Source organism: Suncus etruscus, chromosome 14, assembly GCF_024139225.1.
Source record: "Suncus etruscus isolate mSunEtr1 chromosome 14, mSunEtr1.pri.cur, whole genome shotgun sequence".
Classification (NCBI taxonomy): Eukaryota; Metazoa; Chordata; class Mammalia; order Eulipotyphla; family Soricidae; genus Suncus; species Suncus etruscus.
Genome location: NC_064861.1, coordinates 63,177,732 through 63,248,682, shown reverse-complemented (window position 1 = coordinate 63,248,682; position 70,951 = coordinate 63,177,732). Strand labels below are relative to the sequence as shown.

Genomic DNA, 70,951 nt, shown 5'->3' with positions numbered 1-70,951 from the left:
TACAATTCCATCTGATGGGTACCGTGATGATGAAGAAATTCAGAGGAAAGCCAGAGATAACAGCCAACCCAGGTTCAATGGAACCAAATAGGTTCAATTCCTGGCACCCATGCCGGGAATAATCTCGGTGCTGAGAGTTTACACTGCCAGGTGGGCCAAAAAAGGGCAAAAACAAAACAAAACAAAACTCGCTGAGCAGGGCTGCCAAATCTGGAAGACTTCCTGAAAGAAGTGATATCACCACAGGAATCAAGAGCCTTGAAGGCTGAAGGAGAGGCAAAGTGGTTTGAGGGAAGAGAGAGCAGCCATTACCGGGAATGTGGAGATGGGATTCAGAGAAGGGTTTCTGGCTCAAATTTCAAGTCAGGCATATCTTGAGCCCCAGGAACTGAGAGGTTGGACAAGGGCAAATGGCCTCTGAGGAGATGTGCAAAATCTACCAAGGCCACCACAGGAACAGCACTCAGCCTCTCCCCTGGCTTGGAGATGCAGTTTAAAGACTCCTAGAGACTGAGCAGACTGGGGGGCAAGGGGCAGAATGGCAGGCAGCCCCCCAAGTCCAAGTTCCAGCAGCTTTAGCCCAGTAAAGCCAAGAAAAGCCTGGGTTGCAGGAAAGGCCTCAGCGTAAGTCCCAGGGGAGAGGGGGACAGCGGGGAGGGAATTAGGATCAACTAAATTGAAAGGTTAACTGGGGTCAGGGTTCAGAGGTTGCACATAACCCGCCACTGTGACTCCAGCTAACAGAGCATGGGAACAAATGTCTGGCCTGGGGGAGATCGGACCAGGAAAGGTCATGGATGGTGGTGGGTGGGAAAGGGTGAGTTTGGCTGCACAAAACTTAAACCCAGGGTTATCCCTGCCATAACCTCATGAGGCCCCACAGACTACCCGCTCTTAGGTCCAGCTGCAGGAGCACCCAGACCTGAAGGTCAGAGCCCTTGACTCAGGGCCAGCAGGATCCTTAGGAGCCAGGGATAAAAGTGAAATGACTTGATATTATTGTTTTTTCCCTTTATTTATTTTTTTTATAACTGTGTCTTTAATAAAAAGGAAAATAAAGATGATCAATCTGTTTTTTCTCTTTAATGACACTTAAGGCCAACATTCAAAATGTTTCTCATGGAGCTTGAAGATAACCCTGAGGGCTAGTCACAGGCTCTGTGTGGCAGGAGGCCCGGGTTCCACCCCCCCATACTGTATGGTATGGTGCCCCCACCTCGCTGGGAATGACCACTGAGCACCGCCAGCTGTGGTCCCAAAAATCAAAGATGGGGCCGGAGAGATAGCATATTGGTAGGGCGTTTGTCTTGCTTTTTGTTTTTTGTTTTTGTTTTTTTGGTTTTTGGGTCACACCCGGCGTTGCTCAGGGGTTACTCCTGGCTGTCTGCTCAGAAATAGCTCCTGGCAGGCACGTGGGACCATATGGGACACCGGGATTCGAACCAACCACCTTTGGTCCTGGATAGGCTGCTTGCAAGGCAAATGCTGCTGTGCTATATCTCCGGGCCCAGGGCATTTGTCTTGCACGCAGCCCATCCAGGACAGACAGTGGTTCAAATCCTGGCATCCCATATGGTTCCCCAAGCTGCCAGGAGTGATTTCTGAGTGCAGAGCCAGGAGTAACTCCTGAGTGCCATCCGGTATGAACCCCTCCCTCCAAAAAAATGAAAAACAAAATAAAAACAAAACAAAAAAAACCCCAAAAAACAAAAATCAAAGATGAAATATTTTTTGTTTTTGATTTTGAGCCACACCCAGTGGTGCTCAGAAATTACTCCTGCTCTGTACTCAGAGATCACTCCTGGCAGGCTTAGGAGATCATATGGGATGCCGAAGATTGAACCCGATTGAACCAGGTTGGCTACATGCAAGGCAAACACCCTGCCTACTGGGCTATTGCTCCAACTTCAAAGATTAAATATTTTAGGGTCAGAGCAACATTTAGGGTCAGATAGGGTGTTTGCCTTGCATGTAGCAGACTCAAATTTGAGCCCTGGTACCATATATATATGGTAGACCATATATATGGTCTGCCAAGCCCACCAGGAGTGATCCCTGAGCACAGAGCCAGAAGTTACCCCTGAGAATCTCCATCTATGAAGCCAAAACAACAACAACAAAAAATATTGAGGAAGAGGAGAAGAACATACTTCTTACCCCTTCTGCCCAGGTTCTCATTAACTACTAGTGAGTTCTTGCCAGTCGCTTATTCCTGGAGTCTGCCGGAAACCAGATGCTCTTTTTTTTTGTTTTGTTTTTTTGGGTCACACCTGGCAGCGCTCAGGGGTTACTCCTGGCTCCATGCTCAGAAATCGCCCCCCACAGGCACGGGGGACCATATGGGATGCCGGGATTTGAACCACTATCCTTCTGCATGGAAGGCAAACGCCTTACCTCCATGCTATCTCACCGGCTCACCAATGCTCTTTTTTTTTTATTATTATTATTATTTTTGGGTCACACCCAGCAGGGGTTACTCCTGGCTCTACACTCAGAAATCGCTCTTGGCAGGCTCGGAGGACAATATGGGATGCTGGGATTCTAACCACCATCCTTCTGCATGCAAGGCAATTGCCTTACCTCCATGCTATCTATTCTCTCAGGCCTCTATTATTTGTTTTTGAGTCAAACCCAGCAGTGCTCAGGAGCTACTACAGAGTTGATGCTCAAACGTTACTCAGGACAATGTTTGGGGAACCATGTGGTTCAGGGATGAAATCCAGCCATCCTGAATGAGAAAGTCCCAGCTCAAGGCTGTGGCAGGGAGGGCACTTACTTATAGACAGATGATACAGGCTCTATCCCTGATGTCCCATATGGTCCCCCAAGTTCCACCAGAGGAGATTCCTGAACACAATTCCAGAACAGAAGTAAGCATTGAGCACCACCAGGATTGGCCCAAATATCTTCCCCAACAAAACCCCAAACAACCCTTCAAGAAGCCCTTCAAGCCATCTCTCCCTGCCACTGCAGGACCTGGAGTTCTGGAGCTGGTGACCCAGCAGGGTCCCGAGTGATGCCCTCTGCTTCCTGCTCTGGTGACCAACTTCTCCCTGGGAAAACACCGGCCACCTCCAGGAGGTGAAAGCAGGAATCAAGGCTGAGCTCACTTCATGCCAGCTTTGCCACTTCTGCCACCCTCTTCCTTCCTCTCAGGCGGGGAGCACTTCCCTTTCTTAGATCCTGGGAAGAAGGTCTGTGGGAAGTGGGGAGCTGACAAGGCCCCTCTCTTCCAGGGCACCCTACTCTAGGCAGCACAGACTCACTGCCCCAGCTCCCCTCACATGATTCAGAGCCTGAGTGTGATCCCAGGCACAGGTACAGATGACACCAGGCCCCCCAGCACTGCAAGGAAAATGCATGGGTTTGGGAAGACTGATGGCTCAAGGGATTGAATCAGCTCATGCTTTGCATACATGTGGGAGCACTGGGTTCGAATCCAAATCAGATGCTCCCCCAGGATCACTGGGTGTGGCTTCCTCAACCCCCCCCAGATAAATTCATTAGGGGTCTGAGAGATAGCTTGGCTGGCTGGAGCTCACGTTTTGCTTGCAGGAAGTGTGGATTTGATCCCCAGCATTACTGGTCTCCTGAGCATTGCCAGGAGCAACCTCAGAACACCATCAGATGTGCCTCCCAAATGGAAACAACCAACATGAATAAAATAATGCAGTCATTTTCCTTTCGGGGGTGGCTTAGGGCCATATACCCAGAGTGTTCAGCTTTTTAGTGGGGGTCAAGAGAAACTTCACCCAATGATATTTGGGGGAGGGGGTCATTCCTGCTTCTGCTCTCAGAAATCATTCCTAGTCTTGTTGGGGGCCCAAAAAGAATGCAGGGAATGGAGCCCAGATTGGGAGCCACATGTAAGGCATATACCCTCCCTGCTGTGCTACAGCTCAGGTGCCAGTTCTGAGCCTCTCCTGTCTTCCTCAGTCCAGACCTTGCAAACTTCCTGGTTCCTCTGTCCTGCCTCTCTGCCCTTCCTTCATTTCACTTCCAAATGTGTTGTTTGGGCTGGAGAGACAGCACAGTGGTAGGGCGTTTGCCTTGCGCACAGCTGATCCAGAACAGACAGTGCTTCGAATCCCCTGAGTCCCATAAAGTCCCTCATGCCTGCCAAGAGTGATTTCTGAGTGCAGAGCCAGGAGTAACTCCCGAGCGCCACTGGATGTGACCCAAAAACCAAACAACAATAACAATCAAACAAACCACAAAACCCAAATCTGTTTGTTTATTTGTTTGGGGACACACCCAGTGATGCTCAGGGCTTACTCCTGGCTCTGCACTCAGTGTCACTCCTGGAGGTGTGATTCCAGAATGTCAGAAGTCAAATCCAGCCTTCCCCACTGTTTTAGCTCTGTGGTCCTTCAAATCCAAATTTAATGTTGGGAGTAGGGAAGGGTATCAGATCTTTCAGAATATCCAAAATATCCTAAAGGTATAAAGGGGTTGCAGGAGTGCCACAGGCTAAGTGTCGGCTTGGCAGGAGAGCCAGGTGAGAGGCCCAGCTCTGCATGTCCTCCTTCCTGCATTGCCAGTAGTGGCCACAGACGTGGAGCTGTAAAGTCCCCGAGCACCACTGGATGTGATCCCCAAAACTAAGGAATAAAAGAAATGCATTTCCCCCTTTTGAGGAGTGTCGTGTATTTGACCATAGCTTCCTCCTCCGCCCTCAGGTCCTAACTGGATGTGAAGGCATGTCCACCACTCTGAGGTAAAGGCTGTGTCTGTCCCAGGGGTGTGTCCTGGGTTTATCCCATTCTCAAGAAAACCTTATTCCCCCCCCCTCTTTCCCTCCTTCCCCCACTCTCCATCTCTTCTTTTCCCAAAATAAATTTATTTTACTTAACAAAAAAGTAAAATCAGGGCCTGGAGAGATAGCACAGCGGTGTTTGCCTTGCAAGCAGCCGATCCAGGACCTAAGGTGGTTGGTTCGAATCCCGGTGTCCCATATGGTCCCCTGTGCCTGCCAGGAGCTATTTCTGAACAGATAGCCAGGAGTAACCCCTGAGCACTGCCGGGTGTGGCCCAAAAACAAAACAAAACAAAACAAAACAAAACAAAACAAAACAAAAAAAGTAAAATCAAATGTTTGGGACCATTTGACAGCACAGTGGGGAGGACATTTGCCTTGTACACTGCAGACCCAGATTTGATCCCCAGCATTTCATATGGTCCCCTGTGTTCCCTAAAGTCAGAGCCAGGAGTAATCCCTGAGCACCACTGGGTATTGACCTCAAAACCAAAGAAAACTAAATAAATAAATAAATAAATAAATAAATAAAATTTGCCTTTTTTTTTTTTTTTTTTTTTGGTTTTTGGGCCACACCCGGCAGTGCTCAGGGGTTACTCCTGGCTATCTGCTCAGAAATAGCTCCTGGCAGGCACGGGGGACCATATAGGACACCGGGATTCGAACCAACAACCTTTGGTCCTGGATCGGCTGCTTGCAAGGCAAACACCGGTGTGCTATCTCTCCGGGCCCAAAATTTGCTATTTTTAAATTTTGTTTGGGTCACATCAGATAGTACTCAGGGGTTTACTCCTGGCTCTGCATTTGGGAATCACTTCCGGAGGGGCTCTGAGGACCATATGGGATGCCTGGGATTAAACCCAGGTCAGCCACATGCAAGGCAAGTGCTCTTCCCGCTGTACTCATGCACCAGTCTCTTTGGGACACTATATATTTTTGGGAGGGGCCCACAATCAGCAATGCTCAGGGGTTACTTGGCTCTATGCTCAGAAATTACTCCTAGTAGGTTGGGGAGACCATATGGGATGCTGGGAATCAAACTCAGCAAACAACCTACCCCTCTGTGCTATTGCTCTAGCCCGGGAACACATTTTTTTTTTTTTTTGGGCCACACCCGGTAAAGCTCAGGGGTTATTCCTGGCTATGTGCTCAGAAGTTGCTCCTGGCTTGGGGGACCATATGGGACACTGGGGGATCGAACCGCGGTCTGTCCAAGGCTAGCGCAGGCAAGGCAGGCACCTTACCTTTAGCGCCACCGCCCAGCCCCAAAACCAGTTTCTCCTTCTTTGTTTCTTTTTTTTTTTTTTTTTTTTTGTGGTTTTTGGGTCACACCCAGCAGTGCTCAGAGGTTACTCCTGGCTGTCTGCTCAGAAATAGCTCCTGGCAGGCACGGGGGACCATATGGGACACTGGGATTCGAACCAACCACCTTAGGTCCTGGATCGGCTGCTTGCAAGGCAAACGCCGCTGTGCTATCTCTCCAGGCGGGAACACATTTTTAAAAATAATTTTTTTTTTTAGTTTTTGGGTCACACCCAGTGACGTTCATTGGTTATTCCTAGCTCTGTGCTCAGAAATCTGTGCCCTTGTCAGGCTCGAGGACCATATGGGATGCTGGGATTCGAACTACCTTTCATCCTAGATGCACGTTGGCTGCATGCAAGGCAAATGTCCTACCTCTGTCCTATTTCACTGGTCCTAAATTTATATTTTTCTTTATTTAGACATTGTGATTTAAGTGATTCTTGACAATAAGCTTTCAGACATACAATTATTTTATTTATTATTATTATTATTATTTTTTTAGAAACTTTTTGGGGTCACACCTGGCAGTGCTCAGTGGTTACTCCTGGCTCTATGTTCAGAAATCGCTCCTGGCAGGCTCAGGAGACCATATGGAATGCCAGGATTCAAACCACCATCCTTTCTGCATGCAAGACAAACACCCTACCTCCATCCTATTTTTTCGGGCCCTTCAATTATTTTTTTAACTGAAAGCGAGCAAGAACATTTTCTTTTTTTTTTTTTTGTTTTTGGTTTTTGGGCCACACCCAGCGGTGCTCAGGGATTACTCCTGGCTGTCTGCTCAGAAATAGCTCCTGGCAGGCACGGGGGACCATATGGGACACCGAGATTCGAACCAACCACCTTTGGTCCTGGATCCGCTGCTGTGCTATCTCTCCGGGCCCGCAAGAACATTTTCTATTTCTTCAGCTCACTTTTTGCTCCGGGTAAGATTCCTTAGAGGCCTTTCCACATCTGTGAGTTTTGGTAGCAGTTGGGGGCCGGGCGGTGGCGCTGGAGGTAAGGTGCCTGCCTTGCCTGCGCTAGCCTAGGACGGACCGCGGTTCGATCCCCCGGAGTCCCATATGGTCCCCCAAGAAGCCAGGAGCAACTTCTGAGCGCATAGCCAGGAGTAACCCCTGAGCGTCACAGGGTGTGGCCCAAAAAAAAAAAAAAAAAAACGTTCCAGTGGGGCCCGGAGAGATAGCACTACGGTGTTTGCCTTGCAAGCAGCCGATCTAGGACCTAAGGTGGCTGGTTAGAATCCCGGTGTCCCATATGGTCCCCCGTGCCTGCCAGGAGCTATTTCTGAGCAGATAGCCAGGAGTAACCCCTGAGCACTGCCGGGTGTGCCCCCTCCCCCCCCCCAAAAAAGAAAATGTTCCAGTGGCACCCACAGAACAAAGCCTAAGGGCTCCAACCAATTCTTGTCTCTTTTAAGACATCAAGGATGAGTGTCATTGTCTAACTGGAATTTTGCCTATAAAACTAGGATTTATGCCAGAGGGATCATTCTAGGGCAGCAATTTGGTCACACCCTCTCCCTATCAAACAGAAGCTGCTCCTCCAGCTCTTCCTCAGCCCCAGGCAAGTTCCTATACAACCCTCAGGGCTTGGCTCAGTATCACTTCTTTTGGGAAGCCCTTCCTGATTGCACATTGGTTAGGCAGGAATCCCTGTTCTCTCCTTTCTAGAGCTATAAATGAGTTGAACTATCCTGTTTCTCTGGGATGTACCTAGGCCTGGTGTTCAAGACAGACCCCCCCAAACCATCATTAAGGAGCCAGAGTGATAGTGCAGTGGGGAGGGCACTTGACTTGCGTACAGCTGACTCAAGTTCAATCCCCGGCATCCCTCATGGCCTTCAAGGAGTGATTCTTTTTTTTTTTTTTTTTTTTTTTTTTGGTTTTTGGGCACACCCGTTTGATGCTCAGGGGTTACTCCTGGCTAAGTGCTCAGAAATCGCCCCTGGCTTGGGGGGACCATATGGGACACCGGGGGATCGAACCGTGGTCCATCCTACGCTAGCGCTTGCAAGGCAGACACCTTACCTCTAGTGCCACCTGCCCGGCCCTCAAGGAGTGATTCTTGAGTGCAAAGCCAGGAGTAAGCCCTGAACACTACTGGATTTGGCTCCAAACCAACAAAACCAACAACAACAAAAACCATCACTGAATGCAGGCAGGGTCTGCATTCTAGCGGTTTCCTTCAGACCACAGAGGAAGAGAGAGAAGGAGGAGGGGAGAAATCTTCTGCAAGGTGAGCAGGCGCAGAAACATATAGCAAGAATAATACAACATTGGGAGAATTTGGGGACCCCCCCACTATGCCTCACCAGACCACAGACCACAGTGGGTGCGTGGGGAATCAGGCCTGGAGACAGCAGGTTGCTGGATTATATACTTACCTAGACTTGGGGCTCCCCTCTGCCATTCCCCACATGCACTCCAGTCACCAGCCACAGGACCCAACAGGCCCTTGGCCTCCTCAAACCTGCAGACAAGCTGGTTTCACTGGCTCCGACTCCACCTGGTGCTGAGTCAGGTTTTTTTTCCCCAGGGGATATGTGTGTGTGTGTGTGTGTGTGTGTGTGTGTGTGTGTGTGTGTGTATCTGTCTGTCTGTCTGTGTCTGTGTCTGTGTCTGTGTATAGGGGTTTCTCCTTTCCAGCCTGCCTCCTTTCTCCCCAGCAGACACACTTGTCTGGGTCTTTTCTTTTTTCTTTTTTTTTGAGTCACACCCGGTATGTACTCAAGGGTTACTCCTGGCTCTATGCTTAGAAATCGCTCCTGGCTGACACAAGTTTGGGGATGGGGACCATATGGGATGCCGGGATGGGATTTGAATTACTTTTTTTTTTTTTTTTTTTTTGGTTTTTGGGTCACATCCAGCAGTGCTCAGGGGTTACTCCTGGCTCAAGGCTCAGAAATTGCTCCTGGCAGGCACGGGGGACCATATGGGGTGCCGGGATTAGAACCGATGACCTCCTGCATGAAAGGCAAACGCCTTACCTCCATGCTATCTCTCCGGCCCGGGATTTGAATTACTGTCCATCCTGGCTTGGCTGTGTGTAAGGCAAATGCCCTACTGCTGTGCTATCTCTCTGGGCCCTGCCTGGGTCTTTTCATCTCTTCTCCCTCTCTGACCTCAGTGCTGCTCTCCCAAATCTCAACAGAGTACAGCCTCACCTGATAAAGCTGAGCCCCTTCAGCGCTCAGGTCAGTCACTACAAGGGCCTGTGTCCACTCCCTGGCCTGGTTCGAGGGGTCCCCACAGGCCTGTTCCTGAGTCCCGAGAGGATTTCGATGCAAAGGCGAGTTGCAGGGGCCCCAACTGAGTTTTCAGAGCAAGCTGAGATCCAGGACACGCATAGGCACAGTGCGACCAATCAGGGGCTCCCGATTGGATAGTCCAACCTAGGCCAGGCTCAAAGTCCTGTTAGCATCCCAGCTTCCACACCCTGGCCTCTGCCGGGACATGATTCACTGGTCTCACATTCATGTGTACGAGGCCCAGAAGCTCTCTCTGTCTCTGTCTGTCTGTCTGTCTGTCTGTCTGTCTGTATCTCCTTGCTCTCCTTTTCTTCTTCTCTCCCTTCATTCCCTCCTCTGTCCCTCTAAGGTCTAAGGAACTATTGCTGGCTCTGTGCTCAACAATGATCCCAGTGCTCAGGGGACCATCTGATGCTGGGATTTGAACCTGAATCAGCCACTTCAAGGCACACACTCAGCAGCTCTCAGGGGTTATTCCTGGCTCTGTGCTCAGAAATCGTCTTGGCAGGCTTGGGGGACCATATGGGATGCCGGGAATCGAACCAGAGTCCATTCAGGCAAACGCCCTACTGCTGTGCTATGTCTCTGGCCCCACTTAATTTTATTTTATTTTATTTTTTATTTTTATTTTTTGGTTTTTGGGCCACACCCGGTAACGCTCAGGGGTTACTCCTGGCTATGTGCTCAGAAGTTGCTCCTGGCTTGGGGGACCATATGGGACACCGGGGGATCGAACCGAGGTCCGTCCAAGGCTAGCGCAGGCAAGGCAGGCACCTTACCTTTAGCGCCACCGCCCGGCCCCCTTAATTTTATTTTTTATAACTTCACTTTTTTGTTTGCTTGAGGACCACACCCAGTGATGCTCAGGGCTTACTCCTGGCTCTGCACTCAAGTATCGCTCCTGGTGAGCTCAGGGAACCAGCAAAGAAGTCAGGGATACAACTTGGATTGGCTACTGTGCATATCAAAGGCACTGCCCACTGTATATCTCTCTGGTCCCAGTTTCTAAATTCTAATCAGTTATAAGAGGCCACGCTTGGGAGCCCAAACTCAGACACCCAAATTATGTCACTTCCTGTGGCGCCTTTAGTATTTCTGATCTCCATTTCCTTCGAAAAGGGAACCTAAAACCTCTAACTGGGACCAGGGGCCTGTGGCTGCTGTAACTGCCGCCCTTGCTCAGCAAACCAAAGCACCCTCCAGGAAGTGGGAACAGTGGCTGCTCGATCTGCGGCCTCACAGTGGGTGCAGTGCTCCATGCAGTGGCTGGAGGAATGGCGACCTCTGCTGGGCATCAGGGAACATCAATCCCTTGCCAGCAGCTTTCTACAATCTTTTTTTTTTTCTTTTGTTGTTGTCTTTTCTTCTTTTCTCTTTAATTTTCTTTTTTCTTTTTCTTTTTTATTTTTGGGCCACACCCGGCGGTGCTCAGGGGTTATTCCTGGCTGTTTGCTCAGAAATAGCTCCTGGCAGGCATGGGGGACACCGGGATTCGAACCAACCACCTTAGGTCCTGGATCGGCTGCTTGCAAGGCAAACACCGCTGTGCTATCTCTCTGGGCCCTTTTCTCTTTAATTTTCTAATATCCTTCTTAATGTTGGTTGTAGGTCAGGCAAGTTGGAGATGCCAAAGGTTTCAATGACAAGAAATTGACTGACTTAGAGAAAGGAAGAAAGGGAAGGGGGGGAGGGAAGGAGGGAAGGAGAGAAGAAAGGAGGGAAAGGAGGGAGAAAAAAGGAGGAAGTAAAAAGGAAGAAGAAATGAAGAAGTGAGGGATGGAGGAAGGGAAGGAGGGAGGAAGGAGGGAAAGAGAAAGAAGTGATAGTAAAGCGGGTAGGGCGTTTGCCTTGCACGCGGTAACTTGGGTTTGATTCCCATATGGTCTCCTGAGCCTGCCAGGAGCAATTTCTGAGCACAGAGCCAGGAGCCCAAAAAATGAAAGCAAGAAAACAAGCAAGAAAGAAAGATAGCTTGTGGAGTTTGTCAAGCAATAACAAAGCAGGGAAGGTTTTTGTCTTGCACACAGCTGACCTGGGCATTTGATCCCCTAAGCACTGCCAGGAACCTCTGAGTGCAGAGCCAGGTGTAACCCCTGAGCACTACTGGGTGTGGTACACCTCCCCCACCCCCAAAATAAAAGAAAAAGAAATGCAGTTTCTACTCTGGTGAGTGTGGGGATAAAGGAACTACCACCCAGGCATGGAGGCAGTGCTCACTGGAGGAATTGAGGCAGAGCTTGAAATCACTTGTTTCAGGGCACATGCTTGGAGGAGCTGGGCTCGAATGCAGGTTCTGAGCTCAGCCTCCGGCATGGGGGTACGGGCAAAGCCCACGAGTCAGGCCCATGTATAGCATCTTGAGGAGATTGTCCGAGCAGGGGAGGGAATGGTCCTATGGGCAGCCGAGCTGAAGGTGGGGATATGAAGGAACCTCTTCTTCTAAAACTGCTTCTTCATCCATACAATAACAGTGAGCTGGGACACATTCTCAAAAGGATGTGGAGGTTTAAAAGTAATGAGACTAGGGACCCCAGAGATAGTACAGAGGTAGGACACTTACCTTACATTCAGGTGACTTGGGTTAGATCCCCTACATCCCATATGATGTCCCATTGGGAATTATGTCCAGGAGTGATTCCTGAGTGCAGAGCTGGAGTAAGACCTGAGAACCATTGGGTATGGTCTACACACATCCTTAACCCTCCACCCTCTCCCACCCCTGCTGCAAAACAAAACAAAACAAAACAAAACAAACAAACAAACAAAAAAACCAAACCAAAGAATTAGGGCTGGGGCAGGAGGATTAGCACAGAAGATAGTGTCATCCACCATTGGGTATGGCCCAAAAACCAAACAAAAAAACAAGCAAACACAAAATCCACGGTTGAATGGGGCCAGAGAGGCAGACCCTGGCTCCCTCAGTTCCTTTGCCTTCCATCAGTCACACCTCACATTCACTTCCCTTTTGTGGGACTTGAGTTCTCTAGGGGAAGGCAGGGGAGTTTGAATCATTCTGAGCCAGAACTTTGGGCTGCGGCAGTTCTCAGATAACTGAATTGGGACTGGAGAGATAGCACAGCAGTACATTTGCCTTGCACAATGCTGATCCAGGACAGACCATGGTTTGAATCCCAAAATATCATATGGTTCCCCATGCCTGCCAGGAGGAATTTCTGAGCACAGAGCCAAGAGTAACCACAGAGCACTGCCAGGTATGACCCAAAAATCAGATAACTGAACTGAAACCAGCCAAGTGCAAGGCAAGTGCCTGCCTTTTGTATTCTCTGGACCCCAGGACCTGGCTTTTGAGTTTGACTTTTCAGACTGGGATTCCTGCAACAGCAACCCAGCACCCTGGACTGAACATTCCACTAGGACCTGGACAGCTGTTTTTTTTTTTTTTTTTGGGGGGGGGTTGTTGAGCCACACCCAATGACACCCAGGGGTTGCTCCTGGCTATGTGCTCAAAAATTACTCCTGGCTTGGGGGACCATATGGAACGCTGAGGGATAGAACCACAGTCTGTCCTAGGTTAGCATGTGCAAGGTAAATGTACTGCTGTGCTATCTCTCTGGTCCCAATTCAGTTATCTGAGAACTGCCACAGCCCGAAGTTCTGGCCCTACCACTTTTGCCAGCTTTAATTCTACCTAGATCCTGGGTCCCAGCCCGGTCTCCACTGGGGAGCAGAGGGGATCTTAGCAGAGATGTTTAGGGAATTGAATAATTTATTCACAATTTATGGTTTTGGGATCATACCCAGTGTCCTCTGGGGTCACTCTTGACAGGGGCTCAAGAGACCACATATAGTGCTGAGGGTCGAACCCAGGTTGGCCACTAGATACAGTAGATGCCCTCACTGCTAAACTTTTTGATCCCTTCAGAGAGTTTAATACCCTGACAACCAAAACACTGGATTAGGGTCTCAGATGGCCGCACACACACACAGGGAGGATAGAAGAGTACAAACTGTCCTACCTGGAGAGGGCAGCAGGAAGATGTCACCAGCTCCAACTGGAAACCAGGCCATGGAGGAACATTCTGTGGGGCCCTTTGGGGTCACCTTTGGTTAGTGACCACTTAGACAGTCCCTGTGCTGACCCACCAACTACACATATTCTGGCTAACTCTAGGCCCTGGGGGCTGAAAGTTCAAATTTCAAGGGCCCAGAGTTCCAGATGAAAAATTGGCCCAAAGCAAGAACCACAGCCCCCCATGTACCCATCTCAGATTTCGGCTCTTACTTCCCCAGACACATAGAGTTGGTAAATCATGGATCCTGGCCAAGCAGGCAGGCAGGGCCAGCAGAGGCCCATTTCCCTCCCGAAGGGTATCTGTGGAAGGCCCTGAATTGTTGGGCTGCAGGGAACAGCTGAGCTGAAGATGGGGTTTCTGGCTTGATTGAGGCCAGGGAGGGAGCAGAGATAAGGGGCGGCAGGTGCTGGCTGGCTGGACACCTAATCCTCACACCTTATCAGTAGAAGCAGCTGGGTCCCAGGGGCAGAATTTGAGGCTGCTTTGTGTGTGGGAAGAGTCTGTCTGCAGGCGAGGACAATGCATCCCAAGAGGGCATCAGGCATTAAGGCTTGGCTCCTCTAGGTAGCACCATCCGGACAGGACATGCCCAGCTTCCTGCAGCCTTGGTTCCGATTCAGATTGGGATGGCCTATTCAACTACCAGCAGTGTCCTGCACTCAGGTTTGGATGAGGGTCCAGAGATCAAGCTTTGGATATTTGGGCCAAAGCAACAGTGTAGTGGGGAGAGCACTTGCTTTCACCCAGATTCTATTCCAGGCATTCCAGGGTTCCTGGGGCCTGCAAGGGGAGTGCAGGAGTAACCCCTGAGGACTGTCTCAGAAAGAAAGGGAGGGAGGGAGGGAAGGAAGGAAGGAAGGAGAGAAGGAAGGAAGGAGAGAAGAAAAGAAAAGGAAAAGAAAAGAAACAGGGGGACAGGAGAGGTAGCCTGGAGGTAGGACCTTTGCCTTGCATGCAGAAGGGTGGTGATTCGAATCCTGGCATCCCATATGGTCCCCCGAGCCTGCCAGGAGTAATTCCTAAGCATCACCGGGTATGACCCCAAAACAAAACAAAGCAAAACAAAAAAAGAAAAAGAAAAGAAACAGGGCCCGGAGATAGCACAGCGGCATTTGCCTTGCAAGCAGCCGATCTAGGACCAAAGGTGGTTGGTTCGAATCCCGGTGTCCCATATGGTCCCCTGTGCCTGCCAGGAGCTATTTCTGAGCAGACAACCAGGAGTAATCCCTGAGCACCACCGGGTGTGGCCCAAAAACCAAAAAAAGAAAAGAAACAGGGCCAGAGAGATAGCACAGCAGTAGGGCATTTGCCTTGCATGCAGGTGATCCAAGACAGATGGTGGTTCGAATCCCAGTATCCCATATGGTCCCCTGTGCCTGCCAGGAGTGTTTTCTGAGTACAGAGCTAGGAGTAACTCCTGAGTGCAGCTGGGTGTGACCCCAAAACAACAACAACAACAAACAAAAAAAGAAAAAAGTAAAAAGAAGGGCCAGAGTGATTGTATAGTGGTAGCGTGTTTGCTTGGCACACTGCCAACCCGGGTTGGATCCAGGTTAAATCCCCAGCAACTCATATAGTTCCCTGAGCCTGCCAGGAGTGATATTTTTTGTTTATTTGTTTTTGTGCCACACCGGTGATGCTCAGGAGTTACTCCTGGCTATGCGCTCAGAAGTCACTCTTGGCTTGGGGAACCACATGGGACCTGGGGATCAAACCAAGATTCGTCCTGGATCAGCTGCATACCGTTGCACTATCACTCTGGTCCCCTAAGCAACCCCTGAGCACTGCTGGGTATGGCCCAAAAGCTAAAATAATAATAAAAAAAAAAGGCCAAAAAAACCCAAAGAAGCTTTGGATAATTGCTTAGAGTGCTGGAGAGACTTCTGGGCTGGTCGTGCATGCTCAGCAAGTAGGACATCAGAGTTCAGTCCCCAGTGCTGTTTATGGCAGGACATACTCCTCGCCTCCAAAATCAAACATAAATAAAAAGATACCTGCTGCTGGGGGCAGGTGCATTTCTGCCCTAACACCACTCTTTCTCTTCAGTGCACATTTCCAACTCTCATTGAGAACCACAATCAAAATAGTGTAAACCTTGGTGAGTACCATGGCTAAGAGTGCAAGCATTGGAATCAGATGGGGATCACCTACCCCGAGAGACTGAAACCAAAAATTGGGCCGTGTGAGATCTGTCTTTGAATCAACAACAAAAGCAAAGGAGAGGACCTGAGAAATAGTAGGGAGGGTTAAGGTGCTTGCTTGTCTTACATCAACCCTGTTTGATTTCTGGCACTAAATATGGTCCCTTAACACTGCTGAGTGTGACCCAAGCCCATACACCCCCTCCCCTTTAAATCTGGAATCATTATGTGGTTGGAGAGATTTCCTTGCAAAGAAAATGTTATTGGCTGGAGCGATAGCACAGTGATAGGGTGTTTGCCTTACACATGGCTGATCCAGGATGAACCTTGGTTTGATCCCCAGTGTCCCATATGGTCCCCCAAGCCAGGAGCGATCCCCTCCAAAAGTTAAAGTTCCCTTCAACCAAGACACAGACAGACTCTCACCGGTAGCCCCACTGTGCCCTGCATGGTCAAGGGCACCTCCGTTTCATCCCATCCTGGGCACCTTTGCCCATTCTCTGATTTGTGAAGTAACTAAAGGGAGCATAGCTGGATCCCAACCAGCAGAAGCAAAGAGGCAGCAGTTTCAGGAGCTGGAAAAGCCTGTGGATTCAGTCATTTCAACCCATAAAACCTTCCTGTTTTTATGGGCTGAGGTGGTCGTCACAGGACAGAGCACATGCTCTGCATGCAGGAGGCTTGGGTTTGATCCCTGATGGTGTCAAGCACCACCAGGAGTTGCCAACCACCCCCTCCTGCAGCCTCTGAACACCACAGGTGCACTACCTAGACAAAATATACAGAAATTTCCTTGTTTCTTGGAAGAGTTTGAGGCAAGGGTAGGCTACAGGCTATGCTAGGATGTAGCAGAACAGAGCCTGCCCATGTGTGGTCAGGCAGAGCGACAGCTCAGAGGCACTCTTGTTCCTGGGACAGACTTGGGCAGAGCACTTGGGCACTCAGCTGGTGGAGAGTGAAGCTCACATCTGGCTCTGACCCAAACTGAGTTGCTCTCCCCGATGGAGAGAAGCTGGAGAAGGCAGGCAGGGGGCAAAATTCACTACCCAAACTGGGATATAACTCAAGTAGCAGGGCAAGCTGAGCGTGTGTGTGTGTGTGTGTGTGTGTGTGTGTGTGTGTGTGTGTGTGTGTGTTTGTGTTTGTTTGTTCGTGTGTGTGATTGCACTCCCTACTCTGTGTGGTCCTTACAGAATTGTATGTTTGTTTTCTGTTTTTTATTTGTTTTGGGGCCATCCCCATTGATACTCAAGGGTTATTCCTGGCTCTATGCCCAGGAATCCCTTCTGGTCGTGTTCAGGATATCGGGATGCCGGGGTTTGAACACAGGATGGCCATGTACAAATTAAATGCCCTACCTGCTGTATTATCTCTCCAGCCCCAGAATTGTACATTCTCAAGTGGTGAGGTATTTGGTCTGTGACTCAAACTTCAATTGAGCAGCTGCTATACAAGAAGAATTGACACCCTGGCATCTCTGGGAAATGTTCCTTTAATTAAAAAAAAATGTCCTAGTACACGATTGTCATTACAGCTCAGGGGGGAAATAAAAAATAAAGGGCAAGCTAGACGCGTTGGGTATAAAAATGCAGAAATCCTTCCAAACAGGTGCCTGGGCCCACGAGGGCCGGCCTCTACATTTCTGAAAACCGCATTAAAAAATAAAAATTAGACAGAGATGAGAGGCCTTTCCCTAACGAGATGAGTCCACTCAGAAAGCTAGTCCACACTGGTGGGCCCAAAATCCCAGAGTGTCCTGGCAAGTGGGAGGCCCCCAGAAACATGCTTTTGGGGCAGCCCAGGGGACCTGCAGAGCTGGCGCTGAGAGGCTCAGCCTCATCCACCAGAGAGGCTAAAGGCTCTGGCCTCCCTGCTTCGCTGTGCTCAGGCTGACGGGGCTATTTTTCAACAGCCTGAGTCCCAGGCTGGACGGGGCCTAGTCGTCCTGGCCACCCCCGTACATGTCTGCCAACTTCCGGAAGCGGCTGCCCCACTCGTTCAGGTAGTCGTAGTCCTGGTCCTGGTCTGAGGCCGATGAGGTGAGGGAGCTGAGGGATGCGGCGTCTGAGCCACTGCCCTCATAGTCGAACACGAGCAGGGAGTCGTAGGGCGGGGCTGTGGGGTCCGTGTTGGCTGCCTTCAGATTCTGTGGGGACAGGGTGGGGGCCCAGGAGCCCCAGGTGCACACAGGTGAGCCAGCTCAGACCTGCAACATTGCTTCCTGCTCCACCATCTCAGGTTTGCAAAGTTGAGGGGAGACAATGGGCCCCAGAATGAGACGGGAGATGCTGACCTCCATACTACAGGTGGAAAGCCAAGTGTAACTTAATTTTTTAAGCTTATTTTGGGGGCCGGAGAGATAGCATGGAGGTAAGGCATTTGCCTCTCATGCAGAAGGTCAATGGTTTGAATTCCAGCGTCCCATATGGTCCCCTGAGCCTGCCAGGAGTGATTTCTGAGCGTAGAGCCAGGAGTAACCCCTGAGCACTGCCGGGTGTGACCCAAGAACAAAAAACGAAACAAAAAATCTTTAAGCTTATTTTGGGGCCACAACCGCTGTGCTCGGGACTTACTCCTGGCTCTGCACTCAAGGATCACTCCTGGCAGGCTCTGAGCATCATATAGGATACTGGGGATCAAAACCATGTTAGCTGCATGCAAGGCAAACACCCTAACCACTGTCCTATCTCTCTGGTCCCCAAAATGTAAGCTTTTGACTCCCCCAAAATGTCACTAGTGAGAGTTGCTGACAAGATGCCCATGGATAACAGTTAACTATTTATTTCCTCCCCCTTTCTTTCTTTTCGGGGCAAAGAAGGGGAGTTTGGGGCCATACCTGGCTCTAATCAGGGTTTACTCCTGGCTCTGAGCTCACAGGACCATACATGATATCAGAATAAAACACACAGGAAGCAGGACACATGCCCCACCCACTATCTCTCATACCCTCTCACACAACCTACTCTTTTATTTTGGGATCACACTTTATGATGTCGGGGTTATTCTTGGCAGGCTCGGGGGACCTTATGGGGTGTCGGGGATCAAACCCATGTTGGCCAAGTGTATGACAAAAGCCCTACCCAGTAGCAGGGGTCCTCAAACTTTTTAAACAGGGGGCCAGTTCACTGTCCTTCAGACAATTGGAGGGTCTGACTATAGTAAAAACAAAACTTATGAACGAATTTTATGCACACTGCATATATCTTATTTTGCAATGAAGAAACAAAACAGATACAAATACAATATGTGGCCCTCCGGCCATAGTTTGAGGACCACTGCATAGTATTACTCTGACTCCCTACATGACCTATTCCCTTTGTTTGTAATATTTTTGTTTTATTTTTGGGACAGGCTACACATATTGGTGCTCAGGTTATTCCTGCTTTTCACTCAGAAATTACTCCTGGTAGGCTCAGGAAACCATATGGGACACCAGGGATTGAATCCAGGATAGCTGCGTGAAAGGCAGATAGATGCCCTACCCACTTTTCTATCTCTCTGATCCCTCCCTGACCTATTCTTTTTTTGGGCAGGAGCACACCGAGTGGTACTCAGGAATTACTCCTGGCAAGTTCGGGGGACCAGATGGGATGCTAAGGATCAAACCCGGGTCAGGGGCCTGAGAGATAGCATGGAGGTAAGGCATTTGCCTTGCATGCAGAAGGACGGTGGTTCAAATCCCGGCATCCCATATGGTCCTCCGAGCCTGCCAGAAGTGATTTCTGAGCGTAGAGCCAGGAGTAACCCCTGAGTGCTGCCGGGTATGACCCCAAAAAACTAAAAAACAAAACAAAAACAAAAACAAAAAACAAAACAAAAAAACAAAAAAATATTGGGTCAGCCATGTGCAAGGCAACTGCCATACCTGCAGTGCTATTGGTCTGTACCCCCCAACCTATTCTTCTTTTTTTTTTTTTTTGGTTTTTGGGTCACACCTGGCGGTGCTCAGGGGTTACTCCTGGCTGTCTGCTCAGAAATAGCTCCTGGCAGGCATGGGGGACCATATGGGACACTGGGATTCGAACCAACCACCTTTGGTCCTGGATCGGCTGCTTGCAAGGTAAACGCCGCTGTGCTATCTCTCCGGGCCCCTCTTTTGTCTTTTTTTTTTTTTTTTTTTTTTGCTCCAACCTATTCTTAACCTCTCTTCAAGTATAGGTTTTTGGTTTTTAGAGAGGGCCCCATATCCAATGGTCAGGAGTTACTACTAGCTTTGTGCTTAGGGAACATTGAGTGCTAGGGTTCAAAACCAGTCCTCCCCGCACACATGCAAAGCACAGGCTCATCCCGCTGGTTCTCTATCCAACCCTGCCCAGGGGTCTTATGGACAAGTAAGCAAGGCCAGCAGATCCAGAATCATGGTGATTTGCTGGTGGAGCTAAGGTCTGGGCTGGAGCCAGGCAGGCCAGCCATGCTTGCCACCTGGGACCACCTCACCTCGATGATGAAGTTGCCGATCTCATCAGGGTTGGCTGGACGAGGCCGGTACATCGGTGTAGGGATGAAGGTGGGTGCTACATCATTGCGGAGAACCACTTCCTGCCGTGCCTCCAGGCCCCGGTGCAGCTGAGTGATGTCATAGTCCTGTGGGCAGGTGGAGGGGAGAGAAGTGAGGAGGAGATGGTGCACAGCACAGCCCAATGTCCCAACAGCTGGTCTCATGGTCCAAGATGATATATGAGATTTCTGGATTTTGTTTTAGGTTTAGGAGGTATTCCCAGTAGTACTCAGGGGAAACATATATGGTGTCAGAAATGGAACCCAGGTTGGCTGTGTACAAGGTAAATTGAGTACATGGGCCCAGCCCCTCCCCAGCTATAGCCGCGAACCTGGTCCTCCTCGCCACCCCCTTCTTCGCCATAGTAGAAGACATTGTCGCGAGTGTCATCCTCAGGCAGCAGGAGGGGTTCCTTGACCTTCCGCTTACGTCGCACCAGCAGGAGCAGCACCAGCAGGAGGACTAGGGAGGGCAAGCAAGGCTAGGTCAGAGATGGAGCGCCCCAACTTCAGACCCTCTGCTCAACTGTTAGCACCCTGGCTCCTAGGGAGACCCGACTGCCTGTTGAGAGAACAGGGTGTGGCCTCCCAACTTCACTCCAGCACAGGTATTGCTCCTTCTTGGGAAGAAGGGTTCAAGGAACAGATGGCCCTGGAGCTGGCATAGGAAGGGGTTATCAGTACTCACGAAGCAGGGCCAGGACGGCCCCCAGGACGGGCAGGAGGAAGCCTCCCTTCCAGTGATCGGGGCAGTTTTCCACATGGCCGTGACAGTCACACACAGTGGCCCTGATCACTGTCAGTTGCTCCCTGTTGCCGTGGTCAGATAAGGCAAGGTGGACATCGTACATGTCCTGCTTCAGGAATTTCTTCAGGGACAAAGCGACGGCATCTCCTGCGGAAGACAGATGGTCACAGGCCCGAAAGAGGCAGCTGGGCTGGGCATGGGGAAAAAAAGAGCCCAATTACGTACCTGGGTCAGGTACCAACAGTTGAATCATTGTGGAAAGGGTCATTGTGGGGTAAGAGTTTAAATTAGGGGCCTGCGAGATAGCATGGAGATAAGGCGTCTGCCTTCCATGCAGAAGGACAGTGGTTCGAATTCCAGCATCCCATATGGTCCCCCAAGCCTGCCAGGGGCGATTTCTGAGAATAAAGCCAAGAGTAAACCCTGAGCGCTGCCAGGTGCGACCCAAAAACCAAAAAAAAAAAAAAAAAAAAAAAAAAAGAAAGAAAAAATTTAAATTAAAAAGAAGCTTGGGGCCGGAGAGATAGCACAGCAGAGTTTGCCTTGCAAGCAGCCGATCCAGGACCTAAGACGGTTGGTTCGAATCCCGGTGTCCCATATGGTCCTCTGTGCCTGCCAGGAGCTATTTCTGAGCAGACAGCCAGGAGTAACCCCTGAGCAACGCCGGGTGTGGCCCAAAAACAAAAACAAAAACAAAAAAAGAAATTGCTCCTGGCAGGCTTGGGGGACCATATGGGATGCCGGGGATCTAACCTGGGTTCGTCCTAGGTTGGCCATGCACAAGGCAAATGCGCTATTGCTGTGTTACCGCTCTGGCCCCTAGGAGTAATGTTTGAGCACAGAGCAAAGAGTAACCCCTGAGCATCACCGGGTGTGCCTCCCCCCCTCCAAAAAAAAACCCAACCAAACAAGATGTATTCTCCCTAGAACTCGATCTTTTTTCTTTCACCTTTTGCCACTTTGTTTAGAGAAGCCTGTTTTCTCTTCAGATATTCCTCTCTTTCTCTCCCCTCAAGTAAATTTTGTTTAGTTTTAGGCTACACCCAGACAGGGGTTACTCCTGGCTCTGTGCTCAGAAATTGTTCCAGGAGGAGGGGCCGGAGAGGTGGTGCTAGAGATAAGATGTCTGCCTTGCAAGCACTAGCCAAGGAAGGACCGCGGTTTGATCCCCCGGCATCCCATATGGTCTCCCAAGTCAGGGGCAATTTCTGAGCGCTTAGCCATGAGTAACCCCTGAGCATCAAACGAGTGTGGCCCGAAAAAAAATTAAAAAAAAAAAAAAAGAAATTGTTCTAGGCGCTAATCAATAAAAATGATTTTGCATGGGGCTGGAGTAATAGCACAGTGGTAGGGTGTTTGCCTTGCACGCAGCCGATCCAGGACAGATGGTGGTTCGAATTCTGACATCCCATATGGTCCCCCGAGCCAACCAGGAGTGATTTCTGAGCACAGAGCCAGGAGTAAACCCTGATCCCTGCAGGGTGTGACCCAAAACCAAAACCAACCAAACAAACACAAAAGATTTTGCTTTACATAAAAAGGGAAAAAAAAAATAATAAAGGGTTAGGGTGCTTGTCTTTATGTGGCTTACCCTATGGAATGCCAGCATCCCATATGCATAATCCCTCAAACAAAGCCTGGAGAAACCCTTAAGTACCACTGGGTATGGTCCCAAAATAAAAACAAACAAACAAAAGAAATCATTGAGGGCCCGGAGAGATAGCACAGCGGCGTTTGCCTTGCAAGCAGCCGATCCAGGACTAAAGGTGGTTGGTTCGAATCCCGGTGTCCCATATGGTTCCCCGTGCCTGCCAGGAGCTATTTCTGAGCAAACAGCCAGGAGTTACCCCTGAGCACTGCCGGGTGTGGCCCAAAAAAAAAAAAAATCATTGAGCACAGCAGCCATGGGACTATTAAGAAGGGAAAAAAAGACCAGCAAGGGTGGAACTCAAAGCCTGGCGTAGTCAGTATGGGTGAGAGTCTAGGGTGCTTGTGTTAAGTTGTCTCCACATGGCTGAGTCCCTAGGCTCTCTGTGGGACGTGAACAATCACAACCACCTGCCCCAGGCCTCATTTTCTCCATCTGTGCTGGCAGGTGGACCAGAGTGGAATATACGAGCCTTTTAAGGCCAAGGTGAGGACAGCCAGTGGCCCATGCTCCACAGACCCGGTACCTTTCTCGTTGACCTCGGCGTTCCAGAAGACATCGGCGTCGTGGGTGAGCCGTGCCTGGAAGGGGGCGGTGTGTGGCGCCAGGTCCTTGTCGGTGATGTTCAGCACCTGCGGTGTGGGGCTCTGGTTGCAGACGGTGATGTGGCGGGGCTCGGGCACCGGGCCATGGTCGTTGACATCCACAAGTGTCAGCAGGAGGGTCCCCGTGCCGGTGGTGGAAGGGTTCCCTGTTGGCAGGCACACATGGAATCGGTTCAGCTCCGTGCTCGGATCCCCGCGACCGGCCCCACAAATGCCCTCCAAGACCCTCCTTGGATTCTGGGGTGCTCCTTTCCAGCGCCTAAGGCCGGCTCCACTGGCTCATCAGCGCCACCCAGTGTTGACCGCTTGTCAGTCCCTGGCACAGAACTCCCCAGAGTGCATCTGGGGCTCAGAGTCAGGGTCTTTCTTAGTCGGGTTCACCATGTCTATGCTCTCTGGGTAGCCCAGTCACTCACAAGGGAGAAAAACAGGCCGATTCAGAATTAGGGACCCACACACTTAGATTGAGTCTTTTTGTTTTGTTTTGTTTGGTGATGCTCAGGGTTGACTCCTGACTTTGTGCGCAGGGATCACCGAGGGTGCCAGAGTTCGAACCCAGGGTAGCCATGTGCAAGGCAAGTGCCTTACACTTGCTTACACACTGGACTATCCATCTGGCTACTCAGGACCAATCCTGGAATAGTTCCTGAGTACAATTAATTGTGAGTGGCGGGCCCGGAGAGATAGCACATTGGTGTTTGCCTTGCAAGCAGCCGATCCAGGACCTAAGGTAGTTGGTTCGAATCCCGGTGTCCCATATGGTCCCCCGTGCCTGCCAGGAGCTATTTCTGAGCAGACAGCCAGGAGTAACCCCTGAGCACCGCTGGGTGTGGCCCAAAAACCAAAAAAAAAAAAAAAAATTGTGAGTGGCTCAAAAACAAATCGAGGGGGCCATAACGATAGCACAGTGGTAGGGCGTTTGCCTTGAATGCATGTGGCCAACACAGGACAGACCCCAGTTTGAATCCTGCATCTCATATGGTCCTCCAAGCCTGCCAGGAGGGATTTTTGAGTGTAGAGCCAGGTGTGACCCAAACACCAAAACAAACAAACAAAAAAATCCCCCACAACACAGAAAACCCTTATTTGCCCTCTTTTCCCCAAAAAACCCCAACCAAATAAAACAGATTTTGCTAGGCAATGGATATAGCTTGGCAGTGACCACACACCTCACATATTTCCTGCAGCAACACACACACCCCTCTACATAAACACATATGCACACACCTTCTTTATTTGAAAAACTCCCCCATAGGGCCGGAGAGATAGCATGCCTTTGATGCAGAAGGATGGTGGTTCAAATCCTGGCATCCCATATGGTCCCCTGTGCCTGCCAGGGGCGATTTCTGAGCTAGAGCCAGGAGGAACCCCTGAGCGCTGCCGGGCGTGACCCAAAAAGCCAAAAAACAAAAACACATACACACAAAAAACAAAACAAAACAAAAAAAACTCCCCCAGGGGCCAGAAAGATAGCACAGTGGTAGGGCATTTGCCTTGCACTCAGCTGATTCAAGATGGACGGTGGTTCGAATCCTGGCATCCCTAATGGTCCCTGGTGCCTGCATGAATCGATTTCTGAGTGCATAGCCAGGAGTAACCCTGAGCACCGCCAGGTGTGAATCCCCCCAAAAAACAAACAAAAAACCAACACCCAACTCCCCCAGGGGCTAGAGAAATGGCACAGCAGGCAAGGCACTTGCCTTGCACATGCTGACCTGGGTCCAACACTCAGTGTCCCATATGGTTTCTGGGGCCGGAGAGATAGCATAGAGGTAAGGTGTTTGCTTTGCATGCCTTGCACGGTGGTTCGAATCCTGACATCCCATACGGTCACCCGAGCCTGCCAGAAACAATTTCTGAGTGATGTGCCAGGAGTAACCCCTGAAGGCTGCCGGGTGTGACCCAAAAATCAAAACAAAACAAAACAAAAATCCATGTGGTCTCCAGGCTCTATCAGGAGTAATCTCTCAGTACAGAGCCGGGAGTAAGTCCTGAGAACTACCACCAAACCAAACACCCCCCGCAAAAAAAAAGCACACTCTCTCTCAAAAGACCCCTTTGATCCTCCAGATGAATATGCTGACTCCTCACCCAAATCCCCAACATTCAATGGTACTGTGGGTCCAGAAACAACAGGAGCCTATGTGGTGGCTGGGGGAAGTTTGTACCGTCATCTGTGGCCAAGACTGTGACCTGGTAGATATTGTCCCTCACAAACTGCTCGTCTTCTCGATCCAAGTTGCCAGCAGCTGTTACCTGCCCACTGTCAGGGTCCATGGAGAGCCACCCCGCAGGGTCCCGCAGGATGTGATAGCTAGTAGGGAGACAAGGATGAGAAGTCATACCTGGGCACTGAGATTCCCAGCAGGCTCCTGCCTCAAAGGCCTCTCACTCCTACCCCCACCCTGGCCCAGCTGCAGGGGACGTGCCACGGACAACATGTAGGCACACAGATGCCTTCTCCCGCTTGGTGCATGGGCCCCCCCAAAGCTCTGCTTAGTTTACCTGATCTTCTGAGCCCCCTGATCCGGGTCCTGTGCTGTGTAGATGCACACAGGCTCCCCAAGGCCCACGTCTTCTGGGACCTCCACCACTTTGGAGGGTGGCACGAATGCAGGGGCCTCGTTCACATCATCTACGAGGACCATGACAGTGGCCGTGGACGTGGGCAGCTTCACCACAAAGGGCACCTCATTGGTTACTTCCACGGACAGGGTGTACTGGTTCTTGGCCTCGAAGTCCAAGCCCTGGGGGCAGGGAGGGGCCCAAGAGACTAACTGTGAGGAGCTCCCCAGCAAGCACACTGGCTGCCTCTTCCCAGTCACCCGAGGGCACATTGACCACCCAAATAGTGACCCACCCTTGGCTGTGTGAGCAACCCAGGAGGCCCCTTTCTGGTTGGGAGTGGGGCTGAGGCATTGCTGGGTGTGGGGAGGGGACTCGGGACTGCCCCATTTCCCACGTGGCTTCCTAGGGCCCCTTGGCCACCCTCACGCCAAGGAAGGTCTGTTCAGAGTTAGTGTCTAGAATGCGCCTTCCACGCCCACCACATTTCTGGTGTGGTTTTAATATAGACCGAATTTCCTCAGAATGCGACTTCTGAGGGGATCTCCTAATTTGATTTGTTAGGGGTCTTTTCAAAGAGTTGTTCAGAAAGACATCAGTGCCACTTGTGGCGTGGTGGCCAGAGCAAACTGCTGTCCATTCTGTCCCGACACGCCTACGACAGACACGCCACACCGACCACTCTGGCACATCTGCAAACAGTCGGCCCAAGTGTTTACATATGGAACTTTCTTTATTCTTTTGGTTAAAAAAATAAAATGATTTTTCTTTTATTTTCCAGTGAGAGAAATCTATTTCCTTAGAGAATATATGACTTAGGGTCCTGAGAGACAATATAAATAATTGTATTTCATCACATAAAAGGGTCATTCCAAAGAATTTGTTGCATTAAAAAAAAGACAATCCGGGCCCGTAGAGATAGTGCAGCAGCGTTTGCCTTGCAAGCAGCCGATCCAGGACCAAAGGTGGTTGGTTCGAATCCCGGTGTCCCATATTGTCCCCCGTGCCTGCCAGGAGCTACTTCTGAGCAGACAGCCAGGAGTCACCCCTGAGCACCGCTGGGTGTGGCCCAAAAACCAAAAACCAAAAAAAAAAAAAAAAGACAATCCATGTCTTAATTATTTTAGTTTATGGGCCACACCCAGTGATGCTTTGGGATTACTCCTGGCTTGGGGGGACCATATGAGATGCCTTACTGCTTGTGCTACTACTTCAACCGCTTAATTTATTTTTATTTATTTATTTATTTTTGGTTTTTGGGCCACACCCGGCGCTGCTCAGGGGTGACTCCTGGCTGTCTGCTCAGAAATAGCTCCTGGCAGGCACGGGGGACCATATGGGACACCGGAATTCGAACCAGCCACCTTTGGTCCTGGATTGGCTGCTTGCAAGGCAAACGCTGCTGTACTATCTCTCCGGGCCCCTTAATTTATTTTTTTAATGGAGAGAGTAGGGCTGAAGCAATAGTACAGTGGGGAAGGCACTTGCCTTGCATATAGCCAACCCTAGTTTGATCCCTAGAATCCCAAATGGTCCCCAAAGCCCACCAGGCATGATTCCTGAGTACCGAGTCAATAGTTAACCCCTAAGCATTGCCAGAAAAAAAACAAACAAAATGGCAGAAAGAAAAAAACAAAAACTAAAAACAAAATGGCAGAAAGGTTGGACCACACCAGTGGATTGGGGATTCTTCCAGTTATGCTATAGGTCATTCCTGTCAATGCTCAGGAGACCAAATAGTGCTGGGGGTGAACTTGGGTCAGTTCATATAAGACAAACCCCCCCATTTTTGGGGGGCCACACCTGGTGACACTCAGAGGTTATTTCTGGCTATGTGCCCAGAAATCGCTCCTGGCTTGAGGGACCATATGGGATGCTGGGGAATAGAACCGAGGTCCATCCTAGGCTAGCGCCAGCAAGGAAAAAAAAACATTCCTGTTGGTGCTCTATTGCTCTGGCTCTAACTGGACCATTTTCTATAAGTCAGAGGAGGTAAAATAAATAAAAAACAGGCTTAACTGAACCACAGCAATAGGATAGCAATTAAGTCTTTTGCCTTGCATGCAGCCAACCTAGTTTTGATCCATATATGGTCCCTTGAGCACCACTAGGAGTGATCTCTGAGCATAGAGCAGGGAATAAGCCCTGAGCACTGCTGGGTGCTCAAGAAACAAAACGATCCCAAAGCCTTGGAGAGATGTATGTCTGCAAGCAAATGCTGACATAGGAAATAATCCACACACAGATAAGGGGATAAAACAGGTTCAGGAACTTCCACACGCAAGCCTTCCACTCCTCAGAAGCAGATAGATCAATGGTGAAGAACAGAAACTGCTAGTTTTTCCCTGAGACCCGAGTTCTGTTAGGAAGTACCAGACTTCCCTCTGGGGTGGAGAACAGGTGTTCTAAGGCACCAATCCAAAGGATGCTTCCATCCAAAGGTGCTTCTGACCAATGAATAACAAGCATAATCCTGAATAGGATGGAATCCGGTTAACCGAACAGGCTTGTCCTCAGAAAACATCAATTTAATTAAAAAACAATGGTAAGCTCACCACCAAGTTATTTATTTGGTTTTGGGGTCATTCCTAGCAGTGCTCAGGGGACCATATCGGATGCTAGTGATCCAACCTAATCAAGTGCCCAACCTGCTGACTATCACTCCAGCCCCCTACTAAGTTCATTTAAAGCATCTTACACTCAGACATATCACTGAGTTTGCAGCAAACACAGCAGAGTCCCGCTGTGTAGAAAGGATGATGATGGGGCAGCATGGACCATGGACGGGGCAGGGAGCATGATGTTATTAGATCAGCAACTCACTCATCTTGATAAGGTGGGACCCCAGGAGAGGTCAGGTTTAAACAAAGGGATCCCCCGAACAAAGAGGATGGGAAGTTCTGGGATCCACAAGCAAAGAAAGGCCCATGGGCTCACCTTCTTGGTGGTCAGGACGCCCTGGTTGCTCTCGGGGTGGGTTGTGATGGAGAAGTGGTCACCGTCATCACCTCCCACGATGCGGTAGGTGGCGCGCCATGCTGGTGAGTCCGGAGTGTCCATATCGGTCACAGTCAGTCTCTGTACCTCCAGGCCCACGGCATTCTCCGGCACATGGGCCTCGTACTGAGGGATGGGGAGCCAAAGCATTGTCAGAGCACAAGGCAGGCTGAACCCAGGCCATTCTGGGTTCTAGCACTAACGAACACTAAGTGGCATCAGTTGCTCCATCCCTTCTCCTTCTTGGGTCAGGAATACCTTGCCCAAGTGTTTGGTTTCTGGGAGAAGACCGGAGAAACCCCGATATCAGCTCCTTGGCTGGATGTACAGACCATGTCCCAACCATAGTCTGCTTTCCAAGCAAGCATGAGGCCTAGTGCTCCAGCAACTACATGGATGGTGATGGTGATGGTGATGTGTGTGTGTGTGTGTGTGTGTGCGCGCGCGCGTGCGCGTGTACATATACTCATGTGGCTCCTACCCAGCTCTGTAGGTATCTGAGCTTTTGTTTTGTTTTGTTTTGTTTTGTTTGAGTCACACCTGGCAGCGCTCAGAGGTAACTCCTGGCTCTATGCTCACAAATCACTCCTGGTAGGCTCGGGGACCATATGGGATGCTGGGATTCGAACCACCGTCCTTCTGCATGCAAGGCAAATGCCCCACCTCCATGCTATCTCTCCAGCCCCGGTATCTGAGCTTTTGATAGGAGAAGGGGGACAAGTTTGTATGTTTTATTTATTTTATTTTTTTGCCAAACCTGATAGTGTGCAGGGGTTATACCTGACTCTGCACTAGGATTCGTGCCTGGTGGTGCCTGGGGGACCATATAGAATGCCAGAGATCAAATCCAGGCTGGCCAGATGCAAAGCAAGCACCTACCTGCCGTGCTATCGTTGCAGCTCAGGAAGGGGGACAGATATTGTAAAACCTGTATGTAGGGCCAAAGAGGTTGTCCAGCAGGAAGGACATTTGCCTTTAGTGTGGCTGACCCGAGTTTGATCCCCCACATGGCTTTTGATACCTCATATTGTTCCCTGGGCCTGCCAGGAGTGATCCTTGAGCATAGAGCAGGAGTAACCTCTGAGTACCACCAGGTATAGCACAAACCCCACACTTCCTTCAAGAAAAAGAAAACCTGTATGCTATTCCCTTATAATTACTTCTCCTTACGGATCACACCTGACAGTGCTGCAGATCAAGCAGGAATTGACCAAGAGCAAGGCAAGTGCCTAAACTTCTTTGCACTACCTCTCCAGCCCTCTGCTGCTTATATAAAGGCATGTGTTGCAAGTAACAGGATAATTTTAACCCCTATACAAAGACCATTTTATTGAAAACACAGAAATTGAGCTGGAGAGAAAGTTCAATAGACTGAGCACATACTTTGCATATAAGATACCCAGATTCAATCCTTAGCATCACCTGGTACCTTGAGCATTGCCGGGTGTGTCCCCATTCCTGCAAAACCCAGAAAACAAATGTGATCTCTTTATTTTTGGGCCATACTTGGCAATGTTCAGTGGTTTTTCTGGTTTTTCAAGCGCTCATATGGGATGCTAAGGACTGAACCTGTGTCAGATTGCAAGGCAAGAGCCCTACCTGCTGAACTACCTGCTATAATGGATATCATAATATCCACTTCAGAGATTAGGAAATGGGGCACAAAAATGGTTAGCACTTTGCCAAAGGCCATACAACTAGAGACTGTGATAGGACGGGTGCCTAGAGCCAGAGAGGCTGGCTTGAAGGTTTTACAAGCCAGGAAAGACCTTGTTTTCTCATTGTATGGGGTGGGGGGGGGCATACCTTTTTGGGCTCAAACACGGGAGGGTTATCATTGGCGTCAAGAATCTCAACGATAGCCTTGGCAGTGGTGGTAGAGCCATCCCCGTCCATGTCTGTGGCCTGCACGGTCAGCGTGTACTCGGGGACTTTCTGTGGAGGAGGGGAGGTCACTGAGTGTCCAGTCTGGGGTGTTCGGGAGGGAGGTGGGGAAGAGAGGAACTGCAGGGTCCCTCTAGGCCTGGGAGGAGATGATCTAGCACTGCCCCCAGCCCTGGGCTGATCCAGTTGGGAGCACTGATTTGGTATCAATTAGCAAATAGATGACACTAGGCTCCTTTGTGGCCCATAAAGGGACCAATGTGAGCTGTGCGTGCGCTGAATGGGAATATTCTGTATGGCGGCAGGGGAATCTCAACTGCCTGCAGCTCAGTGGGGGAGGTCGGAGAAAGCTGGGGGACACCCCATGACCCTCAATGCCATGATCCCCTGCTCCTGGTGGACTCTGGGCTCTGGGAGCAGGTGCAGGGGCATCTGTTACTGTGAATCAGGGTGAGGCTGAGGCAGCAGGAGAGCCCGGGGTCACCCACCTCTCGATCCAGACCACTAGAGATGACACTGATGGTACCCGTGCTCCGGTGGATGGTGAACATGAGGTCATGGGGGTCCTTCGGCTCTTGGCTGTGGATGGAGTAGGCGACCACTCCATTGTAGGTTTGGATGGCATCATCCTCATCTGTGGCTGTCACCTGCATCACTGAAGTGCCTGTAGGAGAAGGAGAAGGGGCACGTGAGGGACCTCCACAGAAGGTGACAGGCAGTTGAGACTCAAGAGTTTGGGGCCATCTGCTCCATGGTATAGCTGGCACATCAGTGCCCATGTGCTCACCTGGAGTACCTTGAGCCACTACCTGGCTACAGGACCAAAGCCTGACAGCCTTAGGGAAATATGGTACCTGTGGGCCATGCCTCTTGCCCACTCTCCTTCTGGATCAGCCGTGGCTACAGGGCAGCATAATCTGGTGGACGTTTAGGGTAGAAGCCAGACAGCAGAGCAGGATGTGAGGGAGATCTGGCTGACTAGGTGAGTCCCTGTGCCCCTTAGCCTCATGAAGCTGCATGCTTGACAAGAGGTTGGCCATTCTTGGCCAAGGGTACAGAGTAGCTGTGCCCCCAAGCCCCTGCTAGTACCTCCAAACAGGTTTCCAAATGGTGGAGTAGGAGAGATGGAACCCAGATTCTTCCTAATGAGAAAAGCCTCCACCTAGTTGTTTTATTTCCTTTGGGTTTTGGGCCACACTTGGCAATACTCAGGAGCTATATTTCTGGCTCTGTGCTCAGGAATAATTTCTGGTGGGCTAAAGGGATCACATGGGATGCTGGGGATTGAACCCAGGTTGTCTATATGCAAAGCAATTACTTCACACTGTACTATTGCTTTGAGCCCTCTGCCTAGTTTAAAGTAATGGCTGTTGGTGCTGGTGTCATAGTACAGCTGGTAGAACATACATCTTGCATGTGGCTGACTCAGGTTCTATACAAAATATAAAGTGCTGGTAATTTAATGTTTGTTTTGATTTAGATTTTTGAGACACAGCCAAAGGTGCTCAAGGATTATTCCTGGCTCTATACTCACCTGGAGGTGCTTAGGGGACCATATGGGATATAGCAAGGATTAAACCCAGGTTGTTTACATGCAAGTGCCCTACCCACTACTTTTGTGCAGGCCTGCCTCTAAAATTCTGAGGCTGACTTCTAGAGGGTTCCAAAAATTTTGGGGGGTGAAGGTCACACATGCGAGTCCTGGCATCCTGGCTGGGCTTGGGGACAATATGGGGTGTGGGAGACTGAACCTGTGTTAAGTATTTAGAGGCTTTTATAATATCTCTTTGGTGTATATTTCCCTGCCTGTTTTCCTATCTACAACCTTTCAGGTAGGGGGCACTGTTTGGATCTGAATAATTACTGGTAGGAGTTAAGCTGGGAGGAGAGGGTTCTTTTGCAACTGGCTAGGGAGTTCTAGAGTTTTGGAGCAGCTGGTGGGTTGGTAAAGAATTTTGTGCCCGATCTTCTTGCCTCTTTTTTTTTTTTTTTGCCACACCCAGTGACGCTCAGGGGTTACTCCTGGCTATGTGCTCAGAAATTGCCCCTGGCTTGGGGGACTATATGGGACGTCAAGGGATCGAACCGCACGAGCAAGGCAGACGCCTTAAGCCCTGTGTCACTGTTCCGGCCCCATTCTTGCTTCTTTTTACCCTCTTGTCTGTGTAGATTATTTACTGCAGACCTATACAACAGGAACTGCTTCCCCTGTCCCGATTGAACAGGGGAATGGAAATTACCTTCCCTTCCTGGGAGCTCTGTGGGAATCAAACCTCAACCAATCTCCTAGAAAACGTGACTCTAGGGGCCGGAGAAATAGCATGGAGGTAGGGCATTTGCCTTGCATGCAGAAGGACGGTGGTTCAAATCCCAGCATTCCATTTGATACCCTGAGCCTGCCAGAAGCGATTTCTGAGTGTAGAGCCAGGAATAACCTCTGAGCGCTGCCGGGTGTGACCCCCCCCCCAAAAAAAACAAAAACAAAAACAAAACAAAAGAAAATGTGACTCTATAAACCTCGGTCAGCTAGGTTCAAAGCAAGGCAAGTGCATTATCCACTCACTGTACTATGATCTGGCCTGGCTTCTAAGAATTTGTTTTTTTGTTTTTCTGTTTTTGTCCTCGGGCCACACTCAGCTGTGTTCAGGACTCACTCTGAACTGTGCATTCAGGAATACTCCTAGTGGGGCATATACTAAACCATATGGGATGCTGGGGATTGAATGGGGTCAGCGGCATGCAAAACTAGTGACTTATCTTCTGTGATATCACTCTGACCCCAGATTTCAAGAATTAGGTCCCAGGTGAGGTCTGTATCCAGTAGATCCCTGACTGTCTCCCATCCCCAGTTCTTACCAGGCAACACCCCCTCAGAGACACTGCCCCGGAAGACCTCCTGGGTGAACTGGGGCTTGTGGTCATTCTGGTCCAAGACGATGACAGAGATGTTCATGGGCTCTTCCACCGAAGCCCCATTTTCTGACACAGCGTGGCCAAAGAGCTGTGGGCACAGAGGTCAGGGGTCAGCCATATCGGCCACATTCTGCCCCCCATCCTGCCCTGGGTCCTGCACTTCAGGGGCACTTGCCTCATACTTGGCGATCTTCTCCCGGTCCAGCGGCTTGTTCAACAGCAGCCAGCCCGTTTCCTTCTCGATGGTGAAGACACCCTCAGGTGGGCTGTCAGCCCCAGGTCCTGTGATGCTATAGAAGAGCTTGGTGCCTCTGTCCTTGTTGGATTTGAGCTGGAAGCATATGGATGTGGAACTGATGCAGGGACCAGTATCTCATAGGAGGGGTGGCAGAACGCTGATCTCTAGGCAAGCACTTGACTTGCTTCTGCACCCCTGCATTCCCTGGGGACCCCCTCACCCACTCATGCTGTGGATGAAGGTCTCTGCAGCCACCTCGGCCCTGTCATACCTGATGCAGCTTTAGGGGGAATGGCCCTTTGCCATTCTCAGGGACCGAGATGGGTGGCACCACCCAGTCCCTCTTTTGTCGTCGTAAGATCCTTCTAGAGAGGGGCCGTGATGAAGTCTCTCTTTCCTGGAAGGAGAAAGGATCCTAAAAGGCAGGTGTGCAAAGCTGGATCTATCCAAAATGCTTTCATCGACAGAAATTCACCCCACACAAGGCAAGCACCTTCTCCCTTGTACTCTCTCCCACCTGCACAAAGTGTGTGTGTGTGTGTGTGTGTGTGTGTGTGTGTGTGTGTGTATTTGTGTGTTGGGTCATACCGGGCAGAGCCAGGATGCTATGGGAAAGAAGAAAAGGGAAGTGGATAAGGATTCTAGGCCACCAGGTTAGGGCCACTACTCAAAGGGCACAGATGGGCTCCAGTCGGCTGACTCTCTGGTGCTCTCCACTGGGCAATTTTAGGCACTACACCTCATGAGGTAGGAGGCTGCCCCAGGAGCAGGTCAGCAGCCATCCAAGCTTGCAGAGGGCAGCTTTCCTCCTCCCTGCCAGTGGGCCACTGCTTTACCTGGACGGTTCCATGGTCCATCACACTGAAGTTGGGGTCAGTCCCTGGAAGGCCAGGCTTCTGTTCCAAGCATCCTGTGTAAACCATCGGGGGGAGGAAAGTATTAGGAAAGTGGACTCTCCCTGGGCCTCCAATCCTCAACTGCTTCAGGAAATGCTTCCCTAGGAGTAATATAACCCAACCAGCTGGCTGACTTCCTCCACATGGCACTTAGCCTGTGGGGGCTCCTCCAAGAGAAAGGGCCACCTCATGGTCAATGAGCCAGCCAGACCCACTTGTTCATGCAAGCTGAGACCCAAGTTCACAGACACTCAGCCACATGACTGAGGCAGAGGCCTCATGAACCAGGGTTGAATGGATTTGATCCCCAGCACTAATCTGGTACCCAGAACCCCACTAGGTATGATCCCTGGGTATAGAGTCAGAAGTAAGCCCTGAATGTTGCCAGAAGCCCCCGCCCCCCAATACACACATAGAGTCCCGACAACATAAAAGCACTTGATATTTTACCTTAGTAATTAAAAAAAAAGTACTGGTGTGACAAAAGTGTAAAATAGGACAATTATCTTACAAAGCCATTTGACAGAATGGATGGAAGCCAAAGAAGTACATTTACCCCCCAAAATCTAGCAGCCCCATTTGGAAGGACAGATCCAATCAACGTACATTCACAAAAGATGAGTCCAGTGCTCTCAGCCTCAAAACTGGTAACAACTAAAAACTGGAAAGAGTCTAAATGTTGAGGTAGAAAGGAGAGAAACATGGGTCTGTAGTCCACACCACAGAGTGAATTGCCACAAGTACGTAAGACCATCTGTACTTGTGGTCTAGATGTTCCTAGATGTCTCTTGAAGACACAAGGTTGGTAACAGATGCCGTTAAGGAGGCTGCCAGTCTGATCCACTGCAATGACATGAGGTTCAAACTGGGCAAAGCTAATCTAGACAGAAGGGGAAGTCCTAGGGGCTGGAGAGAGTAGACAGGGGGTAGGGTGCTTGTTTGCTTGCTTTGCACATGGCCACCCGGGTTCAATCCTTGGTTCAAACCTCCTATGGTTCCCAAGCCCTACTAGGAGTGATCCCTGAGCCCAGAGCCACATGTAAGTACTGAGCACAGCCAGGTGTGTCTCCAAAACAAGAGGGTGGGCTTCATCCTGTTGGGCAGTGCTCCTTTGTCACTCACTAAGCAGGGGTTTTCTGGTGCTGCCTACTTACCTGGGAATGTATGCTATTGTTTAGGAGGAATCATACCAGGGCTTATTCTTGGTTCTACATTCAGGAATCACTCCTGGCTGGCCTGAAGGGATGATCACATGGGATTCCAGGGATCAAACCCAGGTCAGCCACATGCAAGGCAAGCCTAAGGCAAACACCGTGGGAAGGCAACTAACAGGATCTTTCACTTTCCCATTCTTCCTTTGCACCTCCAACCAAGTCAGCTCAGACTTTCTTCACAGAGGCTGGTGAGTGCTTTTTTGGGGATGGGGATGGAATCAGAGGGCACACACCTGGCAATGATTAGGGGTTACTCCTGGGCTATGTGCTCAGGAATCAGTCCTGGCTGATTCTGGGTTCTGGGGCCAAAGGGATGCTGGGGATTGTGGCAGGCTGTATGCAAGGGAAGTGCTCTGCTTGCTGCACTACTGTTCTGGCCCTTGTAGGGCATTCTGTTAGCACAGATGACTGCCAGATAAGTGTGGGTGATTTCCCTTAAGGATCTGGCCAATCCCCTCACCAGGCAACCCCAGCAAGAGGCTAATGAATTGACACCCTTATTCCTCAGAAGTCTTAATCCTCCAAATTCTAAGAGCTGCCAGGAACCCAGAAACCTATAAACTCTGCCCCTACTTCCAAACCCCGGAATGTATCACATACTTCACTTCATTTCTGCTCTGACTGAGTTCCAAGCATCTGCAACACAGTATCCGGTTGCCCACCCACCCTGAGATGAGGTGGGCGGCTATGCTGAGTGGGAAGTTCTGGGCCCAGAAGTTCAAGCCAACCTAGCTGACTGTATGACACAGCAGAAAGCCCTGTTGGGCAGAAACAGGTTTCAAAGACCTCTCCAAAAGCACCCCCACCATGACCAGCCGGCTAGGAGCCTGCCTTTCATTATGACATCCAGGGAAACTTCAGGGGAGCAGGCGACTGAGACCCACAGCTAAAAAATAACAAGCAGGGGGTCAGAGAGATAGCATGGAGGTAAGGCTTTTGCCTTGCATGCAGAAGGTTGGTGGTTCAAATCCCGGCATCCCATATGGTCCCCCAAGCCTGCCAGGAGTGATTTCTGAGTGTAGAGCCAGGAGTAACCCCTGAGCACTGCTGGGTATGATCCAAAAAAAAACAAAACAAGCAAACAAAAAAAAAATTACAAGCAGAACTTGATTTCATGTCTTGGAAACAAGGTGTTGGAGCAAGGGGGATGGAGTCTGGGCTTTCAGCCCCAACTTGTCATCACAAGGAAGCTGTTTCCTCCTGTGGAAAAGGGAGGATAAATGCCAGTCCCCTTAGATGGAACAGGAGAAAGGCACTGGGCCAGGTCCTCCTTCAGCCTTCAGTCACTCATACCTGAGGGAGTGAAGAGCTAGTGCAGTGGGCAGGGTGCTTGCCTTGCACACCGCCAACCCAGATTTGGTTCTTGGTACCCCACTGGGTCAGTTCCCTGAGCTCACCAGGAATGATTCCTGTGCACAGAGCCAGGAGTCAGCCTTGAGCACTGCTGGGTATGACCCAGAAATAAAAAACAATAAATCAAGCCTTTAGTCTATTCTGTAAACTATTTAAATATCATCACCATTAAGCGAGGCTTCAGACTTCAAATTCAATACCTTGGAGAAAAATTCAAGGGGAAAGAAACTATAGTCACAGGCTTTACTAGGTCAAATCTATACTTGGGGTGGACTGTTTTGAGGGGAGCTCTGCAGTTTACTGCAAGGGGCAGAGGGTGTTCATGGGCATGTCGACTTGCCCAGGGAGACCTGCTGGGGCACCTGCAGGAACATGACTGGTTTCTCTACAAACTGTGAGTCACAGTGGAGAGGCTGGTAAATGGTAAGCCTCAGGGCGAGCATTACCACTTCCTTCCAGATTCTTCCTTGCATCATGGGCTGGTATCACTGGTTTCTAAATGAAATTGGCCAGAATCCAGGTCTCATCATCCCGCATTCTCCTCCCAGCTACCTTCCAACTTCTGACTCTTGCCCCTCACTGTTCCCTGAAGCCCGGCCCAGTCCTGGTGCATGAACGGGCTTGTGGCAAACTCTCTGGGGCACACTGATGAGCACCCAGGGTGGTAGTTCAGATGGTGAAGACTGGGAAAGAATCCTAAAAATAGCTCAGACTTCCATACCCACTGGGCATGATAGACAAGGTCATGGGACTACCTTGGACTCAGTTTCTCCCCCAGAGACTGGAAATCATAAAGCAGATTAACTCAGTGAAGAGACAGGTGAGTACTGAGGTGAAACAAATGGAAAGTCTTCAGACCTTAGTCCACAGTTCCTGGAGCATTGGTGGGAAAGGGGGTTGGCAACCTGAGATGGCTTCTAAAAAAGCAGAGGCGAGCGGGGCTGTTTCAGCAGCCCACATGCTCTAATTGGAATGGCAGAGAGGTGAACATGGTCCCTGTGAAGAACAAAGTACAAGTCAGGAGCTCTGAGTATCTGCACTAGACTGACAGCCAAGGGACGAGGAGTCCTGAGTTGTGCTCTGCTCCACCATAATTACCACCCTGTGATATGCAATAGTGCATCAGAGAGTAAGGGCATCCCATATGGTTCCCCAAGCCCACCTGGTATGATCCCTGAGTAGAGAGTCAGGAGTAAGTCCTGAACACTGCTGGGTATCATCCAAGAACTACTCTTGGCTCTACGCTCAGAAATCACCCCTGGCAGGCACGGTGGCCCATATGGGATGCCGGGATTTGAACCACTGTCCTTCTGCCTGGAAGGTAGACACCTTACCTCCAGGCTATCTCTCCGGCCCCTAGAAAAAAATTTTTATTAAAAAAAAAATAAAGACCACAGTGCCACCCAACTTGAGACCACGATATATATACTCTGAGCAAGACCAGAGTCTCGGGGCCGGGTAGGTGGCGCTGGAGGTAAGGTGTCTGCCTTGCAAGCGCTAGCCAAGGAAGGACCGCGGTTCGATCCCCCGGCGTCCCATATGGTCCCCCCAAGCCAGGGGCGATTTCTGAGCACATAGCCAGGAGTAACCCCTGAGCGTCAAACGGGTGTGGCCCAAAAACCAAAAAAAAAAAAAAAAAAAAAAAAAAAAAAAGACCAGAGTCTCTGGGTTTGGAGAGTTCCTGTTTGGTGTTTAGGTCAAACCCAGCAATGCTCAGAAATTACTCCTAGCTCTGCACTTAGGAATCATTCTTGGGGGGCCTCAGGGGTCCATATGGGGTGCCAGGGATTAAATCCTTGTTGACCCACATGTAAGGCAAGCACTCTCCCCGCTGTACTATCCTCCACTCCAAAATGAAGGGCTTTTGAAGAGACTTAAAAGAACATATGGCTGCTGGGCTGAGAATTCGTTCCAGGCCTGCTTTTCTTTACTCTTTTTTTTGTTTTTTTTTGGTTTTTGGGCCACACCCTGTGACGCTCAGGGGTTACTCCTGGCTATGCGCTCAGAAGTTGCTCCTGGCTTCTTGGGGGACCATATGGGACGCCGGGGGATCGAACCGCGGTCCGTCCTAGGCTAGCGCAGGCAAGGCAGGCACCTTACCTCCAGCGCCACCGCCCAGCCCCTCTTTACTCTTAAATATACTTGTATCCTCCTCTTTTTAGGGGGAGTGGTTGTGGTGGTGAGGATTAAATCCAGGTCTTATGTATACAAGAAAACCACTTACCATTGTGCTGAATCTCTGGCCTAGATATTGTAGTCTCTATTCCTTTCTTCTTATTTTGGGGAAAGGGGCAAACATGATGGTGTTCAGGGGTTATTCCTCTGCACTTAGGGATTAGTCCCATATGGGGTGCCAAAGATCAAACTTGGGTTAGCTGCTTCCAAGGCAAATGCCCTCCCCACTGTACTATTACTCTGGACCTCTTTTCTGTCCTCCTTCCTTCCCTATCTCATTTTTTAAAATATATTGGGGGAGGGCCCGGAGAGATAGCACAGCGGCGTTTGCCTTGCAAGCAGCCGATCCAGGACCAAAGGTGGTTGGTTCGAATCCCGGTGTCCCATATGGTCCCCCGTGCCTGCCAGGAGCTATTTCTGAGCAGATAGCCAGGAGTAACCCCTGAGCACCACCGGGTGTGCCCCCCCCAAAGAAAAAACCAAAAAAATAAATAAATAAAATATATTGGGGGGGGTGTAATTGGGCCACATCCAGTGGTGCTCAGGCTCTGCACTCAGAAATCACTTCTTTTTTTTTTTTTTTGGATTGGTTTTTGGGCACACTCGGCAGCGCTCGGGGTCATTCCTGACTCCACGCCCAGAAATCGCTCCTGGCAGGCTCAGGGAACCATATAGGACACCGGGACTTGAACCAATGACCTTCTGCATGAAAGGCAAATGCCCTACCTCCATGCTAACTCTCCGGCCTCCAACAGCAAGTTTTTTTTTTTTTTTTGTTTGTTTGTTTGTAGGAATCACTTCTGATAGTGTTCTGAGGAACACATGGGGTGCTGAGGATCCAACCCAGGTCAGTTGCATGTAAGGCAAATGTCCTCCCTACCTGCTGTACTATATAGCTCTGCCACCCCTCCCTTTTCTTTCCTCTTTTTTGTCTTTTCTCCTTCTGGCCCAATGTTTGTAGTCTTCCCTCCTTCCCTCCTTCCTTCCTTCCTTCCCTCCTTCCCTTCCTCCTTCCTTCCTTCCCTCTTTCCCTTCCTCCTTCCTTCCCTCCTTCCCTTCCTCCTTCCTTCCTTCCTTCCTTCCTTCCTTCCTTCCTTCCTTCCTTCCTTCCTTCCTTCCTTCCTTCCTTCCTTCCTTCATTTTTTTTGGTGATACTAGAGGGTCAAATTGAGAGACTTACACATTTAAGGCTGTACTACTGAACTACATCCTTTACCCACTTCGTTATTGTTGTGGGGTTCATACTTGGAGGCACTGTGAGTCCAGCAGAGCTGGAGGGTGGTGTGGATATGGTGCCAGGAATCAAGCCTGGCAAGGAAAACTATGGCTCTACTACTGGGTAATCTCTGACCCCTTTTTATTACATATATATGCGAGCACTTGTTCGATGAGCTACATCCCAGTCCCTGCTTGCTTTCAGGTTGGAATTACCCATCTACTCCCAAGCTAACTTCCAAGGTAACACCCTTGAAGGTCAGGAGTTTTCCTTCTCAGCCATGAGAAGAAGGTGCTGTCTCTTCCCAATGCTGAACCTTACTTGATATTCTGGCAGAAGAAAACCACCCATTTCTTTGGGACATAATATCCTTCAAGTGATCAATCTTGGCTGGTTTTCCTGCTGATCTTTGTGCATTTGAGGGAAAAATGTTGTGGCCAAAAGGCAGCTTTGTCAGAAAGAGGAAAAGACTGATAAAGTCTCATTCTTGCTTGGTCTGGGGGCAAACAAACCTAGCTGTCTGCCCAGTTATCACTGCCATGGGATAAGAAGGGTATGTGTGATGCATGTGGAAGTGACTTGAAAGAAGAATCTGGCATTTATCTTAGTAAAACTATGAAGCTGAAGCTCATTTTTCAGCTATAGGATGTTTATTGGAATACTTGGGAAACAGGTATTGTTATATATTGTTGGCAGGTGGTGGGATGTAAATTGGGACCATGTTTCTGAAATTAAAAAGACTTCACCCAGAAATCATCCCAGATGTGTCCAAACTACTAAGGATAGTCTGAAGCGCTTTAGGATATTTACTTTAGAAAAAAAAACTCAAAACAATTTGACTTTCAACAAAGTACTTAATTATGTATGCAACCATCACTCAAATGTCTATCTATAGCCTTAAATGTTGTAAAGGAAAATTAACAAGGAAAAACAGCACTCTACTGGAGGAGGGCGGGGGGAACAGGTCACAAATAGCCATTTATAGTTTATGAGCCCAACAATTACAACATAAAATATTAATCTTATATTTGTTAAGAAAGAGTGAGAGGTGGAGCTGTGCCTTGGCACTGGGAAGGCAACCAGGTCTCCTAGAACCAATGACCTTCTGGGCAAATAAAAACCTAACAGGGTGGCGGGTAAGCAGGACCAGATGTGGGAGGCTAAAGGGGTGGAACCATGAAGCATTCTGGGAGTCAGTGGGAGTCTGTAGTCATGTGCCAAACTTTCCTTCCTTAAAGCAGAGCCCAGGGGCCAGAGAGATAGCATAGCAGTAGGGCATTTGCCTTGCATGCTGAAGGACGGTGGTTTGAATCCCAGCATCCCATATGGTCCCCTGAGCCTGCCTGGGGGCTATTTCTGAGTGTAGAGCCAAGAGTAGCCCCTGAGCACTGCCAGGTGTGATCCAAAAACCAAAAAAAAAAAAAAAAAAAAAAAAGAAAGCAGAGTTCAAAGCAGGTAGTTCTGCTGGTGAGATTTGTTTTGGCCAAGGTAAATTATATATCTTTCACAATAATTTTTGTGTGGAGTCTGAAGCTTCAGCAGGCAACCCGTAATGGCAAGGTTCCACGCTGTTGGCTTTTTGGCCAAGATAAGTTGAAGATGCAGCCTCGGCAGCCCCCCACAGCCTTCTCTCTCCTTCCTCCCCGTCCCCAGAGTTATTCCTGGACACCTGCTCAGGGTCCCAGCAAGTGGGATCCAGTGAGGTGCAATTTAAAAGAGACCCAGGCTTCCTTGTTCCTGCAAGGGGCTGGGAGGGGTTTGCTGTATTCCCTTAACATCTATAACTCTTGTCGAATATCCTCATATAGTGACAATTTTGCCCACTGGATTTGTTATTTGATTGTTTGATTTTTCCCCTTTGAGATCTGTTTTATAAGCAATACTGGTAGAAGAGTATCTCTGTATAGATTTCATGTTTGTACCAAGTTATGGGGAATGTTGGATTTTATTCGTCGGCCCCCAGATGCACCAACAATATCTTGAGGCATTGCTTCTCTTTTGCATAGGCACATTAAAATGGGAAAATAATACATATGCAAACAAGTTCTTATCTAATAGATGGGAACACAAATTTGGTAATGTAATTGGGCCTTTTACCCTGAACATTGGCATAATGATTTGGCTCAGGCCTCAGAAGAATGGGCATCACCCACACACACACCTGAACAATGGATACCATCTATGGAAACAACCACAATTGTCTATAACATTACCAGGATCCAAGCCTCTACCAGGGAAGACCTACCACTGCTTTGGCATTGACTTACTCCAAAGAGTGCTCCCAACACCCAGACAACTCAGCAACAGTCTGCATGCAGGGCAGATCACTCTACATTTAATGGTATGCTGAAACTAGAGGATGCTCCACATCAGCCTGACATCGATGAAAGAAATGCACATAATCCAGAGTCTTTAAATATAAGAATCTGATACCAACAATAGCTAAAATGTGAAAAAGTTTCACTGGGACCTTGGAATGACTGGAGTTGGACAAACTGGTATGCCTGGAACCCAGAGTCTGTCTTATGCCAATTAACTTCTAGGGTGAGACCTTTTTGTAATCAGGTCAAGGAGTTTTTCTCCATTTTCCCATTTTTCTGGACCTATGCAAACAACAGCGATTGCCACTATCACATTTTTACTATATATATATTTTTTACTCTTATCCTTTAAGGAAAAAAAAATACAACTTACTGAACTTAAAAACAAATAACTGTAGTAGAATGCCTGTCTCGAATACAGGCAGGTGATGGGAAGGGGGAGGGGGTAATGTTGCACTGGTGAAGAGGGTGTTCTGGTTATGACTGTAACCCAAATATGATCATGTTACTTAAATAAAAAATATATTAAAAATAATTAATATTTATAAATTATTTTAAATGAGGTAAAATTGCACCGTAACATTATATAAATTTCAGCTGTGCATTATTAAAAATTCAAGGACAAAAAAAAAGATATTTGTTCATTTTTTGGCATCCCTTATGTTTCCCTGAGCACTGCTAGGAGTGAATGTAGTACCAGGAGTAACTTGAATGAACTTGAATGTAGTACCAGGTGTAAACCCTGAGCACTGCTGGGCATGGCCCCAAAACAAAAACAAACCAAAGCAAGTAGCCCCACTATCATGGATGTTTTCGACCATCTTTGGGACGCTGAGGAGTTGAACACTGTGCTGAGAGAAGGCTGGACTGTTAGGGATGCAGGGCTGGCAGTGAAACCATGGGATTGGGTCTCATCCCTTGGAACAGACCCTGTACAAAGATTTGGTAAGGGAAAGAGTCTAGAAGTTACTGATAGTGGGACTGGAGAGATAGCACAGCAGTAGAGTGTTTGCCTTGAAAGCAGCAAACCCAGGACCTAAGGTGATTTGAATCCCAGTGTCCCATATGGTCCCCTGTGCCTGCCAGGAGCAATTTCTGAGCAGATAGCCAGGAATAACCCCTGAGTGCTGCCGCCAGGTGTGACCCCCAAACCCCCCCAAAAATAAAAAAGAAGTTACTGATAGTGTTTGTTAACTTTGGGGGTAGGGGGTATTAGAGCATACCCAGTGATGTTCAGGGGTTACTCCTGGTGCTCTGCTCAGAAATCACTTCTGGTAGTGCTTGGGGGATCCTATGAGATGCTAGGAATTGAATCTGGGTTAACCATGTGCAAGGCAAGCACCTTACCTGCTGCACTATCACCCTTGCTCCAACAATGTTGTTTTGTTTTTGTTTTTGGGTCACACCTGGCAGCACTCAGGGGTTACTCCTGGCTCTATGCTGAGAAAGTGCCCCTGGCAGGCACGGGGGACCATATGGGATGCCAAGATTCGAACCATTGTCCTTCTGCATGTAAGGTAAACGCCTCACCTCCATGCTATCTCTCCGGCCCCTGCTCCAACAATGTTAATTTAAAACAACAAAAATGAGTGGGGGTGAGTGGGAAAGAGGGGGGAACACAACAACAACAACAACCACAACAACAAAAGTCCTTTATGCTTTAGGACTGGTGAACTTCTTTGTTTTTTGTTTTTGTTTGTTTTTGGGTCACACCGGCAGTGCTCAGGGGTTACTCCTGGCTCTGTGCTCAGAAATTGCTCCTGGCAGGCTCTGGGGACCATATGAAATGCCGGGATTCAAACCACTGTCCTTCTGCATGCAAGGCAAATGTCTTACCTCCATGCTACCTCTCCGGCCCCAGGACTGGTGAACATTCTTGTTTTTGGGGGGTGGCCACATCTGGTGGCGCTCAGGGGTTACTCCTAGCTCTGCATTCAGAAATCACTCCTGGCAGGCTCCAGGGACCATATGGGATGCTAGAGATTGAACCTGGTGTGTCCCGGGTCGGCAGTGTGCAAGGCAAATGCCCTACTGCTGTGCTATCACTCTGGCCCCTGTAAACATGTTTTTGAATTGCAGTTAGATGAATGCAATTTTTCCCTATCCTGATTATAAAAGTTTTATAATAACTCTTGCCACCAAGGAGAAAACAAATATACAATATATTCTTTTACAGTTCTGGGGGGCTCCAACCCACAGCCTCCCAAATATAAAGCAAGTGTTCTACCACCAAGATACAATCCCAGTTTGGAAAAAGCAATTCTTTCTAGGTAAATTAGTTTTGCCTCACAATAGTGAGATATCATCTCACATCACAAGAGAGACAGGTACATATCAAAAAAGAACAAAAAAAATCGGTGCTAGTGAGGATGTGGGAGGAAGGGACTCTCATTCACCACTACTGGGAATGTCAACTGGTCCATCCTTTCTGGAAACAATATGAGATTCCTTAAAAAAAAAATCTTGAAATTGAGCTTTTATTTGACCAGAAACTCCCATTTTTTGGAATATACTCCAAGGGTCCTGTGGTGTACCCTAAGACCCACCCATTTCTGGGAGGGGTCTGAACCGGATAGTAGGTGTAACTTTACCTGCAAGCCCCTCCCATTCCTGGGAGGGGTTTGGAAAAAGGTAGATAAGGCTGGGACCAAGGGAATTCGGCCCTTTTGGCTCTTTGCCCTTTTGGCCGTTTCTCTCTTGGCCCGGCTTGGCTTCCTGGCTTTTGGATCTTTGGGCCGCATGGAGCCCAAAGGGAAGATGGCTAACAGGAGATAAGATGCAGGGCTAGCAAAATATTGCTGAATGCTTGAAAGGTTGACATAGGCCACACACCTGTGGTGGCAAGGGCATGAATAAAGATGATTCTTCCTGAAGCCTGCCTGTGAGTGAGTCTTGATTACGCCGACTACCTGGGCCTGGAACTTGCCAGCTGGATGGGGGATGAAGCCACGTGGCTGGGGCCTAAGCACAAAGGCCTCCATCCACCGCCATCCAGCCCCATCGTTAATTATTTTATGCTACAAATGGCGCTCCGAACTTTGACCTGAATCCTGGACCCAACAAAACAGCAAAAATGGTGAGATTTCTGCTCTTTTGTTTCATTTTGGCTCTTTTCGGGTGCACTGAGCCCAAAACACTGGGCCACGTGGAGCCATGTTCAAATATGGCCGTAACCCCTTCTAGGAAAAGAAGGGCAAGTAAAACAAGAGAGGTGGAAGCTTTCATCACCTCCAGCCCAGGCCCAGGCCCAAAACTGAAACTTTGTTACAAGAAACAAAAACCTGGGCCTCTTCAAAGACTTATTAAAAGCTTAAATTGGAAACGGAGGAGAAAAAAGACTGTATTTAAAGTGGACTGATTTTCTAAAAATGACCTTTGGCTTGAATTTGGATTTCGACTTTGGAAATTTCGAACTGAACTTTTAGTTTAAATCACTTGGAACTCTGAACATCCAAAGTGCTCCCAGAGGGGAAAAAAGGCAGCGGTGAAGCCCCTGCGGCAAAAAGCTCCAAGCGGCAAGCTCCAAGCAGCTCGGCTCGGCTGGGATCTCGGCTGGAATCGGCTTGGCTGGGCTCAGCTTTGCCCGGAAAAGCGAAAAACCTGGAATCCTCGCTCCAGATCACAAACCGGCAGCGGAGCCTGGAACTACGGAAAAAGGCCACGTGGTAAGATCAGCGTGGAACAAACCAACATCTGAACTTTAAAAGTTTACAAAAGCCACGTGGTGAGATCAGCGTTGGACAAATTAATCTAAACTATGGTTTTAGGTGTAGAAAATTAGTGGGTAATAATATTTTACTCATAGTTGGTAGTTGGTAATGCAAGAAGTTTTACTTAGTTAGTAGTTAAAAAATAAAAATAAAAGGGAAGTAATTCAGTTTAGCTCATTTAAACATCTAATTTCTAACCACCTGCATCTTTGTCTTAGTCATTTTCTTTATAATTTAAATGTGTTTTGTTGTCTTTCAGAGTTAATATTTTCAATTGCAAAATGTTTTACTGTGTATTTTAATGTACTTAGCCTGTTTTTAAAATGTATGTTATGCATGTATGCTGAAGTACTTGTGTATAGGAAAAATATAGGAACAGTAAAGTTCCCCCAATATAGTTTAAAAATATAGGAACATGAAAGTTCCAAAATAGTGCTTGGTAAAAAAGCATTAATAGAATTTTAGGTTACAGGTGTAAAGTATATTTTGCAAATGATATGTTTTTGAAAAGGGCTGGTATATTAATTTTCACTTTATTACGTTGGCGCATGAAAATATTTAAAAAAGGGGGAAATGTGGTGTACCCTAAGACCCACCCATTTCTGGGAGGGGTCTGAACCGGATAGTAGGTGTAACTTTACCTGCAAGCCCCTCCCATTCCTGGGAGGGGTTTGGAAAAAGGTAGATAAGGCTGGGACCAAGGGAATTCGGCCCTTTTGGCTCTTTGCCCTTTTGGCCGTTTCTCTCTTGGCCCGGCTTGGCTTCCTGGCTTTTGGATCTTTGGGCCGCATGGAGCCCAAAGGGAAGATGGCTAACAGGAGATAAGATGCAGGGCTAGCAAAATATTGCTGAATGCTTGAAAGGTTGACATAGGCCACACACCTGTGGTGGCAAGGGCATGAATAAAGATGATTCTTCCTGAAGCCTGCCTGTGAGTGATTTTACCTGGGCCTGAAATCCGCCAGCTGGATGGGGATGAAGCCACGTGGCTGGGGCCTAAGCACAAAGGCCTCCATCCATCGCCATCCAGCCCCATCGTTAATTATTTTATGCTACAGGGTCCAACATCAGAATGCAGAAAAGACATTTACACTTCTGTGTTCCTTACAGCACTATCACAATAGCTAAAACCTGGAAATGACCCGAGTGTCCAAGAATAGATGACTGGATAAAGAAACTATGGTACACAATGGAATATTACTGGGTCATGAGAAAAAATAACATCCTGCAATTTGCTACTACATGGAGGGGCTGGGAGAGCATTATGCTGGGCGAGGTCTATGGTAGGTAGCAAAAAGGTTTGGCCTCAGGGGCAAAGGGGGGGATTTTCATGGAAGGAGAATGAAGGAAGCAAGAGGAGATGACTGAGGGACAAAGTACAATCCAGGGCTGAATAGGAATCCAGTGTAAAAGGTTATGAGAGAAGCCACATGTGTTGGCTAGGGCATAAATAAAGCTGACATTTCCTGGAACCTGTTTGTGAATGGTTTCCTTGCCGCTATCCTGAAGCTGCTGCCCCTACCTACGGCTGGGGGAGGTGGATACACGTAGTCCTGGGCTGGAGGAGAAAGGCCTCCATCACCATCCACCACCATCCAAGCCCATCCAAAGGGCACTTATGCAACACTATACAGTAAAATGTAGTGTAAAAACTTAAAAAAAATGGGCTGGAGCAATAGCACAGCAGTAGGGTGTTTGCCTTGCACGTGGCTGACCCAGGACAGATCTTGGTTTGATCCCCAGCGTCCCATATGGTCCTCCAAGCCAGCTGAGTGCATAGCCAGTAGTAACCCCTGAGCATTACCAGGTGTGGCCCAAAAAACCAAAAAAAGAAAGAAAAAAAAAACATCTTTAAAAAAAAGTCCCTTTCAAAGAAGCAGACTGGTGGGTGGGAGACAAATGAGAATGGTGGTACATTCATTGATGGAGGGAAGTGGACATTAGCGAAAGGATGGTTGTTGGAACAGTATAGACCTGAAATCCCATGAATAACTGTAATTTTCTGGAGACTATATTAAAAAAATCATGTCTCTGCAAAATATTACTTAGAAAGAAATATATTAATGCATTACACTGCATAATTAATGCAAAAACCCTTGGTTTTGGGGTTACCCATGATGATGCCTTTAAAGAAGCACAACACATCCTGTTTGGTCCTAACCCGAGTCTGGGAAGATGTGTGTGCCCATTTTGGAGACTGGAAGTGGATCCAGGCTTACATTTCTCTTGAACAGTTCTTTTTGTTTTGTTTCTGTGCTTTGGGGACAAGGGATCAAACCCCGGTCAGTTTTATGCAAGGCAAGCTCCCTACCCAGCTATACTATCATTCTGGCTCCATTTAGTACAAATTTTACCCAAATTTTTTGGTAAAAATGTGGGATATGGATGAAAGAGAATGTGTAAGGATTGTGGCTTACATTTCACTGACTCAGGTTGGAATCCCTGGCTCTGCATATGGTCCCCAGAGAACTATAGCACAGTGGGTAGGGCATTTGCCTTGCATGTGGGGGACCCAGGTTCAATCCCCAACACTACATGAGCACTATGAGAAGCAAACACCAGCACTCAGGATATGGTTAAACACACACACACACGTGAGAGCAAGTCGTTCTGATTCCTGAAGTAGTCTAAGTAGTCCGGGGGTGGGGGGGCAGTCAGGAAGATAGTGCAGTGGTTAGGGCACACACCTTATCCACTCCTTACCCTATTTCAATCCTGGTACTACATAGTGCTCCTCTCCCACTTCAACAGGTGAAGCCCTGGACCCCTCTAGCACCATCAGGTGTGGTCCTATTGGTCCTGGTATCAAGGAGCTCTCATACTGAACCACTGGTCCATTTGGCTGAGAAACACTGTGAGAGCTCTGGAGTCCACTGAACCCCACTTAGGAGCCCCCAAAATCGGGGAAAAAGAGGCTGGAGATCCAATCAACAGGCTGAGCAAAGGAAGTTATGGGTGAACTCAACACCACGTGTTCCTTGCACATCCCCAGGAGTGACACCCCTGAGCACAGAGCAGCACCCCCTTCCCTCCCTGCCAGGTAAGGATCCCAAAACAAAAAGATCAAATATCAGAGAGGGAATAAAATTCAAAATGCTATGCTGCTTTCACATTTCACTAATCTGTGAAAGACACATTCCTCTCTTTAAAATATTGATGTCAGGGAGAAGGAGCGATAGTACAGAGGGCAGGGCATCTGCTCTGCATATAGTAGTCCTGGGTTTGATCCCCAGCATCCATATGGTCCCTTGACTCAGGAACAATCCCTGAGTGCAGAGTTGGGAATAAATCCTGAGCATCATCAGGTGTGGCCCAAAATTTAAAAATTAAACAAAATTTGAAGGGGGATGGGAGAGGAAGGAGTTATGGATAAACTCCAGAACTGCAAGGTTCCCCAGAACCACCAGAAGTGACCCCCTCCCCACCTCAATAGAGCTGGGAGTAGCCCAAGGACCCAAAACAAATGTAGTTCTTTGAGTTGGGAAGTTGGCTTTGAAATGCACTGGAGCAGCTGCAAAGCCCAAACAAACAAAAATCTAAGACTACATGTCTCTAGCACCCATCAATTTCATCATTCAGTCTCTAATTGTGGAAAGCAGTTGATTTTGTTTGTTTGGGGGTTTGGGGCCTTACCCCATGGTGATCAGGAACAGTTCACTAGAGTCTCTGTGTGAGGGTGGGGTGAGAGTGGAGGAACTAAGTGCTGGAGATTTGAACCAGGGTTAACAGAATTCAGGACAAGTACCTTAACCCTCCTCTTTTCTGGGGGGCTGTTTTGGGGCCATACCTGGCAGCTCACAGGAGTTATTTCTGGCTCTGTGCTCAGAAATTACTCCTGGTGGGGTTGGAGAGATAGCACAGCTGTAGGGTGTTTGCCTTGTATGAAGCTAATCCAGGACAGAAGGTGGTTCAAATCCCGGCATCCCATGTGGTCCCTCGAGCCTGCCAGGAGCGATTTCTGAGCACAGAGCCAGGAGTAACCCCTGAGCACCATTGGGTGTGACCCAAAAACCAAACCAAAACAAAAGAAACAACAAAAAATACCCAAAAATTACTCCTGGCTCAGGGGACCATATGAGATGCTGGGGAATCTAACTGTGGTCTGTCCTAAGTCAGCCACGTGCAAGGCAAATGTCCTACCGCTGTACCACCACTCTGGGTCCCCCAAAACCCCTAAAACTGTGACGTATGTAACTTGGTATGGCTTTTTTTTTATGGCTCAGGGGCTACTCCTGGTTCTATGCTCAGAAATCGCTCCAGGCAGGCTCAGGGACCATATGGGATGCCAGGATTCGAACCACCAACCTTTTGCATGCAAGGCAAACGCCTCACCTCCATGCTATCTCTCCAGCCTCTTGGTATGGCTTTTTGAAGGCACCTCAGAAAATGTATCTAACTGCCAAATATCCAAATCCTCCTTCAAACACATTCCTGCAACTGCTTTAAGTGTCGTGAGGCCAGGGAGATTCTATGGGCAGGACACTTGCCTTGATTGTGACCAACCTAAGTTTGATTCCTGGCACTACAGATGATTCCCAAGTTCCCCAAGCACCACCAAGAATGATCCCTGGGCCCAGAGAGATAGCACAGCGGCGTTTGCCTTGCAAGCAGCCGATCCAGGACCAAAGGTGGTTGGTTCAAATCCCGGTGTCCCATATGGTCCCCCGTGCCTGCCAGGAGCTATTTCTGAGCAGACAGCCAGGAGTAGCCCCTGAGCACCGCCGGGTGTGACCCAAAAACCAAAAAAAAAAAAAAAAAAAAAAAAAAAAAAGATCCCTGAGTATAGGAGCAGGAATAAGCCTTGAGCACACAAGTTGTAGAAAAAAAAATCCCTAAAATTAAAATAAAAAGTGTCTTGAAAGCAAGAGATTAAAAAGCAAATTCATCATCACTTTATTTTTGGCAGGAGCCACACCCAGCAGTGCTCAGGAATCAGCCCTGGCATGTCTTTGAAGATCATAGGGATGCTGATGACTGAACCCAGGTTAGCATTGTGCAAGGCAGTGGCCCAACCCACCATACTATCTGCCTAGTTCCATTTTTTTCTCTTACTTTCCTCCTAGGGAAAGGCATATCATGCAGCAGCTACTTAAGCCCAAAATCTGGGACTCATTAAATTCCAAATGAGGAGCTTTATTTTTGTTTTTTTGGGCCACGCCCAGTGGCGCTCAGAGTTACTCCTGGCTCTGTACTCACAAATCACTACTGGCAGACTTGGGGTACCGTATAGGGTGCCTGATATTGAACCCGTGTGCAAAGCAAACACCCTACCTGCCATGCTATCGCTCTGGCCCCAGGTTAAAAACTTTAGTCAAGCCCTTGCCTTGTATGTGTGAGGCTCTGAGTTTGATCCTCTGTAAAAAATAATCTCTACTAGCTCTGTGTAAATTTCTTCTGAGGACTTAATCACAACTTGTACTTTCATATAAAATTTTATTTTCTAAAAGTTCTTGTTTTTTCTATAAAGTCCAAAGATCAAGACTACGTTAAAGCTTGGGTTATTTCTGTATCCTATTACTGAGCACTGCACATAGTAGAAATATTCAATAACTGAAGAAACTAAGCAAGAAGTCTTTGGACCCAAAGTTTGCTTCTAGGAATAAATTCTCTTCTCTTATTTCTGCCTCTGGGCTCAGGGATCGCTTTTGGCATTACTTGGGGGACCATCTGGGATGCTGAGGATCAAACCTGGGTCAGGCATGTGCAAAGCAGGTGCTCTACCTGTTGTGCTACATTGCTCCAGCCCCCCACAAGGAAAGATCTTTCTTTTCTTCCTTCCTTCCTTCCTTCCTTCCTTCCTTCCTTCCTTCCTTCCTTCCTTCCTTCCTTCCTTCCTTCCTTCCTTCCTTCTTTCTTTCTTTCTTTCTTTCTTTCTTTCTTTCTTTCCTTCTTTCCTTCCTTCCTTCCTTCCTTCCTTCCTTCCTTCCTTCCTTCCTTCCTTCCTTCCTTCCTTCCTTCTTTCTTTCTTTCTTTCTTTCTTTCCTTCTTTCCTTCCTTCCTTCCTTCCTTCCTTCCTTCCTTCCTTCCTTCCTTCCTTCCTTCCTTCCTTCCTTCCTTCCTTCCTTCCTTCCTTCCTTCTTTCTTTCTTTCTTTCTTTCTTTCTTTCTTTCTTTCTTTCTTTTTTTTTTTTTTTTGGTTTTTGGGCCACACCCGGTAATGCTCAGGGGTTACTCCTGGCTATGCGCTCAGAAGTCGCTCCTGGCTTGGGGGACCATATGGGACACCGGGGGAATCGAACCGCGGTCTGTCCGAGGCTAGCGCAGGCAAGGCAGGCACCTTACCTTTAGCGCCACCGCCCGGCCCCTCTTTCTTTCTTTCTTCTTTCCTTCCTTCCTTCCTTCCTTCCTTCCTTCCTTCCTTCCTTCCTTCCTTCCTTCCTTCCTTCTTTCTTTCTTTCTTTTTTTTTTTTTTTTGGTTTTTGGGCCACACCCGGTAATGCTCAGGGGTTACTCCTGGCTATGCGCTCAGAAGTCGCTCCTGGCTTGGGGGACCATATGGGACACCGGGGGAATCGAACCGCGGTCTGTCCGAGGCTAGCGCAGGCAAGGCAGGCACCTTACCTTTAGCGCCACCGCCCGGCCCCTCTTTCTTTCTTTCTTTCTTTCTTTCTTTCTTTCTTTCTTTCTTTCTTTCTTTCTTTCTTTCTTCCTTCCTTCCTTCCTTCCTTCCTTCCTTCCTTCCTTCCTTCCTTCCTTCCTTCCTTCCTTCTTTCTTTCTTTTTTTTTTTTTTTTTTTTTGGTTTTTGGGCCACACCCGGTAATGCTCAGGGGTTACTCCTGGCTATGCGCTCAGAAGTCGCTCCTGGCTTGGGGGACCATATGGGACACCGGGGGAATCGAACCGCGGTCCGTCCGAGGCTAGCGCAGGCAAGGCAGGCACCTTACCTTTAGCACCACCGCCCGGCCCCTCTTTCTTTCTTTCTTTCTTTCTTTCTTTCTTTCTTTCTTTCTTTCTTTCTTTCTTTCTTTCTTTCTTTCTTTCTTTCTTTCTTTCTTTCTTCCTTCCTTCCTTCCTTCCTTCCTTCCTTCCTTCCTTCCTTCCTTCCTTCCTTCCTTCCTTCCTTCCTTTCTCTCTCTCTCTCTCTCTCTCTCTCTCTCTCTCTCTCTCTCTCTCTCTCCCTCCCTCCCTCCCTCCCTCCCTCCCTCCCTTCCTTCCTTTTCCCCCTATTTTGAGCCACACCTGTCAGTACTCAGGTGCTCAGGGGTTACTCCTATATCTGAGCTCAGAAATTGTCCGTGATTCAGAGGACCATATGGGATGCCGGGGATGGAACTCAGCCATCTTGGGTCAGCCACGTGCAAGGCAAACACCCTACTGCTCCAGCCCAAGGAAATATTTGTTGTTTTTTTTGGGGGGGGGTCACACTCTGCAGTGCTTAGGGGTTGCTCCTGGCAGGCTTAGAGGACCATATGGGATGCTGGGATTCAAACTATCGTCCTTCTGTATGTAAGGCAAACACCCTACCTCCAAGCTTCTCAGGCTCCCCAAGGAAATATTTCTAAAGATATCATGTATATAAATAAGTCTAGCTAGAATAATGCTACTAGTATTCCCACCACTACATTTAATACACTTAAAAAAATCTTTTGGTGCTGGGGATGGAACCCAGAGCCTCATACATTTGAAACAGGCATTTTCCTGCAGAGTTCAGCTCCAATGTTACATACTTATTTCATACTCTAAGTCATTTAAACCTCACTATGACCAAATAGACAGATCCCAGCTATTCCTTTTTCACAGATGAGAAAACTAAGGCAGAGAGAAGAAGTAATCCACTCCCATTTCCACAGCATTCAAGTTGGCAGATTGGAGCCAGACACAGGGCTCAGAAAGAAACTTCAGCTCAGTATTGTATACACTAAGTCATACTTTATGCAAACAATTTTATACGCTTAAAACTGTGCCATAAATGTTAATGTCTCACTGTGAAGGTTACAAAGAAATGCAACCCCCGCTCCCAAACTGAAAGCCCCATCATTTCCACAAGCTGGGAAGACCCAAATGGATGGTAAGTTTCTCCCCAGCTCCCTTACTCTCTCTCTCTCTCTCTCTCTCTCTCTCTCTCTCTCTCTCTCTCTCTCTCTCTCTCTCTCTCTCTCTCTCTCTCTCTCTCTCTCTCACACACACACACACACACACCACATATGTTCACATATGGACATAAATATTGAATCCTGGGAGTTAAGAATAATTTTGAGGTTTTCAGGAATGTATCCTTTACATCAATGCAACCGCCCTGTGCAAGAATGTTTATTGCAACAATATTTGTTTAAAAAAAAAAGCTAAGTCCCTATGGGTAAAAAATAAGTTAAAAAATGTGTTCTCTGGCCGGAGAGATAGCACAGCGGTGTTGGCCTTGCAAGCAGCCAATCCAAGACCCAAGGTGGTTGGTTCGAATCCCAGTGTCCCATATGGTCCCCCGTGCCTGCCAGGAGCTATTTCTGAGCAGAGAGAGCCAGGAGTAACCCCTGAGCACCGCCAGGTGTGGCCCCCCCCAAAAAATGTGTTCTATTTAAGAATGGAAATAAACGTTTTGTGTCCCAGCAAAGTGTTCACTTAACTAGAGTCTGAAACCAGAAGAAAACTTTGTAAATGCATTTTTTTTTTTTTTGCTTTGACTGAATGTCACATCCTTACCATTTGCCCAAAGGAAATAATGTTACAGCTAATAACTCTGAGGCATGATTAAACCCAGGGATTAAACCCAGGGCCTCAAGCATGAAGCTCCACTGCTGAGTTATAGCCTACACTCTGAAACTTATTTATTTTTTTTTGAAGCACCAGGATTTACAACAGTATTGATGACAGGGTTTCATATGTGCAACTTTCTTTTTTTTGGGGGTGGGGGGCACACCCATTTGATGCTCAGGGGTTACTCCTGACTAAGCGCTCAGAAATTGCCCCTGGCTTGGGGGAACCATATGGGACGCCGGGAATTCGAACCACGGTCCTTCCTTGGCTAGCGCTTGCAAGGCAGACATCTTACCTCTAGCGCCACCTTGCAGGCCCCATATGTGCAACTTTCAACTCCACACCCTTCTGCTCCCTTCTGCCACCGCTGTCTCAGGGGTCCAACCAAACCGCTTCCACTTCCACCCCTAAGTATTTTTTTTTGATTTGCTTAAGTTTGGTGATTCAAATGTTCCTTTGTTTTGGGGCCACACCCTGTGGTGCTCAGGGTTTACTCCTGATTCTGCTCTTGGTGTAGTTCAGAGGACCATATGTGGTACCAAGGACAGGGCCCTGGGTGGGCTAGGTGCCCAGCTGGCACCTGATCCACTGTACCATCTTTCAGCCCTGACTCACAAATTTTGGAGTGAGACAGTTTGGAATGAGTTTTCTGGTTATGCTGTGGCTTGGGCAAGGGTTTAAGCTCAAACTCCTTATCTGTGAAATGGGAACACTATTGAACCACTGTAGTGATGGGGTGGCGGTGGGGGGGAATCAGTTCCCAGCCATGATCATTGTCTGTGGGGTTCTGTGGTCACTCCCATCTCTCCCCAAACCCCCAGAAACATGCAGTTAGATTCACATAACCTTCTCTCCAGGTGAGACAGTATAACCTCAGATCCATATTGGTGTGTTTGTGTATGTGTGTTTGTGTGGAGAGAGAGACAGAGAGAGAGAGAAAGAGAAAGAGAGAGGGAGAAAGAGAGAGAGAGACAGAGAGAAATCAAAAGCTTCCTCAGCAATTGTGCTCACCAGCTAAGTTGTAACAGGAGGCCAAGGGCAAGGATCAGTTGTTTGTTGGGAGTGTGGCTGTGTCCCAGTGGGGAATGCAGAATTCAGAAAGAAAACCAAAACATAAAAGACAAGAAAATAGCAGGTCTTAAAGCCGCGGTGGGAAGCGCTGGCTGAGGTTGACTCCACGGGGAAAAGGTGGGGTGTAGGCCTGGTGGCCTGTTCTGGCTTGTGTGTGGAAAGCCCGCAAGAGCCTCTTTTCTCCCTGCCTGAAGCTACAAGCTGGGGCTCGTTTTAAGAAGGCAACAGCCAGCCTTCAGCAAGCAGCAGGGAGGGGAGTCAGCCCCCCACAGACCAGGCAGCCCAACCACTTATAGCACTTAGCATAGCTGGGCACTGAGGTCCTCAAGGCCCAGTGGCAGGGGCTAGATTCCTTTGCACCAGACAAGATAGCTGGGTATAAGAATTAGGCCTGGAAGCCCATTTGCTCTGGTCTGTGCCAGAACCTGTGTCATCAAGTCTGTCCTCACTGCTGGGGACAGGGTGAACCTGAGGAACTTAGCAATGGGAGCAGAAGGGGGAGCAGGAGAAGAGTGGGGTCCGGGCTACAATTCCCAAGTGTGGAATCAGATGTATGCAGGAGACCCAGCTTCATTCCTAGGACTGCAAAGGTCCCCCATGCAGCCCCAGAGCACTACTGGGTGTGGTCAAAAATAAATTTGACATTAAATTTGGGACGAGAAATTTCCTAGGGCGGGGCAGGGGAGAAATACAAATAAACACACACAGTTGGGGCAGGAGAGATAGCACAGTGGTGTTGGCCTTGCAAGAGGCCGATCCAGGACCTAAGGTGGTTGGTTCGAATCCTGGCATCCCATATGGTTCCCTGTGCCTGCCAGGAGCTATTTCTGAGCAGATAGCCAGGAGTAACCCCTGAGCACTGTCGGGTGTGGCCCCAAAACCAAAACCAAAACAAAACAAAAACACACACACAGTCAAGGCTGGGAGCATCCAAGACAGACAGACAGACAGACAGACAGACAGACACACACACACACACACACACACACACACACACACACACACTGGGGGGCCAGAGAGATAGCATGGAGGTAAGGTGTTTGCCTTGCATGTAGAAGGACGGTGGTTCGAATCCTGGTATCCCATATGGTCCCCCGTGCCTGCCAGGGGCGATTTCTAAGCATGGAGCCAGGAGTAACCACTGAGCACTGCCAGGTGTGACCCAAAAACAAAACAAAACGAAAAACCAAACGCTGTCCGGTGCAACAGGTCCCTGGCTTCTGTTCAGCTGTAGCTGTAAGAGCTGGCGCCCCCTGCCACTGAAGGAAAAGAACTGCCACCCTCTAACCCTTGAGGGGTACAGTCCTGGGGGAAAATAGCTCTCCACCACCCCCACCACAAGCTCCCAAGGTCACTGCTGAGGGTCCTGGCCCAGCACAAGGCATTTGGGGTCCCAGTATAAACAGCAGCCCCCCCCCCCCCCCCCGTGGGCCCCTTTCAGAGGGATTAAGGATACCTGCAGCCGTGGCGCCTGCAGGGGCTCCTGTCAGCCTGAGTAATCTGCAGAGCTCGGTGCTCTGAGGAGCCCAGCACAGCCAGGGCGCCGAGATTCCAATGGAGGAGGCCCACCAGCCCCCAAACTCAGAGCAAGGTGGGGGCAGGGAGCAGGGCAGGGCAGCCAGAAGCGGATTCTTCAGTGAGCAGCTATCAGGCCTGGGATCTGAATCCTCACTGGCGCACATCTTAAAAGAGAGGCCGGGGGTCCTGTATGGAAGTACACTCTCCCCCACCCCCCACTCCAGCTCCTGGTGATTAGCAGAGGTCTGTGGGGGGAACAGGAATCTGGGGGTCAGGCTCTGGGGTCAGAAGAGAACCATTTCCCATCCCAGGACTTATAACCTACTTTGCTTCGCTCACTCAGCCCTTAAAGCTACCTGGGGGCTTCCCATCCAGCTACTGGGCCAGGAAATTTGGGGACTTCTCCAGGGGCTTATTAAGGAGTTTGTGGTGGCCTTTTGGGGACCCAAGAAACTCTCAGGAATTGGCATTTTATCTATGTGGCTTTTGAAGGACCTTACGTGTAAGTCTTACTGCCTGCACTGGCAACTAAAATAGAATGAGGGTAAAAATTCAGTGCAGGCTGACAACACCCATTAAAGCATGGGGCAAATCAAGACGGGTCTGAGATGTCCTTGTCACTTGTCTTGGCTGAGAGTGGCTTTGTTGTTTTTGCCATACCTAGTGGCACTCAGAAATTATTTCTAGCAGTTTGGGGACCATATGGGATGCCAGGGATCGAACCTGGATCAGCCACATGCAAGGGAAATATCCTACCCGCTGTGCTATCACTCCAGCCCGAGAGCACATATTTGACATGTAAGTTTCTGGACTCAATCCCATGTAGCACAGTTGTTATCCTATCTCCTCCTCCAAAAAAATCACATAAAACAACCCAAACTCTAATACCTCCTGGTGTGACCCCACAATAATAAGCAGTTACTAGAAATAAAAACTTTCATCCAGCCTCTCCACTAGAAGGGAAGTGGCTCCTGATGCCTGAACTCTGCATGTCTGATTCACTGATTATTCCAGCCCTTAAAGCACAGGACCCAGTGACAGAACTTCACAACATAAGGTGTCCTGCTAAAGCTGCAGCTGTCTCCACCCATAACAGCCTTCTCGGGGTGTGTGTACTCAAAACTGCCAGCATGAAGGACCTGCTCAGACACCACTGGTTGAGTGGCCACTCTCGAGGGCTGGGACTCAGGCCCTGCACTGCCTCCGAGTGTGCCTCGGAAACAGGCTATACCAGGTGGCAGGGGTGATTCTCAAACATGCTGGGCAAGATCACATTCTTCTTCCACGAAAGTCTGTACCTTCAAATTCTGGGGATCCTTCCCAAGGCCTTTATAATTGTGAGGCAAAGTAACCAGCATTGAGGAGCTTGAGGGCAAACAAATGGAAGGATTTTGCCTCCTAGAGATAAAGTCTCAGCACAGGGATAGAGGAGAGCCATGAATCTTCTAAAGAGATAGTATAGCAGGCAGGCATTTGCCTTGCACATGCCAGATCGCCTTTCAATCCCTGGCATCCCATATGATTCCTCAAGCACTGTCAGGAGTAATTCCTGAATGCAGAGTCAGGAATAACCCCTGAGCATTTCTGGGTGTGCCCTCTCAAAAAAAAAAAAAAAAAAAAAAGAATCCAGAAGACTCAGATAACTTCAACACAGAGAAGCTGACTTCTCAATAGCTCAGTCCTATGCCTGAAACTTGAACTAGGGGCTAGAAACTCTAGTACAGCAGGTGAGATGCTGGCTTTGCACATGGCTGACACCTCCCACCCCACAGTTCGATCCCCAGCATCTTGCTAGGACTAGTCACTGAGCAGAGCCAGAAGTAAACCTTGAGTACAACTATGTGTGGCCCAAACCCCGACACTCCCTCCCCCAAAATTTGAGATTAGATTTAAAGCTCCCCAAGGGCAAGGATTTTGTTTTGGTCACTGCTTTCTCTACAGTGTCTGACAGAAGTTGGTGCAAATACATGTTTACTGAAATAAGGCGGCTCTGTGTGTGTTATGTGTGTTGTGTGTGTGTTATATGTGTGTGTGTGTGTGTGTGTGTGTGTGTGTGTGGTGCCAGGGATGGAACCTAGGACCTCACACATATGAGACAAGAAAGTACTTTACTGCTGAGCTACATCACTGGCTTCAAGGGGTCCAAAATTACAGGTAATTTTTACAACAGTTAAAACAGGCAGAACTATCTTGAAGTTAACTCACCCTCAGAGTCATCACTAAACTTTGAAGTTTCCTCCCAAAGCTAATGAGGGTTAGCTTTAATCTTAGCTCAGCAGCCAGATTTCAAGGAGGGCTGGAGTGTTTTTTTTTTTCCCCCAGGCCCTCCAGGGCACTCACTTTTAGTCAGGGCACTAAGTTCTTGTTAAAGCCCTTCTCCCACCTCTCAGCCTTGGCTTCCAGAGCACACTACAAGGAAGTGAGGAATCCCTGAAAGCACTGGGCGTGTGTTTCTGTGTTGATCCTCCACAGAAAGGACTCCCTCTAGGTCTCGTCCAGCTTCAGCTTCTCCAGGCCAATCACTAGGATCCAAATTGCATCCATTTCCTCTACAGACATATTTCTGAAGAAGCCCTTGAATAAAAAGGAATTAACAACAGACTGCTCTTGGGTCAGGAAGCTGTTATTTAGGTGGCCAGGGGAATCAGTGCTCCAAAATTTTTTTTTTAATAATTTTTATTTTTCTATGGGATGCCGGGACTCGAACCACCATCCTTCTACATGGAAGGCAAATGCCTTACCTCCATGCTATTTCTCCAGCCCCTCCATTTTTTTTTATTTTGTTTTTGGGTCACACCTGGTGGTGGTGCTCAGGGGTTACTCCTGGCTTTGCACTCAGAAATCACTTCTGATAGGCATGGGGTTGGGGACCCATATGGGATGCTGGGATTCAAACCACTATCTGTTCTGAATCGACTGTGTGCAATGCAAGCGCTCTACCGGTGTGCTATCTCTCTGGATCCAGTGCTCCAAAATTTCATTTCATTCTCTCCACTTCCCATTTCCTAGAAGTAAAAATTACCAAGGAACTTGTGGGTAGGAAACTGCTTCTGGTCTAGCACTGATACTGGACTGATACCCTGAGGAAAAGTCCTTTCTGTGACTCTCAGAGGAGCCTGGCCCATCGAGCCAAGCAAAGGGAATTTTTTAATATCTTTTTCTATTTCTGCACCTCTAAGACCTCCAACAGGGCTGGGTTACAGGGTTTCTGAAGTCCCAACTCAGAGATTAAGAGCTCAAGTTATTTAATATTTACCTTCCCAGCTTCAAGAGAATGTCAGGAGGATAAAGCAAGCTCAGAGCTGTGGCAGGGCTTTGAAGAGGAAAGTGCACATACAAACAAGGTATTAATTATATCAGATAATTTCCTTGAGCTCAACTTCATAGACACCTGTGATATTCATAACCCGGGGAAACAGGGCCAGCTCTTCTTTTGCAATATGGAAAACTGTTGTCTGCTTGGCTAAACTTGCAAGTGTGATGTACCCTCAGGATAACCCTTTTTCATTGTGGCTGGACCCAGGCTGTGTGCTGAGGAGGGATGGGAGTTGGGATAAAGGGAGGAAGATGTTGGGGCCTGCTGAGGATTAAGGAGAACAGTGCCAGTACTTGGGGGTAGAGGCAGGGCAATTTATTGGAACCAACTGGGTCCAGAAACTTGCACTTAACTATTTTGTTTTGTTTTAAGGGCCACACCCCTTGGTTCTCAGGGCTTATTCCTGACTCTGTGCTCCAGGGTCACTCCTAAGCGGCCCTCAAGGGACCAGAAGGGATGTCAGAGATCAAACCTGGGTCATGCCTGCGTGTGCCCTCCCTGCTGGACTATCATCACTCTGGCCCCACTTACACTTAATTGAAAAGGGAGGCTGAAACCTCCTTCAGAGAATTCTGCTCTGTTCTGCCCTGCAGCCTGCCACGTGACCAGGAGGCTCCAGGTTTCCCTTTGTTCCAGGTGTGCCTGTGCAAGAGCCTACCCTTTCACCACTACAAATGGGGGGGGGGGGGGACGAAGAGAGGGAAGGGGAAGAAGAGACAAAGAAAGAGACACAGAGAAAGGGAGGGAGGGAGGAAGAGAGAGAGAAAGAAAGAGAGAGAAGAGAGAGTGAGAAAGCAGATTTTTCTCCAAAAGCTTCAAAATGCTGCCTGACATCACCAGGAAGCACTTGCCAAGTGGACCGTGAAATCAAAAACCTGATCCAGACTTCCCCCTCAACCACCTCTGCTTAGTGAGGTGACAGTTAATCTGCCACTTTGTGCTTCAGCGGGAAGATAAGGCCTACTAGATTGGCTGCCCAGAGTGTGCCCTGAGAACTTGGGCGCTGTGTGAGGGGCTCTTGATCTGGCAAGGGTCTGCTCAGCAATAAAGTTTCCTGCCTTCCTCGGGGAGCCGGAATTGAATGTGGGGCCCTGCCCAAGTTAACATTTTTACAGGTTGGCTAAGCTGCAGTTCCTTAGCCAGCCAGTAATAAACCCCTGTGCAGGAATTTCAAGTTTATGAGGCATGGCCTCCTAATGCCTCTCTGGCTCCCTACAGCCAAGAGTTTAAGGAGCTCAGCCTAGCCTGGGTGTTAATTGTTTTGGTCAATCTGCAGAGTATTTAGAAAAGAAAGAGGAAAAAATAAAGGTGTGTGGGGGGGAATGCTTCCCCACACTCAAGCTCCCATTCCACTTTGGAGAAACAAAGAAGGGTGAGGGAGGACCTTCAGCCTCCTAGGTAGAAGCTGATGGACTTAAACCCGGGAATTAATTCTACCTGGGTGCCAGTGGCTGATGGAGCATAAAAAAGGGGGGGGGGGGTCGAAGAGATAGCATGGAGGTAAGGCGTTTGCCTTTCATGCAGAAGGTCATCGGTTCGAATCCCGGTGTCCCATATGGGACCCCGAGCCTGCCAGGAGCAATTTCTGAGCATGGAGCCAGGAGTATACCCTGAGCACTGCCGGGTGTGACCCAAAAACCACACACACACACACACACACACACACACACACACACACACACACACACACACGGCAAAACAAAACAAAAAGCTGGTAAAAGCCAGGTAAACTGTTTCTCTCCAACTGTTTCCAGGTTCAAGGAACCTCTTGGGTCCCACTCAAGGATCCTGAACTACAAACACATCCAGGTAAGAACTCCAGTGTGGGCCCAAGAGATGTGTGCCGGGCACCCTACCAACTGGATTCAGTAGGGTTGGAGGGCACCTCATCTGGTCTCCCAAGAACTGAGCCAGACATGATCCCTGAGCACGAAAGGGTGCGCCCCCCCCCCAAAAAAAAAAACATACAAACTCTAGTTTGAGATAGTTTCCTAAAGCCCATGATGCAGGGAAAGGGGTCTCTAGAACGCGGCCGGTAAACTCAAAAGCTTCAAGGGAGAGCTAGTTAGCTCAAGACCAAAGAACGCGCTTGCTCGCCCATCTAGCACCCACCTTCTTCCCCAGGTAGCCTAACATTTCCAAGTCGCAGGGGACTAGTGGATAGGGGGTTCCTAGAGCGTGACCGCCGCAGTCCAGGTGTGCCAGGCTCGAACGATCGGGGTGTAGGGGGGGTTGCCGGCACCGTGGGGCGCAGGCCCTCCGGGAAGGGCAGGGTTAAGAGTGCATTCCAGCTGCCGGGGGAGAAGGGGGCGGCGGGGGCGGGGAGCGAAGAAGAGAAACAGACCTGGTCTGTCTGTCGGAGGGAGACACAAAGCCCCGCAGACAAAAGGGGCCCGGGAGGGGCGCGGGGGCTCCGGCGCATCCCCACACCTGCGCGGGCCGGCGGGTGGGGCGAACTTCCCGCGTCCCGGCTTGGTCTCCGGAGCCGGAAAAGGGAGGAACCTCGGTGGCAGCGGGGCCCGGAGGAGCTGGACGTGGTCAGGGGGTGCCAGGCACCCCGCTTGGCCGTCTCCGAAAGCTGTCAGACTCCGACCCAGACCCAGATCCAGCCGGGAGGGAGTTTCTGCGGGCGCCCCGGGAATCCCCGAAGCCCGCGGCGATCACATCTCGCGGACCACGTGCACCTGGCCCTCAAATACTCCTGCAGACCCCCCCACCCCGAGGTCTCACCGTGCCCCGGCGCCTGGAGGGGTTCCAGCTCCGCGCCTCCCGCTTGCAAGGTCACTTCGGAGGCCTCCGCAAAGCCTGCCCGGCTGGACAGCCAGCAAACCTGCTGCGCCTGGGAGCAGAGGGAAGAGGGGTGTCGGGGTCACTCACTGTCCGGCCCGGCCCGCAAGCTCCGCCACCTGCAACCCCCAATCCAATGCACCTGGGCCCCAAGAAGTCCTGGCCCGCGCGGCGGGGACCCCACCCGCCCTCCGGGGAGCGAGCGAGCCGCCCGGGCGGGGTGACACGGGCCAAGAGGCTGGGTACCTGGAGCAGAAGCAAGAGGCGGGCAAGGAGGGACGCGAGAGGCACGTTCGCGGGGAGCCCCATGGCGGGCGGGAGAGAGTGGGGGTCGCGGCCGCGACGGCGCGCCAGGCTCGCGCGCGGGGCCCTTCGGAGCGCGAGTGAGCCGCTGGACTCGGAGACCGCCCGCCGGCTGGGCCAGGTGAGCAGGTGCGCGCTGATTGGTCCGACGAGAACACGCCCCTCTGAGACCACGCCCTCAACGGGCCACGCCCACACCGCCTCCGCCCCTCGCGGTCTCGCACTTGGCAGGCTCCGCCCCTCGCAGGTCCCTTTTTCTTAGGTCTAGTCCCTCCCTCGCAGGCCCCGCCCCTCGCAAGGTCTGGTCCTCGCAGGTCTCGCACTTGGCAGGCCCCGCCCCTCTCAGGTTCCGTTCTTCACAGGTTTTGCACTTCGCAAGCCCCTCCCCTTGGAGGCCCCGCCCATAAGGCCCCACCCCTAAAAGGCCTTGTTCAGTTCAGACCCCGCCCCTCACAGGCCACGCCCTGTAGGTTTCGCCCCTCACAGGCTCCGCCCCTCACAGGCTCCGCCCCTCGAGGCCTCGCGCCGCCCCGCCGGGCTCCGGCTTCCGAACCCAGGCCCGGTCTCGCTCTCAGGTCCGAGGGTTCGAAGCTGCAGAAAATAAAAGCAACTACCCCTCCCAAGCCCAGCCCCACGCCCTTCTGCCTCCCTCCGCAGACCTCGAGGGAAAAATATGTTCCTGTGCCTTGTAGTGACAGGGAACCTTGGGGGCCGCGTGTGCGCCCCCCCCCCCCACACACACACTCCGAGGCCTCCCAGGTTAAGGATCCGAAGTGTCAGCGGCTTCCCCCGGGGACCTCGTTATTCAATGTCTCTGCTACCACCGCTTCAGAACTGTGACTTCCCAAGCACGTCCGAGCTCAAGAGGCTGGGCCCGAAGATTCGGGGCTGTGCAGAAAGAAGCCTTATGGGTCAGGGGGTGCTAGGACTGGGAGGTGGTGGTCATTCACACACACATATATCCTACTTCGTCTGCAGCAAGGCCCTCCCCGCCGTGAAGCAAAAATAATGAACCGTTTCTCTACTTTCTCAATGAAGTCCATCAAAGTGGTTGGAGCCAGGCTGTGTGGGCGTGAGATGATGCATCTTGCAGCGCGGATGCTCCCCTACTTTGCACATGAGAAGCCCCCCAGCATAGAATCACCCCCACCCGCGGGAGACCTTTCTCTCCTCCACCCAATCGAACCTTTCTTCTTCCTAGACGCCCTCTGAACTCCTGTCGCACAACCTCCCCTTCCTTTCCTCTCCTAGCTTCAGGTCACTCTAAGGCCTGAGTCCCTCCAGTTAGGGATGCTTTTGCTCCCCCACCCCAGGCGCTTAAGCCTGGAGGAGGCGAACTTGAACCCTGTTAAAACCGTGGACAGCCCCCCTCTAGCAGGGCACTCATTGAGTTTAACCCCATCTTATCTTCCCAACGGGTTTAACTCCCTACAGCCACCACCTCCTGCAGCCTCACCTCCACCTAACCTCCCCATCCCTGGGGGCCTGCGTCAAACAGAGCTCTCTAGGGCCAGAGAGATCGCATGGAGGTAAGGAGTTTGCCTAGCATGCAGAAGGACAGTGGTTTGAATCCTGGCATCCCATATGGTTCCCCTGAGCCTGCCAGGAGCGATTTCTGAGCATAGAGGCAGGGGTAACCCCTGAGCGCTGCCAGGTGTGACCCAAAAACCACACACACACACACACACACACACACACACACACACACACACACACACACACACACACACCCCACAGGGCTCTCTGACATCTTTCAGCGGGTGCGAAATGAATGAACAGGTCCACAGGGGCCTAGCTAGCGAGAGGAAAGCAACACCTTGAAAGCAATCGTCTAGGTGCCTAGCACAGAGAGAATTGCTAACAGGCCTCCAGGTACTACTGGGCTAGATGGAGGACACGACTCATGACGCCTCTGCCTCTGCCTCGCCAGCTCCTTCCACCGTGGAACCCCAACATTCCGCAAACGAGAGAAACCGAGAAAATGCTGGGCTCCTTTCATTTCACGGTGGAGGGGAGAGCGAGCCATGCACGGACTTCTAGTACACCCGAGCGCTCGTTTGCGCTCTCCCGAACTGGGGGGCGCATTGTGGCGCGCAGGAAAAGGCCAAGGTGGCTTGGGGAGCTCCCCACCCCAATCCCTCAAGTCTTGGGGAGCTTTACACGTTCGTTCTGGGGTGCACAGTACAGGGCAGCGAAGCCCCAGGCGGTGCCCGGTGGCTCCGCCCCAGCTCGCCTGCCTCTCCAGTTCCCCCAGCGCCCGCTCGGAGCCAGATGAAGTCATTAAGCGGACAGTTAAACACCAACGAGCCTCGGGATACAGGCCCTAATTAAGTAAACTCCCGGCTGGAGGGCCGTTGCGAGCGCTCATTTCCGCCTCCTCCCGGCTCTCCGCAGTCCCCCCCCCTGCCCCCCGCGCGCGCGGGTGGGGAGACGAGAGAAATGGGGAGTCAGCGCTTCCATCTGCAACTTGGACCGAGCTTGCCGGCTGCTCCCCGAGCTCCCCTGGTCGGTGGTTCATTCATCCGACAAATATTGGCTGCGGCTGCCCACGGCCAAACGCCCGAGATTCAGCAGCAAACCCAAGATGCATCCTTTGGCACCCTTTGGATTTTCCATCCCCCAGGGGATGCAAAGTGGAGGCAAGTTAGCGTCGGTCAGATGACCCGCTGTGCTGTGGAAAGCAGAGACCATATGGGGATGCGGCGATCTCCCCCAATAAAGATCATCTTGGAATTGCCAATCAAGAGTCATGCAGGCGATGTTGCAGCCTGGCTCTTGGCAGGAGGCTGAATGCAATTCTACGGTTCAAGTCTTAATGAAGGAATTGAAGGAAGAGGCAAGGCTCAGAACAGGGGTTCTGAGGCCTTGGGGTGTGTGTGTATGTGTGTGTGTGTGTGTGTGTGTGTGTGTGTGTATCAACTACAGTAGAAAATTACTGAAGACTGAAGGAAAAAAATGGGAGGAAGAGGTGTTACTGGAAATCAGGAAACTGGGGGTTAGTCCAGAGAGAGGAGGACCAGCCTTCTCACATGAAGCTTTGGTCTGAGAAGGGCCATGGTCAAGCCACTGCAGGGAGGGTGCGAGAAATAAAGATTCCAACCTCTCTCGTAGCCTTTCACCTCCTGGCAGAGCCTGCCAAAGACCAAGCTTCCCCAGAAGCCTCTGTCCAGTAGGTGGGAATATATTGGGTCCTTTGGCCCAGACACGGAGCAGGGCAGAGAAGGGCAAAAAGCTGCCGAGGGACTAGTGAGCCAGGACACCTGACTGCAAACTGAAGGCAGGGAGGAGTTAAGGAGCAAGCTAAGGCTTCAGATAGAAGAGGATCCAGCCCCAGAAACCTGTGCAAAGGCCCTGAGGCAGTGGGGACTGGGAAGAGGAAACTGCAGTGGACCTGGAAGAGAATGAGCAAGTAGGAAATGAGTCAGTCACTATCTTGCTGAGCCCCACGGCCTTGCAGCTTCACTGTAAGGCGCCCTGTCTCCTGGTAGAAAGTTGGCATTTGAGTGGGAGGAATTGCAGGCAGAGAAGGGGTGTTGAGAGTCCCCCAGGCAGATAAGCTGGAATTCCTTTACAAATCGTCCAGAAAGGCTCGGTTCTGAGCCATCATGGTGGAGAGGGTGAGATGAGATCTACTGAAAACAACAGAAACCTGGTGGGAGGCAGAGAGCCTGCAAGACTTGGCAGTTGGTGGAACCATGCCATAGTGCCAATACGGTAGAAGCTAGGAGAAAGGTCCTAAGATAATTTAACCTTGAATCACCATATGATCCAATAGTTAACTACACTTCCAGAGATAAAGCCCAAAGAACGGAGAGCAGACTTGGGGGGATTTCTGTGCTCCATGGGTATTATACACGGTAAATTAAGAAACAGAATTAAGAGCCGAAGAGAGAACACAGTGGTAGGGTATTTGCCTTGCAAGCAGCTGACCCAGGACAGATGGTGGTTCGAATCCTGGCATCCCATATGGTTCCCCATGTCTGCCAGGAGCAATTTCTGAGCACAGAGCCAGGAGTAACCCCTGAGTGCTGCTGGGTGTGGCGCAAAAACAAAAATGAAAAAAAAAAAGGAAGAAGAAGGAAAGAAACAGAATTGGGGTCTTGAGGGATAGATAGTACAGTGGGGATTGCGCTTGTCTTGAACATGACCATCCTAAACTTGGCCCCTTGTACCTCACATAGTTCCCTGAGCACTGCTTGGAGAATCAGGAGTTAAGCCCTGAACACTGGTAGGTATGGCCTCCCCCCAAACAAAAAATAAATAAAAGTGACCCAAGTGTCCATGGGTGGATAGGTGGACAAAGTAAATGTTTTTTTTTTGTTGTTGTTGTTGTGGTTTTTGGGTCACACCAGGCAGTGCTCAGGGGTTATTTCTGGCTCCAGGCTCAGAAATTGCTCCTGGCAGGCACAGGGGACCATCTGGGGCGCCGGGATTAGAACTGATGACCTCCTGCATGAAAGGCAAACACCTTACCTCCATCCTATCTCTCCGGCCCAAAGTAAATGTTTTAACTAATACAGACTTCCAATTTTGCAGACAGGAAACAGGCTGTGGATGTACTTAGTGCCATTGAGTTGCATGTCATATCTATCTGACCACAATTTTTTTTTCTCTTTTTGGATCACAGGCGGCAGTGCTTAGGGGCCATTCCTGCCTCTATGCTCAGAAATCGCCCCGGACAGGCTCGGGGACCATATGGGATGCTGGGATTCGAACCATCATCCTTCTGCACGCAAGGCAAACGCCTTACCTCCATGTTATCTTTCCAGCCCCTCTGACCACAATTTTAAAAATGCTATTACAAAAAGAAGTGATAGATCTGGTTATTATTTTGCCAATCCTGCTGAGAAGATTGGTTGAAGGATTAGATCTGGGGTTTAAACAGCCAACACTGTGTCTATGCCAGTTTCTGAGCTTGGGAAAGAATACTGATGGGGTAAGATCTCCTGGGCCCTTGGGTCCCCTTCCCTGACTGCTGTGTGCTGTGTCCTAGCAGCCTGCATCAGCAGCTCCCTGGAGGGTACAGGAGTCCCTCCACAGCCTGCAAGGAAGCTTCCAAGGAAGTGCCCAGGAGATCCCTTCCCCAGTCACAGCCAATGAGCAAGAGCAGGGAGTCCATCTGCTTCCCCATCCTTCCCGTGGGGCTGAGTGGAAAGTACCCTGGAGGACCTGGTCTGAAATCAACTCCCTACTTGGGTTCTAAAATCTTGAAGAGGAAGAAAAGGAGGAAGGGAAGGAGGGAGGGTGAACAAGTACATGTATGAGGTCCTGCATTTGATCCCAGATACTGCAAAATAGAAAAAAAAGAAAAAAGAAAAAAAATGGCTATTAATTTCTGGGCCTAGGGAGATGGCTCAAAAGGCTAGAGTCAGGCATTGTGCCTCTGGCACTGCCAGAGGACTGCACTTCTATGAAACAAGCACACAGCTAAAAGTAGTCCCTGAAAACTGCCAGGTGAATTTTAAATTCACTCATCCCAAATCACCTACAAATGAACTGAGGAGGTTATACAGAGGGTCTACCTTGTTTTGCACAGGGCTGACCAGGCTTGGTCCCCTGGCACCTCATATGGCCCTCCAACCACTACCAGGAGTAATCCCTGAGCAAGCACTGCCAGATGTGGCCCCAAAACAAAAACAAAAACAAAAGGTGAGGAAAAGAAATTACACCTTCCTGATGTTTTCTGTCTGCATTTCTTATATATGTATTTTATTATTTAAGGTGCTAAGAAACAAATCCAGGGACTCACAAATGTGAGACAAGAACTCTGCAGTTGAGGCAATTCTTAGGTGCAGCATTTCTCTTTTCAACTCCCTTGGAATCACTGACAAGTTTCTTTCCTCAGTCTTTCTGCCTCACTCTCCATTTGCCTTCTTCCCTGCTCCCTCCCTCCATGGGTTAGGGAACACCCCCCAGTCCCCCACAACACACACACACACACACACACACACACACACACACACACACACACACACCTTGAAGACAGATCCCATGGGCATCTGGCCTCTGAAGACACTGGATCCCAGGATGGGTGGGTTAAGTCTATGGAACCCCCCCTGGGCCCATAATTCCTACTGATGGAGAGAATGATTCCAAAGAGAAGGGTCCTCCTACAAACTGCTCAGCATCCCTGCAGCTGCCCCTGCTCAGTTGACACTCACACAGGACTACTCAGGGGTCCCCTGATCTCCCTGCCCCATTCCACTCTGTCCTGCTTTCAACATTCTAGCTACTAAACCTTGCCCTCTCACTGCCCACCTGCCTGCCCTCCTCCTTAAGACTCACTCCCTCAGTGGCTTCCTGGGGCCTTCTTCACTGACCGCCTTGCACAGAGGCCTCCATCCCTCTCATCCCTATATTAGTTTCTCATCACACTCCGATTTATTTCTACATATAAAATATTTGGGGTGTGTGGGGAGGCAACACACAGTAAAGATTAAGGATGAGGAATTGGTAGTCAGACTGTCTACTTTGAATCCAGAATCCAAAATGGCCCCAAGGTTTAGGACAAGTGACTTTCAGCTTCCTTGTGCCTCAGTAGCCTCATCTTTAAAATGGTACAAGCATGATATTCCCTTCCCCCTTCCCCCACACACCTAGGCACTGAGGTAATGTCTATAAACACTGAGAGCTCAGTCAACAGTGTTCAGTGCCCAGTCATTAACTCTCTCCTCTCGGTGAGTGTGAGATGCGGGGGTTTCCTCTCCTGTGTTTATGGCTGCGCCCTTCGTGCTGTGGACTGTCCAACAGAAACTAGATACTCCAGTTACAGGATGAGTGAAACCCACAAGACAGGGAC

The 70,951-nt window shown here is 49.6% G+C and overlaps 1 protein-coding gene across 1 annotated transcript; it reads right to left on the bottom strand.

Moving 5' to 3' along the window:
- Positions 1 to 16,962: 16,962 nt before the first annotated feature.
- Positions 16,963 to 64,213, bottom strand: CDH3 (cadherin 3). The gene is made up of 16 exons (XM_049786490.1): positions 64,096 to 64,213; positions 63,793 to 63,901; positions 34,418 to 34,491; positions 33,853 to 33,978; positions 33,519 to 33,674; positions 33,287 to 33,431; positions 30,919 to 31,094; positions 30,353 to 30,481; positions 28,487 to 28,672; positions 25,490 to 25,731; positions 25,153 to 25,298; positions 22,906 to 23,130; positions 20,672 to 20,878; positions 20,316 to 20,446; positions 19,924 to 20,070; positions 16,963 to 17,632 (listed from the first exon to the last, which is right to left on the bottom strand). Exons 1-16 carry the CDS (start codon positions 64,156 to 64,158, stop codon positions 17,423 to 17,425), a joined length of 2,472 nt encoding a protein of 823 aa, XP_049642447.1. The 5' UTR covers positions 64,159 to 64,213; the 3' UTR covers positions 16,963 to 17,422.
- Positions 64,214 to 70,951: the final 6,738 nt, after the last annotated feature.

Excerpts from the sequence above, each read along its gene's own strand:
- CDH3 (XM_049786490.1), bottom strand. The coding sequence starts at position 64,158 with ATGGGGCTCCCCGCGAACGTGCCTCTCGCGTCCCTCCTTGCCCGCCTC. Across the intron at positions 33,979-34,417 it reads TGGACCATGGAACCGTCCAG|GAAAGAGAGACTTCATCACG; the intron begins GTAAAGCAGTGG and ends TTCTCCTTCCAG. Across the intron at positions 20,879-22,905 it reads CGCCGAGGTCAACGAGAAAG|GAGATGCCGTCGCTTTGTCC; the intron begins GTACCGGGTCTG and ends TGTCTTCCGCAG.